The 67830-nt window shown below is 40.2% G+C and overlaps 2 protein-coding genes across 2 annotated transcripts; one reads left to right on the top strand and one right to left on the bottom strand.

Annotated features, from left to right (window-relative positions):
* The first annotated feature begins 31834 nt into the window (after window positions 1-31834).
* On the top strand, window positions 31835-34225 carry LOC124305592 (glucose dehydrogenase [FAD, quinone]-like). Its single transcript, XM_046765171.1, has 4 exons — window positions 31835-31868; window positions 32275-32775; window positions 33237-33607; window positions 34018-34225. Exons 1-4 carry the CDS (start codon window positions 31835-31837, stop codon window positions 34063-34065), a joined length of 954 nt encoding a protein of 317 aa, XP_046621127.1. The 3' UTR covers window positions 34066-34225.
* A 1686-nt stretch (window positions 34226-35911) lies between these two features.
* On the bottom strand, window positions 35912-67598 carry LOC124305167 (pair-rule protein odd-paired-like). The gene is made up of 3 exons (XM_046764271.1): window positions 65485-67598; window positions 39685-39854; window positions 35912-37276 (listed from the first exon to the last, which is right to left on the bottom strand). The coding sequence occupies exons 1-3, from the start codon at window positions 66365-66367 to the stop codon at window positions 36965-36967; spliced, it is 1365 nt and encodes a 454-aa protein (XP_046620227.1). The 5' UTR covers window positions 66368-67598; the 3' UTR covers window positions 35912-36964.
* Window positions 67599-67830: the final 232 nt, after the last annotated feature.

Below are 67830 nucleotides of genomic sequence, written 5' to 3'. Positions count from 1 at the left end.
TTAGGAACCTATAAACCTTGCGGGATATTTATACTGTAATGTTCAGTAACAATTGCTGCCTTTATTCCTGTGACAAATTGCGATTATCTCAATGTTCGACTTACTGGGTATTGAATGATGACACCAAAAAATGGTTGGGGATTGGAACACCGATGATCCGGCATTGATTAAAAACTGTCAAAGTAGTGACTTGGTGCTTTTTTTTTTAGTGTGGCAAAGGCCAAAGCAAGTTTGTCGAGAAAGGTGTTTATCATATCTGTACGTGTCACGATTTGGAGGTGGAGGGTGAAAAGGGTGACATGACGGATGGGCACATCGCATTTCGTGGCTCTATATTTCGCCAATTTCTCGGACGTAATTCCCGTAAAGTCGTTTCGGTGGTTGGGCTCGCCCAGTTTGCCCGGTTCGACTCGACTCAGCTCGGGAGGCTTAGATAGACCATTTTTTAATTTCTCTCTGTCAGCTCTGGCTTTATTACCATGCGCATGCATACCATTAGCTGCGATCCCTTCGAGAGTTCGAACCTTAACAGCCCCGTGGTGACCTCGCTGGTGACCCTGTCCTCCAACAGACTCGGACGTCTGCTCCGAACCCTCGGATATCAAATTTCGACCCTCGAATATGAAATTAGTTTGCCAAAAATTGTCATTATAAATCGATTTTCGCATAAATTTTCATGCTGGATTTACCGATTTCTCGTCAAGTTTTTTCGATTTTAAGAATACACGTTCAAAGATTCGTTAACAGATCGTTTGCACTACGATTTTTTATTTATGACGATATTAGCTGTGCAAATCTTCTTTAGACTCTTGACGTCGATTTGGTAAAAATGTCATATAGGATATTTATCAAAATCTCCGCAACGATTTGTCTGGAATTCAGGAGGAATGATTACATTACGTGTCCGATTATATTTTGTTACTTACTCGAGTCAATTTGTCTACCGAACGCAGTCCTAGAGCAACCGATTTTCAAAAAATCCTATCGAAATAAATACCGATTTTCCACGATGTTCGATCTGTAATATTTCAGTCATGTTTGAAATCGAGATGACGATTATTCTGAAATACAATAAATCTGATTTACTTTATTCAGTATCAGTTAAAATATGGCGGACATAGCCTTTCGATTTCGTACTCGATATACAAACGATCGATCGGTAAATTCACGCAGGTACATGCACAGGATCATGCAATTACTTATAAATTTGCTTCATTAATTTAAACCGTAGACTACAAACATTTGAAGATTGACTAAAATACACAAAAATCCAAACGATATGATAATACTTTTAAACAGTTTTTCATAATTCTCCATCAACCGGCTGATTTAAAATCATCTCGAAGTAGATTAATCATATTGGAAACACAAAAAACCTAGCATACAATACAGACTGCAGGACAGTTCTATGGTATTTGAGGTTATGGGTTAGAATGTATAGGTTAGGTGTACGCGTAAACGATATCGATACGCGCCATTTCCGTTTGAATAATGGAACATTATCACGGTCACAGTTTGTCCTTCGCTACTCCCTTTACCTTCGCGTATAATGCCTAATGCAGTCCTGTAAGGGTCGAAGAGGCGGACGAGGTTGAGCGGGGGCGGCGGTAGTCTGTTCTCTCGGGCTCGCGCGCAACAAAAAGTGATTAATTACAGTACGCCTGGGAGGTTCGTTGTTTCCCGGGCGGTGAACGCGAGGAGGGCAAGCAATTCGACAACGATGTGCCATCTCTCTCTCTCTCCTCTCTCTCTCTCTCTCTCTCTGTCTCTCTATCTCTCTCTACCTCTATCTTCTCACCTCTTTGCTCGCACAGTTCACGCTCTCCACCATTAATTGTTGTTTGTCATTTCATTTCGTTGCCTTGCATTTCATATTTTATTTACACCTTATATTTTATTTGAGCTTTTCTACTTTTATCTACACATTTTATTTCATTTTATTTCATTTGACCATCTACTTTTATCTATCTCTATCTTTAATTTTACCTCTACTTTCTATTTATTTATATTTCTTATCGCTCCCTCTTCTCACCTCTCTGCTCGCTATGCTCACGTTTTCTTTCATTAATTAGTTGTTTAAGACACCAATGTTTCTACACGCTTACTTTCTTCCTTGTTAAGTCTTTTCGGTTTATTGTCCGTACCTGCTCTCTTTATACTTGCGGGTCCCAACCCTAGTATAATAATAAACGGTCTATTCTTTTCTATTCTCTCTCTCTCTATCTCCCTTCCCCCGCCAATAGTGAGGCTCGGACCATTGCGCCCTTTAAGAGATCTCTTTTCGACCACATTCTTCGGGCTCAGTAGCACATAATAGCAGTCATGTCGGTATTAGTCCTATCCTAGTTTAAACTTGGAGCTGTGTTCCTTTACCACTTACTGGTGTAACTATTTTATTGTTTTCTTCTTACAAGCCTGTCTTTTTATTGCTTTACGATCCTGCACCTGCTATCATAATATAGTTATCTCGCTGTTACTTACTTGGCTTGTAACGTAGATTTAAGTTGATATTGAGATATTGTGCCTCCTCTGTTCTTGGCTTAATTGCTTTATACTTCTAGGTGCACTGCCCTGGTATAACAAAAATTGTTCTAAATTCTACTCTATTCTATTTTCTTTTTCTCTCACCCTCTCTCTCTTCTTCCTCGTCCACCTTTGTCCCGTTTTCGGACCGACTGTGAGGTCGTCTCTCTCTCTCTCTCTCTCTCTTCTCTTCACCGAGGAGAATCGATCCTCCCTGTACACAACAGCATTGTCTCCGTTCCTCTCCACCGTTCTCCGTCTGTCCTTTGGTATACAGATACTTTCTGTCCCTTCTGCGACACGTATCTTGTTTCATACACTCGTGTCTTTAACTCACTTAAGTCACAACGTTTCAAAGTTTCCGTTCACGGAAAATTAACAAACGGTATTGATCAATATTACTTTTTCGCTTACAGCGGATTTTCCGTATCTTCTTGCTAATCAATTTCTCCTTTCGTTACCTCGTTGCATTTCCTTTGTTGACTTTCCCTGTCCTTTTCTCGATCGTTTACTCTTCTTCTTTTTCCAACTTTTTTCCCCCCATCTTCCCGGTGTTGGAACCTCGAAGACAGTCACGCGACGGTTTATAGACTGTAGTTTATTATTTTCCGTACCGTCATGCACTGCGCGATGAACCAGCGAGTGCGTCACCGCCGTCTTCGCCGAGCCCGCGGAAGCACACAGAAGCTAGCTTCGCGGTTATATATATGTATGTATGGTGTATATATATAGTGGGTATAAACTACGCCCAAGTGCTGCTGGTGACAAGTCATTTCGAACCCCGTACTCCCTGCATCAACATACGCGCATACGTATAATGTACGTTTGTGCGTATGCGGGGATGTGCGTATGTTGTACGCACAATGTATACAATGTTATACGACGAAACGCACGCACCACGCATTCATGTATTCACGCGTTGTCGCGTGTCATTTTGAATCAGCGTCTACCTATGCCCAAAACTCATGGTATTCTTTATAGCTACTAAAAGTTTTTTGATTTTTCAACAACCACTTTGTTCAAAATCGTCTAGGTAGGTAAGTGAAAAACGTGAAAAGAGAAGCAAAGAAAAAAAAAAAAAAAAACAGAACGAATGATTCAAGTCAAAGTATCGTCTCGCAATCGTTACCTTCTCATTTCACTCACTACTTGGAAACAGATCAGCTGTATATTTCCGTGCATGTCGTCTATGTATTATCTCGATTGTGTCAAACCTATCAGTTGTCGCGTTCTGTTCTCTCGCGATACAATTCGTATATCTTTCCGAAATAAAGCATCTATTATTGTTAATTAATTATGAATTTTACAACTCATCGTCCTGCTTCATTCGCTCCTGTTTGTTAGCACTGATTCGCAGATCCTACGTCGATGATCCATTCAAAATCTATCCCTCCAAATAATTGGTAGGCTGACCGGCAAGAAAAAAGTGAGAAATGGTTGAAAAAGAGATGCAAGACAAATACATATCGTATAGTGACATTGGGAATATATTGTACAAAGACGTCACGATAAGATAATCGAATCCGAAATGCTATCAATCTCAGTTCAGATCCCCAAAATTCTTCAACGTGCATGGTTTTTGAAATTGCAAAATCAGAACTTTGTTCCAAGTGTTTTACATTCATAAAAGTCGAAAATTGCAGAGCAACGATTTGCTGAATGATAAGTAATGAGGTTTTACAGTTTGCTACTTAGTCTTCGCGGTTTTTTTACTGGAAAATTTGCTGTCATGCAATTTCAAATATCCAACAAAAGAATAAAACGCATCCTGAGGAAGAACTGGGAATTTCAAATTAATCGAAACATTTGTTCGATAAATAAAATTGAGGTGGCAAATTAATTTTTTTTGTGCTTAGGGCGCGTCTCGCGGGTTCGCTGGTTGAATAAAATCGCAACTATCTCTGTATAGGCGTAATCATAAATAACCCAAACAATCACAGCTGTAATCCCGCTTTCCGCCCTCTCGCCCCTTCGCCCCATGCCCTATAGGAGAGAAGTAACGCGCTCAATTCACACCAAGTACAAAGAGGAGAGCGCCCCTCGCGCTGAAGGGGTCCCATTGTAAATCATTGCCCCGTAGCCGCGGAAACGGTGAGGAGAAGGATGAGGAGGAGGAGGAGGAGCGGGACGGGAAGGAGAAATAGAGAGAAGCTTCTCCGGGATTTCCGCGACTCTCCTCCGCCTCTCGTATCTCTCACCTATCTCGTACGTAAGTATCAGAAGCCGGATGTCCGCATGACGCCGAATCGCAGGGAGCGAGTGCGGTGTTTTATGATTATGCAACCCGGAAATATGCCTTATTGACGGTGCCATTGATGGTGATCGGGAATATTCATGGGGCGCGTGCCTCGGATTCTGAGCTTTTGTGGGAAAAGCTAAATCGTACACTGAGAAAAATGAAATTTGTTACAGTAACTAGAAAAATTCGGTAAAACCGGTATCGTTTGAAGAATTGTTTGAATATCGTTGGAATTACGAAAAACGAGGTAGGCCAAAACATTTTGCGCTATTGCCGATCCTTTTTTGTTAATTGCAACGCAAAATTGGTTTGTTCGATTTACTCTACTTTTTTAGTTAGATAAGGCCTTAACATCAATTTATTGTTTCACGAGCATTAAATTTTCGCAACGGTTACAAGAAAGTATAGTAACAGTGATCGTAATGCGAAAGAATAGTAACGGATACTGGACTTTATGGTAACGGCTACAAAACTAGTTACCATTTTCTACCTAGAACTATATTTTTTGATCGTGGTAAAAAATGAAAATAGCGGGATTATTGGATGGGGGCTGACAAGTAGAACGGTCGCACAATTGTTGGGTGACGATACCGGATCTGAAAAAAACCGCGGAAACTTGGGCATCGTATGATTCTCGAACGTGGAAATTCAGAAGGTAAAGAGGTGTAGAAGATCAATATGTAGAATCTTCAGAAAAAATGTAGAATTTTCGAAGAACGAAGAGAGTCAACAAAAAATTAAATACACAAATAAAGCAGAAGAATCGAAATGTAGAATCGTCAGAATAAATGTAGAATTATGGAATGATGCTGAATTTGTAGTTGAAATATGGCGGGACGAGATACAGAATCTTTGGAAGAGATGTGAAAATATCGAAGAATAAAAACTGCGGGTGAAAAAATAGAAGAGCCAGACGTAGAGTTGTCGGAGTAAATATAGAAATATTAATGAATTCTAGGTGAAAAATGTAGAATCGACAGTCTAAAGGTAGAAAGATAGCTAAATTCAGAAATTTACATGATTCTATTTTCTGGTTTCCGACACTTTCGCCCTTCTGCGTTATAAAATTCTCTCAGCAAGACTTTAGCATCTTAGAACACCCGACACTGCAATCCTTAATTAATTCTATCGCGTGGAGATCCGACTTTCGATCCCGATCCATAATTTTCGTAGTTTCCATGTATGAAATTATTTTTTTCCATCAACGCAAAATATTTCCGAGAGTAGTCGTTCCGTAATGTTTCGTAAAGTTGTCCAATCAGTGCGAATTTCTGTGTAATTATAGAATTCTCACGATACAGGGAGCAGAGTGTTTATTTTTCTTTTATTCCATTTTATTCTAGCCACTCTGATTCACCAAACCCACAGTGCGCATCTCGGAATATCTCCAGAGACTGTTTATTTTCCCAACAAGTGAGGGTCGATTTGATGATGTGGTCCGCATCGGTGGGAATAAAATCAAGTGCCGTTTCTGGTCTCTGTCTTGCGTCACTGGCATAGCAGTTGAGTTTTTAAAGCAAATTGTAAGCAAGACCAAATACACGCGAAGGAAACAACTCGCCTCCATATTCTCTAGTCGAATCGTAAAAACTCCGAGTTTATATCACGCGGATTAAAACAGATCCAGAATATCTTCCGTGATCGCAGGGATCAAAGAAAACCAAACAAAGTGAAGTGAGGAAAAGGGAAATTGTACCGCGGGGAGTGAAAAAATTTCCAGGAACGAAAACATCGACGTTTATTAGCGTTGTTGTTCAATTTTCCAAAGTGTAACAAAACTGTAAGAAATGTTTCAATTGCGAGTAATTACAAAGGTTCAAAAATTGTGGAAATGAGAAATTTGAGTGAAAAATCCTTTAAATAATTTTTACACAGCAAACACTTGTCGAGAATCCTAGCATTGTTAAAATTTTTTAAAAGCACATTCATTTCTCATTTGACAACTGAAAGTCCCGCATGATCGACAATGCCGGTGGTACATCTTTACCAAACATTTGACCTTTCGCTAAAATTTCGTTCAAATCGATCAACTTGTTTGACCGGAATTAAGCGCACAAGTATAAACATCATTTGAAAGTATACGTAATGAGTAACCGGAAGTGTTATACAGAGTGAAGTTTGTTTCTAAACACCTGCATCGATCATTTGATTTTTAACACAAATTTTATTGGAATCTATGAACCGGTTAATCCAAAATTAGGCATAATAAAGAAATAAAAAAATTTACGAAACGAATGAAATCGAGTAAAATTCTTTTGCGCCGAAACATTCTTGGCAACGTGATAAATTTATAAGGCAGTACGTATGCGTAAAAAAGGAAAAGGAATAGAAAATCCAAGCGTGTCTTTCGGTCGATGATATATTCGAAAACGGTCGGTGTTTTTTTTTTTTTTTTTATTTTTTTTTTCAACTTCTTCTTCGTTCAATTAAGGTAAATTATGGATCCAACAATCCAACAAATTGGTAATTTTCTTGCAGCTCGAGTTCGCCCGAAGGCGGTATCTCAGTCTCGTCGTCAACCGCATCCTTATGTGTCCTCGTATTCGCGGCTCCCCGGACGCGATTCCGCGGTCTTTGTGCTTTATTGATGGGATCGTTAATACGTTATACCGATCAATGTTTTGCTTCGGTGTCGGGCCGACTATCCGTCGCGATCGGCGACCACCCCGCAGCGCGTCCAACCAAAGCGCGATTCTCAACTCGCGAATATTCTCTCCGATGCTGTCTATATTTATAGTTCGGAGGCATGCGATATTTCCACCTTTCCCTCGGACGTTGGGTCAAATAGCCGTTGCCTCGGCTTCGTCGTTCAAATATCTCGACCTCGAAATTTTGAACTGGGAAAAATTCAGCAGTCGCAAAGTGTTCACCGATTGTCACTTCTGCTTCGTTTACAAAAGAAACAGAAAACTTCCAAGATTGTGAGTCGTCGAGGTAATCGTATACGTGCAATCGATTGCGTTGTTGTTAAAAAATCGTTGTGAAGATTAATCCTAGATCACATTGTGCAATGAAATTGACCCGTTGATACCAGTTTTTTGGATCAAGAAGTGGCGACCGTCGCCACCAGAGTCAAAAACCAATGGAACGAAAACTTATTGGCGAGGCAAAATTTGGCGAAACTTTTGTTGTGAATTATATTGTGCGCGTCGCACAAGATTTTTCGCTCTGGCGCAAGTTTTTCAATCCATAATTCACATGTCCTGGATGAAATTTCAGGACACGTAATTATCATTTGGAAGGATATCTTACATGTACTAAATATTTTCATATCAAAAAAAATTAATTTTCAGGAAAATATTCACATCGCACAAGATTTGATTTTACTGCTAAATTTCGGTTTTTGTCTGTTGTTTAACATAAGATTGACGCTAATTACTTTGGCTTACAAACCACATAACTTGATATTTTCATCCGTTCATTTTACGATATACCGCGCAACACAATTTTAATTGCAAAATATCGATCAATCACATGGTAATTTCTGCATCGCACAAAATTCAGGAAAGGTTAAACGTCGTTTGATTCGCTTCTTTGCCTAATCACTGATACTTGTGATCGATAATGGGTCTTCGGAAAAGTGCTTCCAGGTTCTGGAGTACAAAAACTCTGCTCAATTTGCACAAGAATTTTTTCAATACCAAAACGTTACGCTTCAACGTATAACTTTTTTTCCAAAATTCACATTCTTTCATTGGCAATTTGTAGAAACGAGTTTTGGTATTTGGCTTTCGGTAAATACGTTCGTCGGACTGTTTTTCCGTCACCTCGAACTTCCGAGGGCAGATTTTATCCCCGATCGACTCGCGTTGATCCAGAGTATCCGCGGATTGGCAGACGCTGTTATACATATTGCATGGCGGCCGGGACATATTTATTGGCATCTCTATACACCGGAGCTAAAACATGATTCCCTCTTCCTCGCATGTATTAAGTATTTTGCCGTTTTTGCGCCATCTGCCAAGGATCGCTGCGTACGTACGCGGATCCGGGACCGTCAAATCCGCGAGTGACTATATAATGCGGCCTCTCCCGTCTCTCCGTCTTCTTCTTTATAGTTTTCGAATGACTAACGGCAGAATTATGACGGAGTTTGCCCTCGCGGTTTATTATACTTTTACCAAAGTGTAACTTTTTCCATTCCCCTCCTACTCGTTCGCCTTCCTTCGTCCTCTTTCACTCTCTCTACCGGCCAAGAACGGCGGTCCGGATCCTCGCGGATATTATTATGTGCCAAAGTTATGTGCCCTTCGCTCGGACCTAGGGATCATTAATTTATCTACTAGTCCGTTATACGGCCCCCCCCCCCCCCCCCCCATCTCTGTATAAGCTCGAAACCGGGGTGAAAGAAAAGTTGGGCACTTCTTTTCCCCATCCTCAAAGGCTAAACTGCTTCCTGAAAAAATATGATACAGAAAAAGTGTGCAACAAGAAGAAGCCGGAGGAAGAAACTCGCAAAATTTGACCCTATACCGCATCCGGAAAACTTTTCCCTTTCCGCGTTCATAAATTAATATATTATACACGTTATTCTACCTCGGGATAATATTTTTTTTTTTTTTTTTTTTATCCTCACGATCTCTCACAATTATTTTTCAGCATAATCCGTCGAGCTTTAACAAAAGGAGATCCTCGATATAAACTGATCAAAAATCTTGTCACAATTTTTGAAATCTTGGAAAATCACGTGAATTTTCATCGATATTTTCGTATAAATTATTTGGCAATATCGAGGGAAATGTGTTTCGTTATGCGTGACATAATTCACGAGCCTTTGCAATCGAGGGAAAAAATTGTACAAATTTTTACAAATCAACGTGACAGTTTTTCCATATTTTTTTTGAAAACTTTGACATGCGAGAGAACCATAGGAACGAAGAGTAAAATCATGCCACAATTTGCACATTTCGGTGATAATGATTTCAAAAATTTTCAAATTTTCAATTACTTGAAATTCAAAAAAATCTATTCATTATATTTATGAGCACTTTGAAACCCACGGAAATGTGTAATTAAAATCAAGTGCAATTTGCTGAAAATCTTGGCAAATTTAGTTGAAGTTCTGATAAACTTATCAAGTTCTACTCGAGTTGTAGAAAAATTTTCTACATTGTGAGGTTTGCTGGCCGTATATATTTCAGTTACAGCCGAGTACCGAAGTTTACGAACCGTATACGAGGTTAATCAAGTAGCCCCTCTTCGTAGCGAGCAGGCACAAGCCCAGACATAATTTGAAGCCCTCCTCTCAGGGATTCCCCGATCGTTTAGCCGCCATTACGGTGTCATATTCCGAAAAAATAAGTGATAAGGAAGTAAAGATGTCCATTTATCAGTTTTGGTTGTACGAAGTTTTGCCAAAATTTTATAAATCTTAGGTTCATCAATGGCGAGTGAACCGAACTCGGAAACCGGTGTGAAATATCCGAATAAAGTTTTTCCGTGTCGTACGAATATAGAATTCAAATTATTGTATATTTAAAAAAGTAACAAAGTACTTCTTTGATTTTACGAAATTCTTATGATCAATTTTGACACCAACTGCGCTTCACGTAAGTTTTTGGCTAATTTTACAACAATCGTATGAGAATTGCGCGTAACTTTAAAGGAAGTTTGCAAATAATGACAAATTTTTGTATCACCCAAGATAATCTCAAAATATTTCAAATCAACTGAGATGAATAAAAATTTCTTGCTGTGAAAAAATCAACAGCAAGCAATATGGAAAAATTGAGCGAATGCACTGAGAAAAATTTCATTTGTTATAGTAACTAGAAAAATTCAGTAAAACAGGTTTGAATATTGTTGGGATTACGAAAAACGAGGTACATGCAGCCATTTTGGGTTGTTGTCAATTCTTTTTTGGTAATTGCAACGCAAAATCAGTTTTTTCGGTTCACTCGACTTTTTTTTAGTTAAATTAAGCTTTAACATCAATTTATTGTTGCACAAGCATTAAATTCTCGCAACGGGTTACAAGAAAATATAGTGACAGTGATCGTAACGAGAAAGAATAGTAACGGATACTAGACTTTCCGGTAACAGCTAGAAAACTAATTTTCATTTCGTACCTGGAACTAATTTTTAGATTGCGGTAAAAAATGAAAATAGTTAAGGACTGAGCGGTAACCGGAACTAAAAATTCTCTCACCGTGTGATGAATTTTTTCGTCACAATATTGCAAGCGTTTTTGAAAAAGATATTGTTTATATATTTTCAAACGACTCTGTTCAGTGTTTTTTCTTCTGTTTCAGAAACAGTTCAAAACGAAATTCGTTTTCTATTTCATTTATCGTTTTCTATTTCTATTATAACCGTTTGAGCCGAGATGAAATAAGTATATATCAATAATAAATCGAGCTTGTATTTAAAAAAATCGACTTACCGGAAATTCGGGACCTGGATGAAGGCTTCCATACTATTAATATTCCGGGACCGGCAGGATCGGGCGTTTTGGGCGATGAAAGGTGCGCATGCCTGGAGGAGCTGGATGGGGGCGACGTTACATCCTGGAGGATAATTAATTTGGTCCTCCGACCAAGTTGGCTTGCTGCGGTTGAGCTGGGTGGATTTTCCTCGTCCAGTCCGCGTCTTCCAAACAGCTCGCGTCGTAGACATGGGAACATTCTTCGCATACCAGAATCAACGGCACCCGCTCCATTGTCTTCCGAATCTTTATAACGCCCAGCTCAGGCTGCATCTCCGTTATTATTTCACCCACGATTCGCCTCGGAACAACCGAGAAATATCGGATGGTACAGAGAAGGAGGAAAAATTTTTCAAAACAGAAAAATCGTAACCAACGTCGATGCAAATAAAACATAAATAAATGCTGTGAATTATGAATCACACGATTAGTTACTTATGAAAATTACTAGATTCCTTCCAGAACTCGTCAAACAGGAATTTTTTGTTTTTTTTTGTCACAAATCAAACGTTATTCGTACGTTGAAAAATATGAATATATGCAGTAACGATTTTGAGATCGAATTTCATAATGACGATAATTGTGGTCAGAAAAAAGGAAAGCGTACGTCGACTTTAATTTGCAAATTATAGCTAAAATTTTTAGATACTAGGCATTTTTTCCGGATAATATTAGTAGCAAAAGAAAACCTTTGAAATTTTTTCTACTGAAAGAAACTGATGAAATTTGTAACCAACTTCAGGAGAAACCAAATTTTTCATTTTGATAGATTAAATTCGATCAAATGACTTTAGAAATTTTTACAAAACGTCACAACTTAAAGTTCTTCACTGATTTTGACTGAGATTTAAGTAATTTGTTTATATCACAGTGTACACTCCAGAGACGAGAAAGAATTACACAAACGTTGCAATTTACCAGTGCAAAACGAACACTTTCACAATACTTCAAAAACGTTTTTTCTTATTTAAACGCTTCGGCACGTATTTACTGTTCGGTTAAATTGTCACCGAATCGTCACTCCGAATAAATTGTCGGCTGATTGCACGAATCCAAAATCGTAAACACTGTACAAGTAAGAAGCTCGTAGATTTACAGCATGCACTGCGCTGTTTGTCAACACCACAAAATTGAAATTCGTACCTGAGCAGTTACTTTCACCACCTTGGTCTGATAAACACTGAACAATCCTCGTGACTTTCGATGTTGTCACGTGGTCGGAATTTCCGCGTGCGTTAAAAAAAAAAAAATGGTCGCGAATATCATCGAAATACAAAATTTCTTTCATTAACAATCAATTTCTGTTTACTATGAGCAAAAAAATTATGTTCCAAGTGTATAAAATTCTGCGCATTTCGAATAGTTTTTTTTTTTTCTTCTTTCTTAATGACAACAAATAATATATCAATTTGTTTAAACAGACTGCAGAAGGTTTGGTTTAAATAAACTTTACTTGAATTTGGAAAATGTCTTCGCACAGCAATGAATCTGTAAACATTGACGGGATAAAATAAGTCGTTTCAACATTGACGGCGTAAGTCATAAAAAAAAAAAAACAACGTAAATCGGGGTGCACGTTTTATACAACCGTATAATGTACGTATGTAGTAAATAATCACCAAATACATTCATATACCACAAAGAAAACGTACGAAGAAGAAGCTATAATGAATAGTGTTCATTTTTGTAAAATACAAAATGTTTAAATAAGTTGGAGTATTAGCCAAATGTTTACTAATTAATTAGTTGAATGATTTTTCTCCGATACGTAACGCGAATATTTTTTCAATTCATAAAATATTTACATAATTATATTGTCTGTTAAATTGCTTGAGTAAGATTATTAATTCGTCAAGTGATCTGCTGAAGAAAAGTCATCCGAAAACTTGTTCACAAATGTGCATTGCAAATTAACGAGTCTTGAACGCAGAATATTGTCTGAATTCTTTCTTTACAGTTTCGATATTTTGTAGAAAATTCATGTGTAATCTTCGGTGTAAGACTCGGATTTGACTTTGAATAATTTTTTTTTTTTTTTTTTTGTACAATCTTACAAGAGATAGAATTTTCTAAAAAAGCTTTCAGGCCTTTATAGCATTTTTCGCATCAGGGTCGAACAGAAAATATTTCAATGATCTTTGGTAAATTTTTTTAGTTTATGGAGTACGATATTCGATCAAATCAGATCACAGAGGCGTCGATTAAAATAAATTTAGCGGATTAAAGTCAACTTGACTTTGAAAAAAAAAAAAAAATAAATAAAAAATGAGACAAAAACTTGCGTTTCACAATTTCCCAAATGTTTATCGCTATCGACCCTTGGCGTTAAGGGGCCTTCCGATAAATCGCACAATTTAAAGGTGCCAAAATAGAAACATCGAAAAAAATATCGAAAATTTCATCCAACGGTTTGCTTCAATTCACGTTGCTGCGTTTTTCTTATCGGGATACAGTTTCAGCCTGTTACCGGGATCCTCAAGGGCGAGTATAAATTCTGATGTCGCCATTATCGTTCTGCTTGGACCGAAAGGGGCCGCCGACGGGGATTGGGGATGGATACAGTGGATGTTCACGGAGGTCGACCGTGACGCGATTCTGTCGAGGACAGCGCGGTGCCGCCCTCACGATTACAGGGTAGCGGATGGGGCCGAGGACATCCGACCGTCTCTGCATCTGACAGGACCTCACCTTACTTATATGTGTATCCTGCCCCGAGCATCACTGCAGTCGTTTTCGTTTCGAGGGTGCAGAGGCTTCTCGATGTGTCTGAAAATGGAAGAAAGTCGGCATTTGGCGTTCGCTTCTTCCTTTCTCTTCGTTTCATAGAGGCAAATTTTACTACATGGCCGCGATACGTTCTGTTTTTTTTTTTTTTTTATTTTTCGTCTTCGATCTTGGACCCTTGAATTTTCAGATGGAGAAAATTCTCTCGTATTTTTTTTTTTTTTTGTCTTGAGAAATGCAAGCTTCTCGCGAGGTTTCGTCGTCAGCTAACAATAAGCATGTCAAATCTCAATTCTTTCGCTCTCACCGAGATTTGAAAAAAAATTATGGAAACAGTGGACCTAATCTTATTTTATTTAATTTATAGTCAGTTAAAAACAGGTTTTTTCCAATTTTTATCATATTTTTTATTATTATCTGTACGTCCAGGATTTTCAGTTCGGATTAAACATTTCAAAAGGGTTGGCTTTCATCGTACGCACACTGTTTACGTAAACTACTATCGATTATTTTTACGCAGCGTGGAGATGATTTTTTTTACAATTTTTCTGATAGTATACTGTTCTGTATCGTACGAATTACAATTTATAAAATAAGACCACTGAGTTCTGCGTAAGAACTCGAAATACTTTGAGTCTCTAACTTGCTCAAGTTGATCTTATTTCATTGCTTAGTTCTTTTTCTGGAACATCAGGATAGTATAAAACTTTGCTTAGTTTGAATTTAAATCATCGGCACCCTCAAAATCAGAACTAATACCTGCAAAGGGCTGTAATTTAGTTGATAATGTTTCGTACATTTCTCAACGAAATTCAAAGTACAGGTGCATCGAAGTCGGTATGAGCTTTTTCAAAAACTTCGGAATTGCGCGTGTAAAGTTTGTAAAGTGTGTAAAGATTGAGAGCTAGCTGAAAATCGGTGATAATTTTTTCTCGAAAGCTGTTACAGGAGGAAAGAAGTCGAGGGTGATTTCGTCTAAACTTGTAGACGCTTTTTTTGTCGTATAATGGTAAGCGTAAAGAAAAATACTCGTAGAATTTGGATACGGAGCAGTGTTTGAGAATAATATACCGACTATATCGGGGATCAGGAAATTAAGATGACAATTATTATTCGGACCTGATGAATATATTTCTCAAGACGGGGGCGCCGCGCGGGGAACCGGCGGGCAGTATTTCAGCCGGCGTGTATACACGCGCGTGTATCTCGTGGCAGGCGTGTGTTGGTGGGTAAAGGTTGGCGGGGGGTCCAAGCCGAACATTTGTTCGCTGGTGAACCGGGGCTGCAGGGAGGACCACATTAACATTCCACCACCGAGAAAATTATTTATCGCTTCATTCGAGATCTTGAAATGTAAATCAGACATTCCTCTAATTTGGTATCGCGGCCTAGTAGGTACCCACCAATGCGCTGTAACTTTGGCCCACGCAGTCGAATTCCCACTCCCACCTTACTTTTCATCCTCGTGACAACGGTAAAGTATCTGATAGACGTCCGGTAAATAGGGGGGGATGAGGGGATGAAGTGGAAATGGAAAATAATGGATCGGAAGATTTTTGTGGTATTTGAGACGAAGGTGAATTTATGAACCAGAAGAAGAATCGACGTTCAATCAGTTTGTGAAGAACTTGAAGAACAAAAATAAGAATCGAAGTTGATGGAGTTTCAACAGAACTTGAAGATGAAGAAGACTTCAAGTTTTACCAATTTGCAGGGAATTTGGTGAAGACGGATTGTGAATGAATAATTTTTCAAAATATGAAGAAGAAGAAGAATTAAAGCTGACGCGTGTGAGAAGACCTCAAGAAAAAGATGAATTAAAGATTAATCAGTTTGTGAAGGACTTGAATATGAAGAAGATTTGAAGTTGAACCAGTTTGTAGGAGGGATCCTGACGAAGACAGATTAAGAAAGAACAAATTTTCATAACATGAAGAAGACGAGAATTTTAGCCGATGTAGCTGAGCAGACCTTGAAGAAAAAGAAGAATTAAAATTTAATTAAATTGGAAAGAACTTGGAGAAGAAGAATTCAGTTTAATTCAGTTTTTGAAGAACACGACAAAGAAGAAGAATAAAAAGAAAAAGACGCTAGTTTTAACCAGTACGAGAAGAACTTGTAAAGAAACAGGAAATACGGAGAATGTTGGAGTTCTAGAAAAACCTAAAAAAAGAGAAAAGGAAGATCCAAATTGCAGAATTTGACCAAACATTACGATACTAAGAAAGTCAGTAGTCAAGGAAATTGGAGAAAAGCTAACAATGAGAGTACAGAGGTTCGAAAAGAACCTGAAAAAGAATTAGAGTCGATGTCGAAGAAGTCTAAAAAGGACTTGAAGAACCTAACCAAACGTAACTCACTTTGAAGTAACTTAAACTAACAATTTCACTCGAACCAAAAGCTTCTTGACCAGAGAGTTAGAAACAAAAGTGACTATTTGAAGTCAACGATATATTAAAGAACGCCACGGGAGCGATAACTTTTTGTGTAAGCGAGAAAGAAGAATCCCGCATAATCTTAAATCCTTTGGCGTACACTAGCCTTTGCGAAGGACTCGCGAGCTTGTATACCGCGTGAAAAACAAGAGAATTTTTTTCGCCCCTTCGGAGAGTGGCGTGCACGGTGGTGTAATTGGGGACCAAGATGGATGGGTACGGTATTTGCGGCTGGACGAAGGAATTAACAATCCTGGGACACGGTGCCAGCGACTCCTCGTTAATCTTTTCGGAACGGTGGAAGCCTCGCTGGTCCAAGGCTACCGTTGAACGCGCTCACTGCAGGACGTAATCGCCGGACAAACTGAGAGTACTCGAGACAATATTTCCTGACGATGAGAGCGAAGAGATTTACGCACCGCGGACGCAATCAGAACAGCAACCCTATCCTGTTCCTCTTCTTCTTCTCCTTCTTCTTCTTCTTCTTCATCGTCGGGCTCCTCGTTCTGTCATTTCTGCCCCTCGCTTTCCGCTCCTTCCTCTTCATCTTCTCCGGACTCAACAGCGCTACCATTTCTCGGTCGGTGATTGGCTCTGCGGGGGGCAACGCGCATGTGCAGAGCCTACACTGGGCACATAACATTCCCAACCCTACAACGCGTTTCTGATGGACTTTGTACATTTTCGGTGACAGACCGCACGGTCTTGGTCTCATTTACAGCAGAACCAGTTATCAAGTCCGAAGACATCGGCGCATTGACAGTCGGTTAGTTCGTCTCTGGTTCACCTTTGCCATTGGAAGGTGGGGACTATGATTTCGACCTTTGCGTAGAATACATTGTCTTCGACTGTCATCAGTTATTTTACTGGTCTCCGACTACGGCGTTTCTGTTCACAAGTGTTCCATGCAATTCCAAATCTTTTGACCTTTTCACTACAGAAACATAGGGATGATATCGATGTTTTCATCAAGTCGATCGTCTTCGACTGTCATGAGCGATGTTGTGGATTTCAAACCATGGTGTTCTTGTTTCCGAATCTTCATGCGATTCCAAATCCCTTGATCCTCAGACTAGAGGATCATAGGAATGACCTCGATTCTCTTCAATGCGTGATGAGCAATCGCGTGAAGATTACGGTACTGTGCCATTGCAATCTCCTAGTCTCCGGACCGTTTCGCGCAGACTGATGATAATCATGCCTTGAAGCTTCATGTAAATTGGGGAATTGACAATGATGATGGAGACACCGACGGATCGACAGTCGGTTATTCCTCCTCAGGTCCTTCGTCAGCATCACTCCTTTCCAGTATATCCTTTATTCCCCGCAACGCTGCGGACGGGACATGATGCATAATCGGCCGACTGACTACTCAAGAAGGAAGGTGCGCTGATGCGTCGGCATATTGGCTCCGCGGGATACTCTGCCCGGTGCCCCTAATTCTGCCTTCACTGAGTCTCGGGCTCTCCGTCTCTCTCGGCTGGACCCCCTTTTCTTATTCACTCTCATGAGCAGTCAGTGCAGACTGGGACCCTTGGCACAGCACCTCATGGCTCTCCTCCTCCTCCTCCTCCTCTTCCTACTCTCCTTCTACTTCTTCTTCTTCTTATTCTTCTTCTCTTGAACTGCAGCACGCGATCCTCCAGCAGCCCAGCGTGATTTAATACCCGCTGAACTACGCTTCTTATTTATGCTCACTCAGAAATAACTCCGTACCTTTACCTATACCTGCGCGGCACTGCAGTTCGTTCGTTCGACTCCGTTGGTTGGCGGGTACGTGTTTAGCTGTTAGCCGTACACAGCCACCTTCTCACCGTCTCCGGCTTAACCGAGTCTGCGCAGTCTGTTCTCCTCTCTGCAAACTAAGACAGCCTCGAACGAGCTTCTACTCATAATTGCGAATCAGATTTTTCCTCAATCCGAGGACAGGACAACCGGGGTTATGCTCCCCGAAATTCGACATCTTCTACGACTAGAACCTCCAAAATACGATTAAAAAATACCATCGTAGAGGTTGTGATTTGTTGGAGGGTGGCTTCGCGAGACGCGCAATTTGTCGTCTGCTCGCCTGGGCTCATCTGTCTCTTCGTGCCACGACTTGGGGGAATCCCGATGCTGTTGCTGACCGGTCACCTATCCTCATCTGGTCACGATTCCAGCGGACTGCTAACAATGCGATTGGAATGCCTGTCTGCCGGATTCCTTTTAACATAAGTTGGGGCCATCCGGTCACGTCTATTAGCCGATCGCACAAATATCTCATCATTGTCAATTCCCATCTATTCAACCGTAAACAAATCACCGAACAATGATCGTGATCGGAACACTTTTGTCAAATGTTGCCTCTTCCAGTCGTTCAGAAATCACCTTGTTCGTCCACTGTTCTGTGTAACAATGCACTCGCTGGGAGTTGAACCTTCATTGATTCACCAATGTTTCATTGAATGACCACTCAGTGAAGAGTTTACAATCGATTTTATCGCTAAGCGAATAGCCGCAGGGAATGACGTCAATGTTTTCATAGAACAGATTGTCTTCAACTTTCACGAGTGATTTTGTTGGTTTGAAATGACAGTATTCTTGTTTCCGAACGTTCACGCAATTCCAAATACCTTGACCTTTTGACTAGAAGATCATGAGAATGACTTCGATGATTTCATTGTTTGTGAGCCGATTACCTGCGGCTGTAATATCGTTGGTTTCACACTACGGCACCCTTCTTTCGACTAGACGAACATGGACATGACCTCGATGATTTCATTCTGCCGGTACTCTTGGACAGCGATGATTAATGCGGTTGGTTCACGCCATTCAACGAAAACTCTCATACGATTTCGAATCCGTTGACCGTTTTGCGCAGACGCGATGAAGCCTGCAAGTCCCGCGTGACTTAGGGGAATTGATAATGATGATGATGATTACTTCCCATACGGGACCGTATGGCCTAGCATAACCCGAGCGTAACCTCGTGGAAGAAATGAAGAAGCTCGGAACGGAGTGCAGCGATAATACCGGACTGAAGGAATTTTAATTGCCCTTGCCTTTCTCGTGGATGGGCTGTGCAGGAGCAACACGAAGAGCTGCTGGCTGGCCTCTCCTGAGAAAGGTCTGGTAGCCAATGGGATCATATATCAACTACTGCTCCGGTAGGCAGAAACAAAATGGCGCCACTCGCGCGATTAGACATCCTCCTGCAGCCTTCAACGCCGCCACCGATTCGTGATACTACCGCGTACTCTCCTGTCTCTGTATCGTCGGCTTCTCGGCTCCGAATCGAACCACTCACCAACACCGCTCCGTTTTCATCCCGTCCCGCTTCGTTCCCTGGATTAATCGCTCCCTACTCAGAGAATTAACTCCGTTGGTGAACTAATTGCACCTTCGACGAGAAAAGAGATACGAAAGGGATTTTAAGGGCTGCTTCTTGGTGCTTTTTTAATTGCTTATCGGGATCGTGTCTCTGTAAATCAAATTGTAGTTTTATGGTTTATCGAAAGTTTTTAAATTCACTTCGGTTAAGTTTGGGACTTGTTTATTTTACGTCAATTGTATTGTACGCTACTTTTCTTTAATTCGTCCCGACTGTCGTTTTAACCACATAAATTTTAAGATAATGAATTCTTCAGTTACAGATTTTATCAATGATGGAAGTTGGAAAAATTCGAAACCCATGATTGGCCTAAAAATATTTACATAACAGGTTCGAGATCTTGAGGAATAAACTACATCGTTTCTTCCCGAAGTCTAGACTGTTCTCCCATAATAAATAGTGATTCCTTTTTTGAATTCCTTCATCAGCTTCACATTCGATGGTTGTGGTAGACACCAACCGCTGAGATCGAAAATTCCCTGGAAAGTTTTGAAATGCTCATAAAGCTGTTAAATAAAATAACGTTTAATAATTAGACACAAGTTGGGGTTTGGTCTCAAGATCTCTCGAAATTGAATTGTAAGTTTCTTTTTACGTTTTCTTGAAAATCAGTACTTTCAATCCGCTGTTGAAATCTAAATTTTCGCAGCTCAAAAAAACCCCAAGCATTCCAAACTTGTCTGCAAAGTAAAAATGTATCTTTGAGAAGCTTTTTTCTTAGTAGAACGCAATGCAATTCAAACTAAACACATTTCACATATCGTACTTGCCGCTTTGACTATTCTCAAAAATTGTTTACAACCATGTACTCGGAGTAAATTTGAATTTCTGTCAAGTTGTATGAAAAGTTTGAGTCATTTCGCTAGTTTGTATCAATACATTGGATGCAGAAGACTGTGCAAAATCGATTTTCTGACTGTATCAGCTACGTATTTTATTGTTGGATAAATAAATATTTAAATATTCTGGAAAAGTTATCTGGCTATAAAAAATTTCTACTCCCGACGAAAATTATTATCAGGTACAAATTTCTTATGCTGCAACTAAACTTCTCTTTCTCTCTGAGAAAAGAAAAAAAAAAAACAGAATAAATCGCTGACGAGGGTGTAATGCCTTCGGGTTCAATTAACCGGCCTGCGATAGTTTGTTCCAGGTGCGAATGCAGTTACATCCGTATTCTCAGGTTTTATTACGTCGTTGCGAACACGTCGAGGTAGGTGCAAGTGAGTTGGCCGTCCCGGGCGAGGAATAATGGCAATTAGCGATGTACGCGATGCAAATTTCGACCCGTATAGTCTGTAAAAATGTCAGATAAACATGTGCCCCGGAGAATCGTTCGGTACCGAGTTAACCGGCAGGTGAAAGACGCCACCTTCAACCGCCTCAATTTCGTACGCACAAAACGCGCGCGGAAATGGCGATAAGCCGATTCCTCGTGTAGCTATACTCGCTGTTTCCGCAACGTGTACGCGTCTTTTTTTTTCTACTATTTCACAAGATAAAAGAAACAGGAAATATTATCTGTAGAAACGTGTACGGAAATCGTACCTGAAACTTGCATTCGTTGATGGAAAGTTTACGATTTTGGGGGGAATATTTTATACAATGAGTATAAGATTGGCAAGTAAGACAAAAATTGATCAAACACCGATTTATTTCGCTGGCAACGAAAGGCGAGAAAGAAAATCGGTGATCGGTGTAAACACGTTTTTTTGAAACGTCGCACGATTAGAATTCTTTTTTTTTTTATGCTTTTTACATTCAATTTTTTTATCTCTGAAACTATTTCTTACGAGAAAAAACGTTTCTTATCGACGACTATGAATATTTTCAATATCTATGCGAGAGTTTCATTTTAATCACACTTGCGTCAAGAATCATCGCGGAAGAAGAATAGGAAAAAGAAGTAGATAAAAAAGGAATCGATTCATAAATTTAAATATCTATTTGAAGAAAAAGAAACAACAAAAAACGTAACTAATGTACACACATAAGATTCAAATTACAACAGCGAAACTGTAGTTAAAAAAGTTTTTATTGAAAATTCGGAAATTTGGAAGATTGCAATCGAAGCGAATGACTAGAAATTTGTTTTCTTATTCAACACCGTTATCCAAACGAGTTGTTTAAAAAAATTAAACTAAGCATCACGATCATAAAATCTAAATTGACGGTAATTCGATTTCATCTGAAATGATTGTAAGTCAAATAATTCTCAGCCAATGAATTTTTGATTCACCAGGTTATTTAAATATATATATATTATATGTATATATTGATCCGACTTGTAAGAATCATCTTGAAGTAATCTGAAAAAATTGGCAATCGCCTTTGAGTCGAGGAGCAAGAAAAATAGCGTACGATTTTTGGAAAAAAAAATTAAATACAATTTCTTCAAGACCATCGAACGCAAGTGTGATAATTGTATCAGACAATGATTATTTTCAAGGGATAATAATCAGTGACGAAAGAATCCTATGCGAATAAAAATTGTAAGTAATTACTCGTCGAGGAAAAAATTCATATCGTGAGAATCACGTCTGATCGTGAGACGCTTTTACTCGGTATCTTTTCGACGTTCCAATTGCAGCGTCTTCTACCTTGGCGTAGTCCATAACACCGTACCTGGCATACGCACCTTGCGTTGATACTGCAGGAGCTCGGTTTGTATATAACGTCAAGTTCAGTCTCTGCCCAAGTTTCCAGCCAGGCAGGCTTAGTCAGTTACTCCCGTGTGGGTGGCTCAGCTGTTCGTACACCTGCTCACCAACACTTAAACTTCCTCCTCAGGCGAGGCACGAAGTCCTTATGTTCAGCCTGCACTTTGCATACGAGCTTCTAAGCTCGTTGCGCGAAGTTGCAGGACTTTTTTCGTCGAGCGGGACAAATTGACCACAGTTTTGAGATTCGAGTTTCTCTGTTGTAGAGAAAAAAGGAAGTTATTGCAATCACTTCGAAAGTGAAAAGTTGAGTTTTCACTGTATCTCGATGTTCTCAAGTTTGCAGAATCGCCTCCAATCATTTTTAGATGAACGTATGTCTGTGTATGTATGGTTTGATTTTTGTCCGACGATGTCTCGAGAACGAGTGAACGGATTTCAATGATTTTGGTCTCGATCGATGCGGCTTTTCCAAACTTGGAACTAATTCGATTTTAGATTTGATCGGTTCAGTTCTCTTTCAATTATTTGAATAAAAAAATTCCAAAAAATCAAACGAAAATGACGATATCTCCAGAATGGATGAATGGATTTGAGTGACAATTTGTACCATGAGGTTTTTTGGGGCGGTAATCACGAATCTGAAGTCACATTGTGAAATACAAGATGGCGATTCAACACGTTGGAAAAAAATCGTCATATTTTCATTCAGTATGGTATCCAAGAGCTTTAAAAGCCTCAATTACAGATCCGAATTTGTAGTTCGAAATTTTTTCTCTATGAACTTGGAACATGCAGTTGAGAAGGGCTGAATCATGTCCAGTCTAAAGCCGATTGTTTTTACTGAAAATTACTTAAATTTTTTCCCCATATGAAGAAATTCCTCGTGAAATTTCATCCACTTGTCAAATTCTGGTTGAAAATTGTGTTGTGAGAGAATTTTCGAATTTTAAAAAATGGAAAGGTTAAATTTTTCACATTCAAATTTGTAATAACTTATCCTTTCCTTTTTCGTCTCTTCCTCCTTGAAGGCGCAGAAGAAAAGAGAAAAGAGATCTGACGCATCCGCCCTTTTACTTTTCGCTTTGATCCAACAGCTGACCCTTTTTATCTCTGGCTGCAGGTCTCTTCTTGATATCCTACTCGGTTATTGTAACGCACTTGTTTCCCAATGTTCTATCAAAGATACGCGCTTATCGTAATTCTGAACCATTTTTAAGGCCCAAAAATTTTCTGTCCAAATATCGGTTTCGGGGAGTCTTTTTTGACTAATTGAGACCCAAGAAAATCAAAAAATATAATCAGATAATCGTCGGATCAACTGTTGAGAACATGTAACACAATTTTGTCGCTTTTCTGCCATTGTCGATTTTAAAGTAAAATCTATCGCAATAACTTAAAAGACCGCTAAGACTCGTACTTTCGTGAAAATCGTTTTCACTCACAAAATTCCGCCGATATACTGAAAATAAATCGATCGATTTTAGCATTTTTAAAAATGGCTTGAAATTTTTGCAAGAATCAAAGTAGCTGGCTACAGTCGGATTGCGGACATTGGTTTTTTGCTGAAATTTTACTCAAGTTTCGTAATTTCGATACTAGCGTGTCGCAATGATTGTTGATAATATTAATGCTAAATAATATACGCAAATATCGATCATTTCATTAAAGATGAGAAAATGTTATATGCGCCGTAGATTTCATACAGTTGAAAAGTGTCAATAAATTAACAACGATTATTTCTCCAAAATTTGAAACAATCATAAACCTTGTTCTCTTTAATTCGCAGTAATATACAGCCTATTAAGTAATTGTTGTGAAAAGAAGAAGCAGCTGTTGCTGACCAGAAGAAGTTTTGCTGACGGATAAAAATAATCGAGAAAAACCTAAGAAAATTTCAGAAGCTCGTTGGTGTTTTCTGATGCCAAGTTTCCTAGCTTGGATAATGACGTCTATCGTACCGGTTAATTGCTTGATTGATTTCTTGATTGGCGTGGAGAGGAATTGGGAAGGAAATATTCCCCGATGCTTCGGATGGGTTCGGTGATTCGTCGAGGGTCAGAGGTCGGCTGGTACGGCGGGGCAGAGTAAACGGCATAAACATAATTAGTTCTCGAAGGTATCATTATATGGTAGCCATGCCCCTCCCACGTCAAATTATATGTTTATAAATCAGTTCGAAAAGGCGGCTAGCCAAGCCCTAGGCGGAGTGATAATAAAACAGGAGAAAACGAAACGAAGAGGAAAAAGGAAAAGGGAAAAGGAAAAGGAGGAGGGGCGGGAACCCCAGGTAGAGGAATTCTTATGCTAATGATTTTATGACCAGGGAAATGAATGCTTGTCATATTTTTAATCGGGTGTCCGACTCGAGTCCAAGCTCCAAACCGGCGAGCTCCAGTCCATGCATCAGCCGGGGTCCCGAGGGACTGACCGTGGATAATTAAATGCCCGTGATCATAATCTCTGTCTTTTCTTAATCGTTAATAAATAGCGGGTATATGTATATATACACGAATATCACCACGAATGCTGAACAAACACGAGGTGAGTATTAATTATTTTTTTCTTTCATTCATACTTATCTCCTTATTTCTTTCTTTTTTCCACGATACATTTTCACATTTTACGTGATAGCTTACGGGTTTCGTTTGCTTTGGCTTCACACACTCCCGGAACAATTCGTCTGTAATCTGGATTTACGCTTGAGCCCGTGCCGTTTTTTGGCAATCGTGTATGGACGAAATTCTTGAAATCATGAGAAAGTTGCCGACATGTTCAAAAACGGTCTTTCTTTTTTTTAAACCAAGTCCCGGATTTTGGTAAACCGATAAATCGAGTGCAAATTCAACTTCGTCAATATTTTCGTGTCTTTGTATTCATATTCAGTAATTTCCAAGATACTATCATTTTATATATTCTTTGATCAGAGTGGCGACAATTTTGCTTAAATAAAATTTCCCTAACTTTTCCCCGCAAAATTTAGGTACGTTGAACAGGTTTTATGACCAAAAACTACAGAAGTTGTGCACCTTGGATGTATAAATTTGAATCCAAAGAACACGTAGTGTTACTTCGTTTCACACAAATAATTAAAAATTAAACAACATCATTTCCGAAAGTTTACTGAATTGAATTTACGAAACATAGCTTGACTTTAAAAACAATTTATAAAAAAAGTTTTTTGCTGCTTTAAAAAAATCACAAAATGCCATTGAGATAATTGACTGCAGGTTTTAGCAGCTAAAAACTTGATATTACGATATTTTTACAACAGAAAGCACTGGCACAAGAAAACGTTAACCTTCGGGCATATTTTTTCTTATACCTGTGTTTCAGATCTGTCTTATTGTTAGATTTGTCTTCTTGAAATTGCGATGATATTCAGACAAGTTTTCAGTGAATTGCATATAGCATTTCTTTTCCTAATTCAGAGAAAACACTGTTCATCATTGCCATTATGCTTTTCGAAATTTTAATAGCAAATTCACTGTCATTATTGCGCATTCGTATTGTAGACTAGTTTCAAAATGATAAGCTATCGATGTGATTGCATAATGCGATTGGAATCCTGTTGTAAAACTTTGCGGTACGATTCGAAAAATCTAAAATTCGTCATTTCAACGTTGCGATAATCAAAAATTATCTAAACTGATCGGCAGAAAAATAACCATAACTTCTTCCTCGAAAACAATTTTTCGAATTTTCGTAATAGTAAAGTCGAATCTTCTGCTTTTATACAACTTTCAGTTTAAACAGTCCTCATTTTACGGCTTCCAGGATTTCACACATCATCCAAACTATCCGAATTTTGAATTTCTCAAACTTACTTCAGTTACGAAGCTTATGTTTCTCAAATAAAAAAAAAAAAAAAAGCAATTCAGCTCTTAATTCCGCAGATTTTGGAAACGATTATTCCTCAATATGTAATGACATGATATCAAAAACTGAACCCATACATTCTTTTACCGATTTGATCGAGGCTGAGGAGTCCACTTTCAGGATCCAAAACTCCCAGCCCATTTGCTGTAGGACTCACAAGCGAGCTGGAGAGTAAGCTGCAGGCCAGCTATAAGCGAGCAAGCTTCAACGGTATAAGCAAGGTGAAATATTATGGCAGGGTCTCTCTATGTTAATCATTGGATTAGCATAATACCGGGTGATTTTTCAAGGATCATTTAGAAATGCAAATAAATAATTTATAATAATATTATAAGAGCCACATAGTGCTAGAGAGCGTTCACTCTCCATACATGTATCCATAACCGCGGGATTTGAATATTAGTTTTAAGACGTTAATTCTTTCCTTTTTTCCTTTTAACACATCAATTATCCAACTCTAGAGCTTATATTTGCGTTTTCAATTTTTGGGATTCTATCATATACAGATCACAAGATTTCACTCTGAAATCGTGTAACCGAATACGATATGCACGTATCTTGACATGCGCGTTCTCGTTTCCCGAGTATATTTTACTCACGATAAAATATCTTCAATATTCACATAAAAAGTTACAATTATTAATGTACCTAAGTGAGGAACAAGCAAAGTGTCAAATAAAACCATACTCATTTTTCTTTTTTTTTTCTCGCTCGTGAAAAGTGGAGATGATAGTCGATTACTCGTCGGTTTTGGGACCCAACAGCTTTAATGCCTGACTTTATGAATTTCACGTTTCCCAAGACGGGGTAATCGTCCTGCGCGCGAGCTCTACAGGTCTCTCTATGATTTTATGCCCCCTTAACTAGCTCGGAATTTACACAGACGTTTATTACGGTACGCGGGTATGGGTAATCGGACGTTTCCCTGCGTGCTCCACCTTGTACAACATATACGTAATACACACGCACGAACGTGGTTTGTCTGGAATTTTCGGCTTGTCGAAAGAAGATAGACGGAAATCCAGTGCACAAGATGTTAAGGTGCCGCTGAACTGGCTTGTCATATATATATATTTCGTGACGTCATAAGCACTACAGCGCTTCTGAGCGTTCAACGTTCAACTAAATGACAGACAAGCCAGTTCAGCGGCGCCTTAAACTTTGCACAAGCCAGGCGCGTATCACGAGAGCTGACCGCGTTTTTTTCACAATACACATACCTTCAGAGATTTTTTTTTTTTTGCGGTTGTTGAGCTCTTCACTTGCAGCGGATATTGAGACGAATCCAACGAGCCCAAGATCGCTAAAATCGGATGAACCGTCCGTGAGATATCGCGCTTAGAGATTTTGGATCGGTAACTGCAACGAGATATTGTGCAGCGTGAGGAACACAAGTCTGGCTATTCGCGCGCGATTAGCTTCAATCAAACTGCGATATCTCCGGAACGGTTCGTCCGATTTTAGCGAGCTTGGGCTCGTTGGATTCGTTTTGGTGAATTCTGTGTGCTGAAAAATACATTGCTACAGTTGGTAGCTATTCCGAAACAGCTCGCAGCTGTTGAAAACGTTTTCCACTTTGGCTGGATCAGTGTCTAATTTTTCTTAATGATTATAAGTTGCGTGTACTTGTTCATTTAACGGTACGTGAACTTTGATAGCAAAAGATGGTAAATTATTTTTATTTTCTATATTTGTCCATGTTTGGAAGCACTGATTTCATCCGGATTGATTTGACTATTTTTGGTCAGTAATAATCGGCCCGATATGAATAGTTCTTCTCAAAAAAATATTACGGTAACTTCCGATTTTTATTCAGTAGGTTAAATTTTTTGAAGCAGATTGCACGTTTGCATAATTATTCAATGCAGATATACAATCGAAGTGGACGTTATTGCGATTTCGCTAATCGAGTGCGTGCATGCATTCATTATGCGTGCGTGCGTGAGGAAACAAATTATTCGAGTTATCGCGTTCACCTTTAGAATCGTGACATGGCGTTATCAATAACTCTTATCCTCCATCTGAATAATAACGAGAAAAATAAAAAAATAAATAAATGAATACACAACGCGAAAAAAGAGAGAAAGAAACGTCGCAGTTGCGCGATGAACGGTGTTTAAATTGATCACATGTGCTTGTAATAACTAATATGTACTACATAGTCTGCCTAAAAAAAAAACTTTACTTTTCGTTTCGATCTCCCACTTCATGAAATCATAATTTTTGACGTAATATTGAACCTCGCGAAAGAAAACCGCGGTGCAATTTTTTTAACCGTTGCCGCATCGAGATTTTCTATTCGCTATTATATTATCTCACAAGCTATGATTTCCCGAAGTGAAAAAGAAATACAGTTTTGTTTAGGCAGTCTAATGTACGTATATTCAACGAACGTTTTATCGCACGTTGTGTAATACGGACCTGAAATATGAACTCTCCAAAAGTTTGTACAGTAAACAGTAACACCTGCGTTCTCTGTTTGCATTGGATATTCCGGTGTTTCATTCTTATTATTAAGTGGAAGGTTAATAAATGGATTATGAAACAGAGGCCATGAAGTTTTTCTTCCAACTAATTGCTGATATAATAACCAGTTGAGATAATTCCAAAACAGGAAGGGGTTAAATTGGAGCAGGTGAAAAAAATACTTGATTATATTTTATTCAAATTTTAAACAATTAAATGGATGTTGACTATTACGATTTTTACTCATACACAGACATCTGATTATGTGCATTTGCATGTTTGCATGTGCAAAATATGCCTATGACGGGATATTTGTAACGTTGTTGCATAATTTAGTACTTACTTGCCGATCGTTCTTATTTCGGTAGTGAGGCATGCAGGCGTGTTGGGTCTTGAAGGAATTAAGAATGTTAATTCATATACCAACGCACAGTTCAAACCCTACCTCAAGAGATATCTCCAGAAATGGTGCCAAATTTCAAGTACTGTCGGATAACGTCAACTAACGTAGAGAGGTCGTTTTAGGTTCAGAAATTAATATCAAGTGACAAACGTCCCAAGTTAATGCTCTGTACGGAAAATCTAGAAAAATACGTGATTGTGTATTGTCACAAAAATTATAATTGACTGATCATTATGATTAGTAAAAATAAACGAATATCCAGATAAAAATTAGCATTTTCATAGTACATACCTTGTGCATATTTGACCCTGGTTTAGTTTTACCATTTCCGGTATTGTTTTAACTCTTGCGTTCAATAAAGTTACGAAACGAAAGAAAGGTGACGCACCGAATCGATCGGTAAAATAGGACCTAAAATAGATTCGAAAAGGAAAAACGCAGGTGAATCGCGTGAAAAAGGGTTGAGCATGGTTTGATTCAGTGAAAATAAACGAAAACGAAATGAAATAAAGTACGGTCAGTAATAGAAAATGTCATCAATCACGTAATCAAGGAATCTAGGACACCTCGAGGTCGGTATCTGAAAGGATCTCGTAACTATTTCAAGCCCGACGGTAACTGTCGGTCGGTCTTTTTCTAGAAATCAATATTTGTATTATTAGATTTTGAAACGTTTAATGCGGGATTGCTTTTACGTTGATACATATATTGAATTAAAAGAAAGAAAAATTTCTCCAAGTGTAACATGCAATGCATGTACATATTTATAAATCGTGCCATATCGTCATGGGACTTTAGTATGTGACTATAATTATGTTTTACACGAAAAAATTGTTCACGCGACTCTGTTGGTTAGTACATACGTATTATGCGGTAATGTATGCAACATTGGTCATTGCTCTCAGTCATTCGAAGTCGTGTTGATAGTTGCGGTATCTCGACTCAAAATCGGTTCAAAGTCAAGAACAAGGTCTAGTAATTAAGTCTTGTGGTAACTTGCCAGTTGCAATCGCTTAATGCAGTCACGACCTCAATCACTCGCAATTCTTTAGACCACTATACGAGTGAGTGACCGTTAAAGCATCCTCAAAGGCCAGTTCTTGGTCTCGTCTCAATTCAACCCCTCCCAAAATTCCTGAGTACCCGGCCGCGTCCTCCAGCTAATCAAATCGTCCGCAGGGTTAAGCGTTTTATAGCTAGTCTAGGATCCGGATCGATTATCTCACGAGTCCATCTGCACTCGGATATCAGGATAGCAATAAAATACTCCCAGCTGATCCAGATCTTATCTCAGCTATGCTCAACGGCTTTGGGATGATTGAACTGCAGGGTTAGGCTCACAGCCATTCATCCCTCGATTTGACTGTCCCGAAAATTGAGTCATTGTGTAGCTCGAAACGTAGATAATGATTTTGGAACGTGTTCAGAGTGTAGTTCCTGCCGACTTCGGTCCTGGGAAGAGAAAACATTTGAATTTTGATAAATCTTTCTCTGGTAATACAGGAAATATCCAAATCAGATAAGAATAAGGAGAGCGGTTAGCCAAAAAGGCAATACAATTTGTAACAGCTGTTAAACTACGAAAGTTCAACGAAGACCGAGTGTTTTTTCCATCTATTATTAATCACGCATTACGTCATCCGACGATGGAAACTATTGACTTACGTGTGTAAGTCAAGCTGTGTGTACACAGCTATTCAATTACTACATCATAATTGAGCAAATAAATTGTGCCAGGAGGGGTGGAGATTTACCTGTCAGCTTTGCTTTAAAAGCTCAGCAAAAATCCTCCACTTCCACTCTGCATCGAGTCACAGACTTACATTAGTGGCATCAAATGCTAAGTGTATGTATAGCCGAAGATAAACTGAATTAATTTATTGCAATACCTATATCCGTAAGTGTTATATTTGACGAGTCATTTATCACCATATTGAATATTTGCATATAAAAATGCGTAATTTTAAAACCGAAATAGTACTTCTGTGGTACAGAATTTTTCGCCTTCGTATTTGTAACACGTCGTAGTTTAACGAGCCATGCCGACGACGAAGTTCACAAAACTTACCAAAATCATTTCACGCAGGTGAAATCGAATATGGATACGAAACAATTACCGAGGAGAGTGCCTGCCTCTCGACAGACGGCATCTGCACTGTTCTTGGTGCGAAAGTTCTCTACTCGGTGGAAACACGGTCCAAAACGGAATGATATATCTGCGAGGAAACCCGACCGACTAAAAGAAGTGGGTTGAGCTTGGTGCCGAAGGCTGAAGCTACGACGAGGTACTGCCGTATTTCCTCAAGGGAGAAGATAACGGGGAAATCGATGATGTTGGCACTGCGTATCACGCAACCGGTGGACCAATGTCTGTTGAACGATTCCCGTACCAACCTCCATTTGCGGCTGCGATACTTAATGCTTCTGTAGAGGCGGGTTTCGGCGTCAGCGAGGACCTCAACGGGGCCCACTTCACTGGTTTCACTATCGGTCAAGCCTCCAACAAGAAAGGCGTGAGACGCAGCAATGCTGCCGCGTATCTGCGACCCATTAGACACAGATCGAATCTTCATATTTCACTGAACACCACCGTCACCAGGGTGTTGATCGAAAATAACGCAACGTACGGAGTCGAATACTACAAGGTAATGCTGACCTGACCCCGAATTCTAGAACCAAGATATCCGTGGCACTGGTGACGCATTCAACGAATGACAAGAGAAGGATGTCATAAATTGGTCGTCCGTATGTACGAATGGAATTCATTCCGTTTTGTGTAGTCATCAGTGGCTTCTAATATGATGCATATATCAGCCAAGGATTCCGTAGATATTTTTTATCATGTAGAGTTTTGCTTTTGCTGAAACACGAGCTGAGAGTTGTAACGTGAGCACAGTATCTAACTGTTCTTCAGACATTCGTACATTGAATGTAGTACCCAATACTCGGCTATACCATCAATATTCGATAGACCGTAAGAAAAATGCTTTATACTATTCGGAGATAGATATCTCGAAACAGCGACTTCCAATACAATTTGATGTAGTTGAAAATATCAATCAACGTCACTAAAAGCATCACCCGGTAGAATCTTATTAGTATACACCAATGGCCTAGCGGACTATTTATTTTCTGCTATATTTCTTTCGAGCGTCGACCGGCAAATTACTAGTTGAATATCCTCCGCAAGACGGCGAGGTGAGTACTGTCAATGTATCAAGGGAGGTAGTTCTCTCCGTAGGCGCCCTCAAGACTCCCTTCATCCTTAAGCACTCCGGAATCGGACCCAAGAAGGAGCTGGAGAACTTCGACATCACGGTTGTTAAGGACTCGCCTGGTGTTGGCGAAAACTTCCATGACCATCCGAACTTTCCTGTAAGCTTCACCTTGAACGACCTCGACGAATACGACGACAGCTGGGCTGTTGCTGCTGAGTACCTCACGTTCCGAACCGGGCGTTTGTCATCCACTGGACTGACTCAGGTTGTAGGCGTCTTGCCGAACAACGATACCACTGATGAATGGCCCAACGTACAGCTCAATCCTGCTGGTTACCAGTCAGGTTGCGCTCCTGGTGAAATCGACGCCCTTAAAAGCTCAGGAAAACGTAACGTGAGCATATCCGTTGGATGGCAGCACCCCGTCAGCAGAGGTTCGTTCATTGTTAAAATCACTTTACCGATTCTTCAGAAGTTTCTCTTTCAAATTCCATCGAGATACGGCAAAATTAGGAATGGACGACTCAATCTGCTGGTTAGAGTTTAGACTGATGTCCGAAGGACAGAATGTCTTGCCCTTTCCAAAATACCAAGTGTTACATGGACTTCTATCGATCACTGATTCAAGTTTTGGGCTGTTTCGATGCTCCACTACAAAATTCGAATGCAATCTAACTCTCCATAACTTTTTGCACTCCAACTTCACGTTTGGACGAATTCTTATCGGCACAAAGAAGCTCTATTACTTCGTTACGCTTGAGCAAAATCCATCCTCAGCACCCGAGTGCAGAAAGTTATGGAAAGTCTAGTGAGATGTGAAATCGTTCAGGAATTGTTCAAGCTATACAGGGACTCAAGGGAACGAAGTTACCTATCATAAATTACCATTATGCAGGAAACATCACCCTGCGTTCGAGCAACGTCACTGACAAGCCCGTCTTCTGGGGAAATTTCCTGGGTGAGCAGAAAGATGTTGATGGTTTGGTCAGCGGTGTCAACTTGGCTTTGAAATTGGCTGAAACTGACGCCTTGAAGGCCTGGAATCTAACTTTGTCCACCACGACACTTTCCGAATGCGCAGACTACGATTACCCTAGTGACGAGTATTGGGCTTGCGCTGTCAAGTACGACACTGCTTTTGGACATCATTACTGTGGTGCCGCCAAGATGGGCAATTCCTCCGATTCCATGGCAGTCGTCGATCCTCAGCTACGCGTTTCTGGAATCAGCGGACTTCGTGTTGCCGACGCATCTGTCATGCCACAAGTGAGTTTAGCGTCGGAGCTTTTCAAGCTTTCATGTTTTCTAGGGAAAAATTGTTTATCCGGTTCTTAAAACCTGTCATTTCGAATTTGTGTCCAAAATTTTCGAGTCTTAAATTGCAGTTTCGGTACATCGATGTTGCGTGGGATTCCATTTTGGATTTCAAATTTGGAGTTCAAATACTGTTGAATTCATAATGGCGGTATCAGTGTTCTAACATAATTAACAAATACTGATTTCGATGAAAACAAACTGGTATATTTTTATCATAGTTGATTCCAAATCCTTAATCGTTAATTATTGATCTACATTAGTTTGCCTGCTTTCTGTACACCCCAGAACATTTTTGATATCAACATCTAAAAATTAGATCTTAAACTGTGACCGCCTCTTACCTTCCTTCATCTCTCTAGGTCACATCAAACAACATTGCGGCACCCGTAATGATGATTGAAGAGTGAGCTGTCGACTTTATTAAGAAAACCTGGGCCTAGTAATTTTGGCCGTGGCATAGAGACTCTTGTGAATATTGATTATCTGTAATGAAACCATGTAAAAAAAAGTAAAATTTTAAATAAAGGCTTGTGTTCGTTACGGATCTGCGAAGTTTGCCGTTATTTTTTGATTTGAATTCCTTGAGAGAGCGTAATTGTCATAATGAGAAATATTCACTTTATTTCAAATACCCTTAAAAGAGAATGAAATATATTCTTTGTGCCCGGTAAAAATTTTTCAAAGAAGAGAAATCGAAATCATCGTAGGTCAAACATCAACTAATAACCAGCTCCTTACCAATGAAAGAAAACGTTTTCTAATTCTGCCGACTTTGATACAGCCAAATTTTTGGAATATACCTTGAAATAAAGTAATTTTAAGTTTGCAAGCTTTTCAGAAGATCCTGACGAAAGTATTGCGAAAAACTTGATTCATTTCTTTTTCGTTTTCTCAATAAATAGATGATGATTCTGGTTCTACATAGAGCTTATTCAATGACGCATAATAACTATGTTCATAAATGTACAATATATATACTTCGAATCGTCAATATATTTGTAAGATCTTCAAAAAAAAAAAAACATATTTTGTTTTGCCCTAATCATTATAATAATATTAATAACGTATGGTACAATTTCGCTGGCTTCAAATTTCACTTTCTTAACATATAATATTATGCACAACAGAAAATAAGGGTAATAGTAATAATTATGATGATTCGTAATAATAATAATGATGATAATAATAGTATCAATAATTATAATAATACCTAAAATATAATATTACTTCAATCGTAAATGATAGGGCTCCTATTTACAAGATATCACACATACAGCAGTCGTACAATAATATTTTACATTGAACACTTAGCTGATCAAACTTATTTAGGTATCTGCATAATATAATTTACACACACACACACACACACATATATATATACATATATATACATATGCATGTATGTATAACATATTTAATGGTATTTACATTGTTAGATAGTTAACTCCATTACGCGCACGTGATTAGAAAATATTTTCTCTCTGAATTTTGTTATAATTTTGTTGCTATTATCATTTGTAATTTACTAATAATATTATTTATTTTGTTAATTTTTCAGTATTATATTCTGGTAATCGCGTCGGGAATCATATTGTGTATTTTTTGTAACGTAATAGCGTGTGCGTGTATTTTTATACATGGATAAATATGTACATAATTTATATAATCATTATTTACAATTTTTAGTTTGTGAATTTGCTGTTTTTTTTTTCGATTCGTGCAAGCAGCGTCCAACATATTATAACGATGTGTATACTTATATATATATATATATATATGTATGTATATAATATATATATTTGTGTATAATTTTTGTAATATTTATTTATTCGTTTGCGTGTATATATATAGTAGATCCTCGCTTATCCGACCTTCGATTAACTAAGGTACCGCATTATCCATCTCATTCGAGCACTTCACATTAACTGAGGTGTACGATCGGATAATATAGAGAACCTCGGATAAAACGGTATAATCGGCTATGCTTGTGTAGCAAATAGTCTTGTATCGCTACTTTGTTTGAATTGCGAGCTGGAAACGCGACAGTTCTGTTTCTGGAATCAACGAGAGAATATCGCGATGGCTTGAGTTATCTACGTTTTCCGTATTATCCGAGAATTCACTTATACGAGGTACGCTTTTTCCATATTACCTCGGATAAACGAGGTTCTACTGGATGTGTATATATACTATATATTTTATACGGAAAATTGCAGCTAGATATTTTTATTGTTATATCGATTCGTTTACGAGTTAATTCTGTTTTTCTTTTTGTTTTTTGTTTCTTTTCGTCTTTTTTTTTGTTCTTGTTTTTGATTAGCAAATTGAGGCACAAACATGGCTGAAATTGTACATCCGTTACAGGTATAGACGGGGATTAATAGCGTATTACATTTGAGTTAAAAAGAGCGAGAACATTATAAGACGGGTAGAGAATAAAAAGCGGGGGATTTATGAATTTTATTTTTCGCTTGAACTTCAGCGGGTTTTTATTAATTATGTAATCTTACAATCCCCTTCTCTTTAAAATCCTTCCATTTCCATACAATTGAGTAAGATTTAACATTCAGTTCGGACAGACGCCTTGTTCTTCCACGGTTGTTTAAAATGAGGGTAAAACCACAAATAGCATCATATCACATTATCTGCGCACGAACATCGTCAAAGCTAGGGCCCAAAAAGACTAGAGACAGAAGACCGAACTCGATGCCGATGACTGAAGCTCTGGAACTTTCAGTCAATTTTTAAAACCAATCTGGACGTCAGAATCTTTTATAATACAGAAATCTATCTGTAAGATTATTGGTGGAGGAACGGTGCACAATAAATTTTCAAACGCGTTGTGAGAGGTTATAACATCTAAAAACTCGAAACAGATAGTATATTGAAAAGTTAACTGGGCCAATTTTGGGCGCCTCAAAAATGTTAATGGAAACCGTCGAGATTCGATCTTGGCCAAGCTCGGTCTCCCGTGCATCGTTCGAAGTTTATTTTTGGTCTGCATCACGCTTCTCTGTCCACGCAGAGATCGCCTTCGATTATCTCGCAGCGCCGAAGGTGCTTTCGATTCGAAAACAGTTGTTATACAGAGTGAGAGTTTGTTTCCGAAGATTGAAAGCCGCCCCTCACACGATCTGCGCTCGATTCCTCTCTCCCGCATCAATTCTTCCCGGGGCCGAAATCCGCTCGGCTGCAGGACTCTGCGTCCATCTTTGGCTACTGGTCATCCACTTCGACTGGGATGAAGCGTTTTCTGAGTTTTAGCGTCGTCGCTTTAACTCCTTGCGGCTATCAGCCAGGCCGCGGTTAATACGCAGTCGTCTGGTGGTGCATCAGCGGGTTGAAGTGATGGCTAAGATGGTGAGGCGGCGGTGGTCCCGGCAACGGGCTGTGCTGTGGCGCCACCGGCGGCTGACACACGTACCACTCCGTCAATTCCGGCCCTCTGGAGGCTGCGTGAGGCGCCGCGTTGCTCGGCGCCGTTGGAACCGCCGCCGGAGGCTGCGGTGACTCCGTGTGACCCGTCACCGAGAGGCTGCCGCCGCTGCTGCTGCTCTCTTCACCCTCGCTCTCGTAACCGCCTCCGATCTTTCCCTCTCCAAGCGTCATGCCGTGCACCTGTTGAACCAGAAACGTTTGAGGGATGAGAAGATGGATGACAATGGATGACGATTACATGGTGAGTCAACCCAATCAACTTTTGGCGGATTTCAAATCTCCGAAAACACATGATACGTAACGACTGTCGGACCGTACAGGATGTTTTCTGTGAAACTTGTCACTCAACGCCAGCGGAAAGGCAACCGAAGCTACACTTTCGGTGCGTTCCGAATCTAGTTGGTAACGCTTAAAAACTCTCTAGGACAGAACTCTCTAGTGACGAACTCGGCAGTAAAAGAGAGATAAAAAATTGATAGCATTCAGAGGTAATTATAGCGAACGCACCCTTTATATTGATACGTATTCAAAGTGCGGCTCGCGTGTCTATATATTTGATAGTGTTGATCGGCTGGTTTCACAGAAGGCTTCCGTTGTATTCATACGGAAAGAAATCCCTCAACTTTTTTTTATGGGAATTTAATATTGTTTATGAGTTAGGGTACGCATTCACCACCAAGTCGAAGGTTTTTTTTTTTATAAGGGTAAATAGAATACACCGAAACTTGAAAAAATATCGGGTTGAAGTTAGATTGATGTAACGATGCATGCAAAAAAAAAAGAAAAAAGAAACGCAATTTTTTTAACTTCAAGACGATTTTAAAGGAGTTGAAGTTGCAAAATATAATTTACATGCTTTGCTTTATAATGATTACATGACTTTTAGACAATTCTAAAATTGCAACGTAATGCTGTTTCATTGAAATGCAGAGGTTACATTAACGTTACACTTCCAGCAATATAGAAAAACATGATTTCGAATGATCGCAATCGTAATTTACCACTTGAGATTAAAAAAGCAATATGGCGCCCATAACTGCCATCAGCTGATGATTTTAGGTTACCTAAGCTAATATTGAGTCATTCCCAAAATCCGACAAACCTATCGATAGTTTATTTCGATAAATCAAATCCACGAAGGTTAAAAAATACAATAAGGAATCAGTTTTCTTTTTAGATACAACTGTCTAGGATTTTTTATATTATTGTTTAACTTTTGTATCATTTCGATACTACGATTATAGAAACCAAGATAGTAGTTTTATTATCCTGAGTGGACAGAGTTTTGCGCAAAAGTGTTTCGAGAGTGTTAAATTGATATTTGAATTCTGAAGATGATCGACAATTTACCGCCTTATGATAAATTTCAGACTCAGTTATATATTGAAACGAGTGTTTCAAATTAGAAACACATGGTAAATCTGAAATCTGTGTTCTTCATTGTTTTCATAACAGTTGAAAAATATGTGATGCAACAATTGCAAGTCGCGGATTTGAAAATGAACGATCGTCTTCGGAAGTAGCAGCAGAAATAAATTGCTAAGAAATGCGCAGGCTAACATCTGGACGCAGCAATTCTGAATAAACTAAGATTTCTTTACCGTTAAGTCAAATAAATGTTTCCAATCAAATAAACGTACTTCGTCCATGTCTTCTTATAGTTCAGCGAACAAAATATCCGTCGTAAGGCTAGACAAGATCTGAGCAGGAAGAAAAAAAAGGGTAAAAAAGAGAGAATCATAATATTTTCGACTTAGCCGGCGTTTAAATCACGCGACTCGAATTCATCATGAGCGTCACACTTGTCCCAGGATTTGTGACTCGTTGTACAGTCGTAGCTTGCGCATACACCTCTCTCTCTGTCTCTCTGTATTCTTCTCTTTTCCCGCGATCCCGATCTCCGGATCTCGGACCTCTGGAGATTCTTCGGATCGAGGATGAGAGGCGTTTTCGATGCTGTCTGTGGTTCACGCGCGAATGGCTACGGAATCTTAATAGGAAATTACCCCGGAGCGGTCGGCCAAAATCAAGGTGTTCCACCGTCGTTCGTCTCCTTCTCAACGGTGGATTGACGCGCTCGTATCAAGAGAAAACGGTGAAACTTAGCAGATTAAATGTCTGACTGCGCATGCGCAGCTTTGCCGTCTTTTTATGCAGGCTGGCCACCTCAAGCTTCATCTATCAGACTCGGTTTATTATGGTTATGGAGATGATGGGAATTTTTAATTTTTTTCGTCGCGTACCGATCTTAAATAGTTGATGTCGTGATTTATGGAGGCTATAAAAACTTATTTTCAAAAAAAAGATGGCTGATGACTGCGACAATTCATCGTAAAAACGTAATATCAATTCGCCACTTGATACGGGAGAATTTGAAATCTCTTTCTCCACGTCGAGTAAGTTGGCCCCCCTGCCTTGCAAACAGAAATATGGGACCGACCAATAGGATTTACTTATTTTGCGCATGCGCAGCCAGTAACTCAGTCTGCTAAGTTTCCCCGTTTTCTCTCGGTATAAATCTCGCAGTGAAGATTTTGCTCCCAATTTTTATTCTCACAGGTTTAGCAGCGATTGTTTCTTGCACGTACCTTCATGTGTTTGCGCAGAGAGCTTGGATGGGTGTATGACTTGTCGCATCCAGAAACCCGGCAGTTGTACGGCTTGTCCGAGGTGTGAACATGGCTATGTTTTTTCCGGTCACTGCTGTTCGCGAATCTCCTCTCGCACCCGGTATATTCACACTTGAATGGTTTCTCTCCTGGAAATAAACAAGAGAGTGGAAAATTTTAATTAATTATCGAAGCCGTTGCCTTTTTCAAACAAGATATTACTCGGACGTCTGACAGCTGGATCAGAATTCTCCGCAGAGTGTATTTCGAGTTTCTACAATAACCCGAAGGAAAAAAATCCTTGGCAAGGATTTATAACTGCACGCCTACTCCTAAGCTTGGAATCATAAATATTACTCCCGGGGATTCCTCCACGACACTGTGAGTATGGACTGAATTTTCCCCCGAGGAAAGGGCGGGAAATATAAAACGGCCCGAAGGATATAAGAGTAAAAGTGAGAAAAGGAAGGAAGTTGAAAAAAGAAAACTGCGGGGTAAAAAATATCGAGATTGAAGAGGCAAGTGGAAGAAGCTCGGAGAGGGTCAGAGCCACGGGTAGAGCGGGACTTTATTTATTTTCACCGGAAGTTGAGTGGAAAATATATTTCACTTGGTACAACCGCGCAAGCTTCGCGAATTTATTTTTTTTCCTTTCTCTTTAGATTTTTTTTTCTTCTTCCTTTATACAGCGAAAAATATGCATACCTAAATATGTTTCACGCGTTTCATTCACCCCGGCAAATGGTCCGTCAAGTTTTCTTCTGCAATAATTTTTTCGGTTCTGTTTCTACATGCTAATTTCTCGGATTTAGACTAAAAGATAGTCAGAACTGAACAGCGACGTTTCTATCGTTAGATTTTTTTTACTAGTATTCACCTCGCGTTTATTTAGTCGGCTATTGTCCGAGTTGCTATCAACTATCCGCTGTTTGTGTTCCCCAAGAGATACATTTGATATTTCGTGCATTTAAATGAGCTCTACAAAGTTTCAGGAATTTACTAACCCATTCCGCATTTAGAATCTATTTTCATAATTCATGAATGCAAAAATGCTTGCATGTAGGATGTAGCAACCAAAAGAAACAATGGAATTATTGAGCAGGGTTATTATAAGTGTTTCAGTCAATAGGGCCTTCAATTACAAAAGTTTTATATACCCAAAAAATAGAGAAACAATAAAGTAATCAAGTAATTCTTTTTTCCGTCTTTCAATCAAACGCAAATTGAAGCCACTGGAGAAGATCATTAGAAAATCAGCGAAATTGAATTGCGTGTTAACACCCGGAATGAATTTTTTTTCTTTTATAGAAAAAGAAATACCGCGTGATAATTTTCTGTTTTGTCTCGCACAAGTATAAAAATTGGATTCTCTTTTCGCCCAAAGAGCCAGTCGTAAATGTTTCGATATTACGATCATTCAGCAAGAGATTGGAATTGAGTTGAGGGTTGACTCGGAGTTGTAATCCGATGAGCGATCGAGAAAATATTCATATATCCACGAGTACACAATACGGTATACATATGCATGGGTACACATAACAGTATATACCATATATACGCGTGTGTATACAGTTGGACAAAGGGTGTCACCGATTTAACGAGACAATTAATAACTTTTCTCAAATCTGTCCGGGGCAGAGAATAATCGGCTATATAGGGTGTATGGAGAGAGGGATCCCCCTCTCTCTCTCTCAATCTCTCTCTGCTCGAGGAAGCGGCGATGCGTCTGCGTGCATGTGTAAAATATATTTACACACACACGCACACTGTTTGGCAAATAAATATAGTACGTAAATAAAAGTGTGACTATCCTTAGCTGCTTTGCTTCTATTCTCTGTCGGCCGAGGATGGCACTGCACTGTTTAGGGGTGGGGAGGGAGGGAGGGTCGGGTAGGCAGGGTCGATTGTGTGTGCAGATGGCAACAATATGCCGTGAAATATTGCAGCCGACGGCAACGACCACCGAAAGACCTGGCGTCGCGTTCTACGACGACCGCCTGCAACCCGCGCCTCTGCTGCCCCCTCAAGTTTTCTACCTGAACTACTCAAATCCACTTATGGGCCCTGATCGCCTGTCTTGTCAGAGAGATCGCGCTGGAATCAAAAAAACAATTTTGATAGCTGGATGTGGCCGGTTCTCGACCGGTGCCAAACATCGTAGAATAATTCTACACGAAAATAATATTCTACACGATTGTTTGTAATCACTAGACCGAATGATTGATTTTAATCAATTGTTTCTCAAGCGGAAAGTTAGTCCAAACGTCAATTAGTGCCATTATTCATTCGTTAATGAGTATGCCGAATGAAAATTATTCCGGTAATTATTGTTCTCTACAAAATGTCAGTATAAAGATAATGCAAAGTACGATTTTCTGCAGAACATCGTAGTGTGGAATACGATGGATGCGCTGAATAGAATTCATGTAACATACATGTAAATTTAAAAGGCGGGGAGTAATGTTTCGTACGAAAGAACAGAGGTGCGTATAGAATAATAAGTACGATTAAGAGAATAATTATTTTGCCCTACATTTACCGTGAGTTTTATTCGCAGAACAATTACAACGGATAACTTCGCGCAAGTAAATTCTAATCGAGAATGAAGAAAAATCCCTTGATTTACAATATAATTGTAATAACCTATGTAGAATAACAATCTTTCTTTAACGCAGGAAAATTTTCGGTGTATGTAATCAACGATTCCTTCTAGAATAATACAGTGTCGGTATAAATTTTTTACAAACAGGCAATCGAATCTGGGAAGATAACGAAAGGAACAGTTTTCGTGTAGAATTATTGCGACATTTTGAGAAGTGACTTGAATGCCAGAGTATGACGCACAAATATTAAAACTGTTTACAGTGTTCGGATTCAGCGCAATGTTGTATTTCTTGCACGCTGTAAACCGAATTCGAAACTTGTCAAATTCGGATTCCAGCACACCGGGTGTGCAACCCATAAGTTTACCCGAAGTCTCGGGGCCCGCGTGCCCGGAGCAATGCGCCGCAGTGTTATGACTCTCAGAATGGGGAACACAATGGCCCAGATCAGCGCGGGATAAAATAGTTATTATAATCGTTTTAGCCCCGGCCCGGCGTGCCGTTCCTCGCAGCGAAGCGCGCAGCCCGCCGTCGGATTGGACGGTATGAATCAGAGGTTCCCGGGCTGAATATGGGGACCAAGACGCGTGTATGGGTGCCTATATACCGGGGCACAAATGACTGGATTAGAAAAATGTAGATCACTATCTCGTTTGGCAGACAGAATAAGAAAAGGTCGCTCAGTTTGTTCCGTTTGCTCGTTCCTGATCCGTCCGATGGCCGGCTTAATGGGCCCGATTCTTTTATGACTCGTGTTGTTCCGTAATGACCGCATGTATACACCGCGAATTTTGTTAATGAGTGATCGAATAACGCCTTGTTGTTTTCGAAATTGCTTTCGGAGCGTATCGATGATTATCGCGCGACTCTTTCTTGCTTCGAGTATTGTTTTTTAATTTTTTTTCTTTCTTTATGCGTATCTTTCAAAAAGGGTGCTTTCAAAACCTGTCATTTGAGACATTCATATATTTGGAACACTTATTGAAAAACCAAAATCCTGGCCCGTTACAAGATGGCGTGATCTTCAGCAACGGGATAACTCGAGATTATTAATGATTCTAGTGATTGATACTCTTCTGTTTCCTTGCAGACAGTAGGAAGAGAGGATTTCTCGGTACATCAACAAATTTTTTTTTTTTTTTTTGTTTTTGCTGTGAGACTCGAAATCAGGCGTTCACAAGCTCACGACCTCAAAAATATAATATGGTTGTAAAGTTCGGTAAAGCACGAGTGAATTCGCAATTTTTATGTGATGGCAGTAAATTATATTGTTAGTCGGAAAGTTTTAGAAGTATGTAATTTGAACAGAGCTGCAATTGACGGAAATGGTCTGTGGAATTGAAGAAAGTCATTAAAATTTACCTAAATCTTGTCATTGGTTGTGTTTGAAATTACGCAAATTCGTAGCTTGTAGTAATGGTGCAATCCAAATTAACCGACATCATAGTTTATCATCAACGGTAAGCTGACGATGAGTTGTTACGACTCGAGTGTGTAATTCAATTTGAATGAAAAAAGAATACCGCCTTTTGAATATCCGTAGGTACTTACCAGGAACTTGATTTGATTTGAATAAAGGTACCGTACGAGTCGACGGTGTAATAAAAACCGAGCGAAGTCACGGTTTGGGTTTAAAATCGAGCAAAGTGGTATTTGATTCCGTATCTTGACCTGGCTCAACTCTGGATTCATAGGTTGACGGTGTGGTTCAACCGAAGTCGTGTTTGCATTTTTTGCCGGATAGATTCGAAGGTCCGACTTCGAGACGAACTGGTTCCGAGTACCTAATTGTAATAGTGCCCGTACCGTCTGACTCCGTGTAGTTTTTGCGAAGAGAATGCAGGGACGGTAATTCTCAGGCAGGGTTTTCTCTTTTTCCGAGAAATCTTAAGAAGAGAAGAAACGGATAGTCGGGCTGCAGCTAGAGGGAAAATAGAGAAGGCCGAGACGCCGCGCGCCGCTGCCAATGTGCCGAGGGTATTTTCATGCCAGTGAGAAGGCGAGTGGCTCTCTCGGCTCGTTGAAGAAGAGGATTTTTGGAAACCCGCGCCGAATGATATATGGGCGTTGGGCATTGTCCGGCGGGCTGCAGCGTACCGAACCGGCATAATGGATGATTTTCGCAACTATTGTGCACCGAGGACACTGCAGGGCCACGGAAACATTGTTGCCAACCTTGCAGCCACGCTAGTCCGACCCCCTCCCCCATTGACAGAGGTTCTCGAGTGGATAATCTTCCCGTTATTCGTTCGGCATTAGCTATCCCAGATCCTCATCGCGTATCTCGAGCCGTCTGAGATAAAATTGTAAACACAGACACAGGGCTAATTCCTACAGGACCCCTAATCCCGGCTGACTGACTACTTGCGCCAGTTCCGACACCTCCAGTGACGCGAGGATCGAGTTTAGATCGGTTTTAGATAACCCAGAAGTTCGAGATCCTTGACGATATCCGTCGGCACAGTCCACGAATTTTTACCCACCAGAGATATTGGGTCAAGATAAATTGACTATTTGTAAATTGTCCAGATATTGACTCCAGATTACAAACCGAGATACTGAGAATGCCACTTTTTTCATCTCTCAGAACCACCGGCGCATCTGGCTCACAATCAGTACAGTTTCTCTCAGAGGCCAGAAGTTCCTGTCACAAAACTCCACGCTTGTGAGAGGTTTGGAACGATGCACAGAAAAGAAGATTCACACCTTTGGGTGAAACTTTGACTAATTCGTTCCGAATCTAATTGAATAACATTTCAACGGTATCGATATTGATGATAATAAAGTGTCCTAAATCGACAAGATCAAAGCTTAAAACAACCGAAAATAAGCAGTTGATCACTTGATCACTTTTTCCGGTCCAGACATTAACCGGTAGGACGAGGAAACCTTTTTACCTCACTTGGACTCTCTCTCCGTCTCTTTCTTTCCCTGATATTCCCTGGATGCGCACCGAAGAAGCTTACACGCATGTGTTGATACGGATCGAATGTGTATGTTTGTATACACGCAGGTATGCACCTTGAATAGCTCCGAAAGAGCGAGAGGGCGAGAAGAGGGGCGGCGAGTTCATCGCATTGGAAGGAACAGACAAACACTCGAATTACCACACCAGAAACCATCTGCCGATCGCGCACTCCCATTCATAGCCAACATGGCGGAATGATCGGGGCACGAAGAGCGACGGTAGTCCACAAAACACGCACACTACACCTAGTTGCATTGCGGTTCTTTTTCATCCCAGTTTTCTTCCTCCCTGTTGCCGTTTCTCCCTTTTTCTCACTTCCTCAAGCCGCAAACCGCGCGTGGTTTGGTGAAAATCAAGTATACCCGGCTTTTCAACAACCTCAAAAAGCACTAACCCCGATCATGCCTGATGACATCATTCTCTTATCATCAGAGTTTGGATCCTTCGAACAAATTATACCTCAAACGAAGGTCACCGGTTGTTTGCTTCGCGACCCCCCGCGCAGCGGCGAGCAATTGAATTCAATAAAAGTACCCCGGGTGGTTTTGTAATCCGTTGCGATTACCGCGGACTCTCTCTTCGTCTCTCCGACGGGGCGCACTTACGAGTATCCTTTTCAACCACGCGGCTCCGCCTCATACTCGTCCTTCTCAATCCTCTCCTACTACAATCTCAGTCCTGACCTTACATCGACCATCCAAAGCTCAAGGTCAATCTTGATTCACAATCGATTAAACTCCGTCGCTTGTAACTCAAAGTGGCGTTAAGACGCACGGCAACAATTTGAGGAGTACAAAAATGTCTCGGAAATTCGTTAAGGATGTTCAATTGTGTTTTCTTCATCTGGCAATCCGTGTTTAATCAAATATGATCAACAATGTCGACTTGGAAGGAATACCGTTTCAGTGACCAGTTTCACTTTGGTTCAGGACATTCGCATTAAGATTACGAAGATTACTAATATTTGTAAAAATTCCCAAAAAGAGTTCCAGCAAATTTGCACCGATATTCAGTATTTTCTTGGTCCGGTGTTTCGAATTCGATGGACCGCGATTACAGTGCCAACTCGGAAAAACCGTTTCATTATAAACCGTGATTCCTGTTCAGAACTTCGAAGGTCTTTTATAACATCCCGCCTCTTGATGTTCTTTAAAAAGCGCAGCACTGAAACAGCGACTCAATCCAGTCCTTCTTGTTTGCCGAGACCCGATCCGAACCCCGGTTGCGACGATTCGTCCGAAATCGGGTTCCATCTCAATTCCGGAAAGCCGGTAGCACCGGGTCAACGCAGGATGAGTTTGGCCGTGAAACGAGTCCCGGCTACCGTAAAGCAGGCCTGACTATGAGGGGCACGCATGCATGTAAATGCTTGCACAGGGATCCACCGACAATCAGTCAGTTTTTCTCTTTCAGCGTTCGCGTGAGCTTTTGGTCTTCTGGATCCAGACCGAGTGCCACCGAGCCGAGATCAGAGTTTGAGATTTTTGAAACTACCTCCATAAAAGATGGGGGTGCCACCGGAACGGTATGCGGACCGCGTATCTCGAGTTACCAGGGCCGGGATCAGGGCCAGTTGGAAAAATTCTGGTAAAGCAGTGAGAGCGTCAAGAACGTGACCCACTGATGAAAACGGGCCCTTAAAGTCCGGATTCTTGGATGTCGATTTCCGGAAAATCTTGACCTCGGTGTAGTTGGTCTTCACGGGCCTCCTCCTCTATTCTCGCATTAAAAAAATTCTCGTAAATCTGCTCAACAGAGGCGACAAGCGGATCACCTTTTACGACTTAACAACGACGCCTCGTCTCGTCGTCTTGCCAACTTGCCCCTTAAAGCACATACCGCGCTGCTGCTGCACAACTGACACGCAAAACGGAGCTGGTGTAGCTATAAATTTAAACACGTATACGGTGTCAAGATTTCTTCCTCCCATCGCTACTTGTCCAAGTGTATATAGTTGTCACGGTGTCTCGCGTATCCGTCGGGGAATCAGAGATGATTGTATATCTCTTAAGCGGACGCGAATTTTCAGCCAGCTCTTCAAGCTTACATTATTTCGTCAGAAAATTCCTCACAGAGATTCCAAAGAACATAGATTCTCTAATTTTCAGCAAAAGTAATCACAAATTTCAGGTTAGATTAGGAGAAAGCACTTGTTTCAAGGCTAGCGGTTTTCAGAATATCATAGGCTAGGTTAGGAAAAAACTTCCGATTCAAGCTCACGAATCTTTTAACCATTACTTTAGGTTAGACTAAATTAGGAGAAAACGTACCTTCTTACGTCAAAATTTTTCAAACCCATTGAATCAAGCTCAACAACTTTTTAAACTTTGTTCTAGATTCAATTGTATTAGGAAGAAACCTGTTTTCTTAGGTTAAGAATTTTCACAGACTTCAAAATTAGGTTAGAATGGGGAAAAAACTTCTATTTTAACCTCAAGAATTTTCCAAACATCAGATTAGGTTAGGTTAGGATAGGTTGAAAAATTTAATAAACTATGAAGATCCTTAATAGATCGACATGGGGGGAAAAAAAAAGGATAAATTGTATACACCCCGAGCAAATCACTATGACGGATGTGATTTCAAAAGTCAAAATAATTGAGAGCGAGCAGTGTAATAATAAACGAAGCCCGGAAGCACCCTTGACGTAAGAAACGAGGCCAGAGCAGTAAGAGTTCGGGGCGAGGGTAAGTGTTTGCAAATAGTATTGAATGGGCTAATTTTCGGTAGGGTCCTTGGCGCATGCGGCGGTCCTCGACACAGAATGAGCTTCGGTGGCCGGGGTATAAAAGCTAATACCCGAAGTGCTTGAGAGATGCGGAGTTTGCACGGCGTTTCATGCGCTATACCTACAGCCCCTTGAAGGAGAGTCCGTAAGCTCGGGGTTTTCGCACACCCTGGATCATTGAAGAGAGTGTCTGTATCGCTGCCGCACAAAGTATTTTCCGAGCATTATAACCGCGTGCGGAGAGAAAAGAGTGTTTGCTTGCTACCCGATGCACGCACCTTCCCCTTTTCACCTCCTGCCAAACGTTAAGATGCCGACGAGGGAAAGGAGCTTCCTGCTTGTTAGCAAGCCATTGTCAAGCTCCGGGCTGGGCTAGGTATTTAGAAAAGATTTACTCTGTGTACCTTACAGTGCCGTCAGCTACAGTAGCCGGTCAGTATTTGGTCGAGTGATCATCCGAGATTAACCCACCCGGGGAAATGAATGTGTATACCTCGGACGAAAAATATACCTGACACTACCGAATATCACATGTTTTTCATACCGTGACGAGTTCTGGTAGCTCAGACAGAATTTTTTCTCACCAGAATGATAAATAAAACGATTATTTCTTATTTACATAACTCAGTCAAGGCCTTAACAGATCCCCGATAAATCCCGATCACTATTATCGACTAGAGTATCTTTCGTGCTTGTCTAATTGGAAATTTATTTACATACATACGTACGTACAGGGTTGTTTATTGCCTAGTGTTATTTTCCGTGCACTGGAGAATTAGCGTTGATATTTCTAGGAGGAATTGAATAAACCGAAAATCATGAAATAAGTGTGAAAATGCCGAGAACAGTTCGATCAATTTGGATTGCGATGTATCTGCACTTTTCGAAAAATCCAATTAATCAAGACATCAGATAAAGGAAAGTTGTAATCCATTATTGTAGTAGCCGTAATTATTTCCGATGAAAAGCTCGACATTTTACGAATATTCCCAAACTTTCGCTTGTCTCTGTATTCCGGTAACGTTAAAATAGAAAAAGAGTGAAAATGATTCGTCGGATAAAATTGTTTTCAGAGATAAATCGTAGTGAAATTTTTTTTTTTCACGGTGAATTTAACACATTTTACACACGGCGCGCGCTATCAAGACGGGGCTCAGTTGTCTTCGCGCGAGTCTGGGAAATAAATAAACGGTGTATACGAAATGGAGAAAAATAAAAAGGAGAAAACAAAAAAAAAAAAAAAAAAAGAAAGAAAAACAAAACGTAAGAGAAGAAAAGAAAGGAAAAGGAGAAAAACAAATGAGTAAAAACAAGAAATAATAAAAGACAAAAAAACAATATCGCAGCTAGCCACGGTGGATGATTTAGGGGGCGCAGGTCGGGGTCGCGGGTCGCGGGTCGGGCCCGTAGCAGGAATGCTGCAGGGCCCAAGAAGTCCCTTTCTCTCTCTCTCTCTCTCTCCCTCCTCCGCTGTCACGCTCTCTCCTCTCGTTCCCCGTATACCTCTTGTGGGAGTAGGATAAAATGATAAGAGAGAAGGACAAACGCATAGAACATTTACATAGGTCGTTAGTATGGCCCACTGCTTATGCAGTTCAGCCTGTACCAGGTCCGCTGCTTCAGTCTCCGAGAACCAGCACGAGGCGAACCGTACGTAGGTACCGCCGAATTCCCGTTTTCACAACCAGCCGTAAGGAGAAGAAGAAGAAGGGAAAAAGAGACTCGCGGAGAGAGAAGAAAGAAAGAAAAAGAGAGAGAGAGAGAGAAAGAAACATGGAAACAAAAATTTTATTCCCATACTCGGAAGGTCTGATCGAAATTGCATTTCCGAAAATGTATGACACTTTGAAAAGAAACTCGGTGTGGACTTCTATAAACTATATAGAATTTGGTATTAAATAACACTATCTGCAACTGATGTCGAATTTTGGAATTCACCAGACAAATTGTTTTAATATAGTCCACATCGGCTAATTTCGATCAATTTTTAACACCGTCATTTTTTACAGTCTACCGGTTATACGGTCACCTTAGTGCTATTAATCCAATTGTGGTCATATTCATTTGAGACGAGTAGTCAGAGGTCACGGCCAAAAAGTGGTACGGATTGGTGTTTTGACGTAGACGAAAAATAATTTTCGAACAATACAGTATACCTGGTTTATCAAAAGCTTCTGTCCGAAATTTGCTCAAAGTTGGATTTAAGTCACGAATTGAATATGTAGTTGAAGAGATTGGAGGTCGAGTCGATGAATGAAGAATATTACGAAGTTGATCACAAATGGTGGAAAAGTTTCTCAATCTTGGAAATATATTTCTTCCCGGAAAATAAGAACCTTTGCGGCAACTGTTGGTCCGGAAAACAAAAGAATAATTCCTGGGCCTTGGGTCAAGTGTCCCAAAACTGTGCGTGAAACTGGACAAAAGGTTGACTTGAGGGGTGCTGCAACGGTTGCGGCCTCCACCTTAACGATGAGAAAGTATGAAAATGAAAGAGAGGGAGAGAGAGAGAGAAGTGAAATGCACGAATCCCGGGGGACGCAGCACCGCGTCAAATTCATTGGATGCTTGGAGGTTTGACGCCGAGGGCACCAGGACTCGCATCGTAATTTAATTTCGTAACCTGATATCCAGCTTTTGTGCGTACCGTCGTGTGGTTATTAAGACCCGTAGGACGTTATAATTTTCTTACGGAATTCACGGCGCTAGGCTGGCTAATATATACGTATATAATACAGCGATCATCCTTGTCTCAGGAAAGAAATTCTTTCGCCTCATTCAGAAGCTCCAACGATTCTTTTGTCTCAAATTATCCAACGTCGGTATCTTGGGAAGTAAAATCGCGCTCATGCGCACCAAAATCATCTCGAGTTACAAAAAATTTCGTCCACGCGGTACAAATTGATTTCACAAATTTGGATTCCGGATGTTTTTGGATTTGGATTAGGATCCCAAAGTTTGCGAAGTTTGTTGAACGAACACGAATGCTGCTGTTTTTGTTGTTGTTTGACGTCATTGAGCGTTTGGAAACCATTCAAATTTTACCAGGTTGAAGTTAGTAGCGTTGACGTAACGAAACATTGCATGAAAAAATCACTATTTCGCAATTTTATAGTGACTTTAAAGTAGTCAAGTTCTCGAAGTGTGAGCTGTTTTGATTTTTTGCGGTTTACTGAATTTCAGACATTCCTAACATCACGAAATAACGATTTTTTTAAAACGTGATTCGTTACAATATAACGTTAACAGTTTCAGCCTCGTTCAATTTCACCACTATCGATGAAGCGAAACTTGCAATACCGGACCGCATAAAATCGTAGGTACGTGGATTATGAAAAACTGTTCAGCGGTTGAAGAAAAACAACTCCGGTAAATTACGATTTAGACAATCGAAAAGATTTCATTAAGAGAAAAAACGTCACGCGCGGATCACGAGTAAAAGGGTGAGAATACGAACAAGTGTGTAAGAATCCGTAGAGCAATTGAGCGTCGTGATCGAGGATAAAAAATCGTAGGCAGTTAGGTTCGGTCGGATGTGGCGGGGGGAAAAGGGATGAGGAGGAATAAGAAAAACGATAAAACGAACGAGCGGTCCGGAGGATTCGCTGTCCGCTATATTTATGAAGACTGTTTCTCTAATGGTTTCGATGCGCTCGCACGCTCGCACGCTCGATGGTACGAGAGAGGCTCGAGGATCGAGCTCTCGGAGGTTGGAGCTCGCGTGAATTATGCTTCATGCGAGATGTCAAATTGCTCGGTATATCGTAAAATATATAAAACTCCGCACGACCGCCTCTGTGGGAACCCTTATCCGAATGTACGTGCATGCGCCGACTTCTCTCTGCGTCATATCCACACTTCGAAAATACCCCCTTCGAGATCGTATTGTCGATTTGCCAAAGATTATAAACATGTCCCTCGCCACTCGGCCTGTAACCCACCATTTCATCCTTGGTGAAAAGAAAAAACCGAATCCAACCTATCCTCGTTCAATTTTTTTATCCAATAGGCCGAAAGAGTGATTTGGGAACATTTCGTTGACTGAGATGTTCGTTCCGGTGCAAGTTGTACGCCTTTTTATTCGTGTTTCATAAAACTGTCGGATCGATCGTGTTCGCAAATTGAAAACAATGACCGAGATCGTATTGTCTTACTTTTCTTCTTTTCTTTTTATGCCGCAGTGCTATCTTCTTTCGGGATAATTATGCAAAAATCGTACCGTCAATTTGCCAAAGATCAACATGTTATCTTTGTGCTTACCGAAAGAGAAGAAAGGAATAGAGGAAAACCCGAACGAATATTGGACAGACTTCAAGTCAGTCAGTCGAAAGTTACCCTTCAACGTTTGTCAATAAAAGCAGACTATTTGCAGTTTTCACAACGAATCGCGTTGATGGATTCCTATTTTGGAGTATGCGCTGAGAGAAATTTTTAATTCCGGTTACCGCTCAGTCCTTAATTATTTACATTTTTACCACAATCGAAAAATATAGTTCTAGGTACAAAATGAAAATTAGTTTTCTAGCTGTCACCGGAAAGTCTAGTATCCGTTACTATTCTTTCTCATTACCATCACTGTTACTATATTTTCTTGTATAACTGTTGCGAAAATTTACTGAATTTTTCTAGTCACTATAACGAATGAAATTTTTCTCAGTGTGGTTGAGGCGGGAGATTAAGATCAGGTTAGGTTAAGTTATGAAAATTATATGATACAGAAGTGAAAAATATCGAACTCTGCAGAGGCTAAGAACCCATCAAACAGATTGGAAAATCTGGGAATTCATTCAACGGAGGAGCTCGAAAAACGTAGTGTTCGGGGACTCGCATTTGTACGTGTAGATTGTGCATGTATAAACGCGCGTTTAAATAGCATAAAAGTATAATGTTTCAGGACACTTGATATTTTCTCAATGATCGTCATTGTGCGACGACTCCTGGCACAGGACGACAGCTACCGACAAGCTACCGTTCTCCGCAGGCTCCCAGCGAATTCCTCTACCCCTCTGCAACTTCAAGTGGGTATGATTTACCCCCGTCTAGATATATCAAGTTACCTCACCACCGCCACAGCCATTGTGCACCATGGAAAATGTTTATCCATGGTAATAAACGTGCGCTTAGGTGTTGGGTATACTATACATTCACGGTTTCAAGTTTTTCAATTCCCATTACTTCCGATTTTACCACGTCGAACTTACCTTCTCTGGATCCTTTTCTCTGTGGGTTTTTAAATTTTATCCCATTAAGTAGAATTTGTATAATTAATACCGATTCAACAGTAACCGATTTTTCCTACCGGATTCGACAGTTTTCAAACGATTTTCTTTTTTTTCACAACCAGGACACATACATTTCTGAGGAATTTTAATCAATACCGATTTAATCGTAACCGGTTCTCACCGATTTTGAGTCCCGCGATCGCATTTTTTTTTTTTTTATTTCAGCTATGGGACTAACGAAATTTTGCAGTGCTATCGAACATGCCGATTTACTGTCAACCGGTTCTACTCGATTTTTAATTTTTTCAATCGATCCTTTCTCTTCTATCGTTGTTAGCCAGTCTCGTAAAATTTTGCACAAAATTGAAATCAATGACCTAGCCACTTTAACATAATCGGTTTCAATCGATTTCTTTTTCGATTTTTCTTACGACTGCACAAACGGATTGAATCTTGATAAGATACCAATCGGTATCACTAATAGCTTGCTATATTTTCAATATTTTTTCGTCCGTGGCTCAGAGAACTTGTGAATAGAACTTCGGACATTTTTTTCCCAGCATTCGGAATCGCATGTAAAAAATTGAACTAAAAGATTTCCACATGCGGGAGAGAAATGTAGGCTCGAGGAATCATGTATACACACAAAAAGAGTCCAAACAATGATCGAAGCTTTAAACGCGTTTTAGTCACGGTTAATTTGGTTAGTCGACGTTTAGCCGTTAATAGTCTGGAGACGGGGTTCGAATCGATTGGTATTTATTGAGCCCGCGTGACTCGGCACCTTGGGTCGACCAAAAATTCCATCCCCCACCCAAAAGAGGACGAAAAATAGAGAAAAACAACCCGGTGTCTGCGGGACTCGGCGTCACTGTCTCCGCTCTGTTTTCCTCGTGCCTTTGACTCACACATAGACACACACGCACACGCATGCGCACAGAATATGTCCATGATAATTATTGTACCGTTTTCTCCTGTGTGGTCAGTTCCAGCTTATTAATCACTCCTCGCAACCTCCGATCATCTAATGATCTACCGGAGGCGTGGCTGTGAGATTGCTAAATTAGATACTCAGTCCACAAACAAGATGGATTCCTGCCCAAGACCAAGAACACGAGAAAAAATTCTATTCGAATTAGAACGGTTCCTTCGATGCCTTCGTCTTTATCAGTTACGCTTCTGTATCAAAAGAAAACTATATTTTTACTCTGAAAGTCAACGGAATTTGATCTCGGAATTTTTGACAAATTGAATGACTCGTGTGGAAGGCTTTCAGAAGTTAAAAACCGATTAAAAAAGTTCCGCATTGGAGGATAATCCCATCGGGCATTCTGAAATCTTTTCTTAAAAAGTAAAGAAACGATACATCAAAGGGCAAAAAAAATTTCGAGTCGATTGGTAAAAGTGTTTAAAAAAATGTTAAGCTTCGTCTCGCGCCGTGAGTTTATACTCGGAAAATTTCCTTAGGTACCTCAATTGCTGAAATAGTAAGCTGTAACGGAGATGCAAGATTTTTTTTCAACGAATCAGCGGTGACGCGGGTCTCGGTCCGCGTGTGTATAAATACCTACAGAGCTCTTAGCCAGTCGGGAAAAGCTCGGAAAAATACTGGCAACTAAAAAACCAAACATTTCTGGTTATTATCCGGTGAACGAGATCTCGCCGCGGTTGAAACCACGACCGCTTATAATATCTACGCTGGGTACAGCTCGTCACTTTCAAGTAAACTATCTCTCCTGTCAGTTTACGTCTCTACGTAGTTACCGCAAGTTACGCTTCAAGTACACATACAAACACCTATACCGAGATACTTCTAAGACCCTGAGTGCCGCACCTTAACACCGTTGAGATCCGAAAATTGCATGGAATTTTCAACACAGGTTTGAATTATTTTTTTCAAATATTCACCTGTTTACTACACCGGTCCGAGAAATTCTCTGCTAATCTTTCGGTGAATAATTTTATACAAAAATTTGTTAAGTGCGGTGTTAAAAACGGTTAACTAAATACAACGTCCCAGCAGGTCATCCACTTTATATTTGTGTTATTTGTTACATTTCTGTTAGTGAATATGACTCACATTTTTGTCATTTTAACACTTAAATTGCCGTATCAACGTTTAATTTGTAATTTCAACTTTTTCTCACCTAGCGATACATTGAAAAGTAATGAAATCAACCTATTTTTTTCAAAAACCTTGCGTCGCGCCACATTGAAAGAAAATTATTTTTCCCGACCCGACAAGTTTTTCTTGGATTCGTTTATCACCAAAAAAAAAAGAATAAAGAACATTTTCCAAACGGTTGTTCAACTAGTATCACAAATTGACAAATTTGTTAAAATTGAAAACAGCAAGTGAAAATCATCAGAATTGCCAGCGCTTATTTCGTTTAATTTTCAACCTTTCTTACACGCTTTATTTTCTCATTCTATTCTCCAGCGAAGCAGTTTGACTTTCGGCTGTTATCACAGTCTCACGTTTCAGCGTTAAGTCGGGGTTTCCAACCGATTTTATACCGCATCGACGGGTTGTTGCGTCAACGCGATTGTGCAGTCAGCCAACAACCCAGCTGTCACAGACTGTCAGTTCATTGACGGTAAACGTGACGCGCCATTAACTGTATCAACACCTCATTTCCGGAACCCTGTATGTATGCATACGCCGTGTATAAGTATGCGTGTGCAACGTACGCTCGTACGTGCGTGATAAAAAGCCGCGATGCAAGAACTTGGTCCTCCTTTTCTTTTCTTTTTTTTTTTCGCCTTCTATTCTAATTATCATTTAAAAATATTTGACTACTTGAATAAAACTATAATTACCATGTTTTTATTTTCTCGTATTTATTTTTGATCACGTTTTATTTATACACCTTCAGCTATTTCTCCCTCGTCTAGTTTGTTTATTTTTTTCGTCTTGTTCTTAGGTAAGTTTTTTCACTCACGTCTTCGAACTGACAGCGCATTTACGGCATAATTAGAGTACGAAACACGATAGCTTTGCTTTTACTACTTATTATGGTGAAGTATAAACTTGGAAAATTTTTTCAGGATCGAAGTATCACAGAGAGAGAATTGAAAGACTGATTGGAAACGCATAAACTTGTGATAATAAGTTCTTTAGGTGTAATATTTTGATAGAGAAAGATGTGAGCTCGGATTTAAAACTCTTTTAAATCAAATTTATTTTCACAATACTAATTTTTTTGAGCTTGGATACTAGAAAATACTTTAGTGATACTATATATTGAAGTAATTTAGCCGACCTGCTGAAAAACCTGAATGGTCAACTGATACTGAATTTTTTTTATACTTTGATACTAGAAAAAGTGAAAAATACTCGGGTTGATTTATTCAGATATACCAGATACTCGAATGCTTCGATGCTTGAAAACAACAGTGAATTTTTTGATTCCTGATTCTCAACGAAATTCATCGTAACGAAGGCCTGATAATCTATAAAATTATGAGAAAATCAATGTGTAGAAAAATTGAGAAGTACCGATATAATAATTAAGTATTTTCAACCAAAGCGGGTGAAAACAAAGCCACAGCAATTCATTATTCTCCCTTTACTCTACAGTCTAGTTCCCCCCCTCCCTCATTCTTTTTTCCTTATTACGTTTTCCTCTCCCGTCTTAAAGTCGAGAAATTAGTTGAAACCCTTCCGGGGTTTTTCTAGCTCAGGGAGCGAGCGAGTATCGTGATGTAATTAAATTGGACTTGGACTGCGGTCCTAATTGGGACTCGATGAAGATGTCGAAGCCCTACGGGGTCAGTGTAGCACGGTATCTCGGCTCGGAGTCTCTTTTAACCCGAATAGAAATGCTGCAACCTTGTATATCCAAGGGCCTCAAACATTCGGCTGGGGCTTCCCGTCCCACAACGAGTTTGCGTTAGTATTTCGCCTCGGGCACCATTTTAGTAGACAGCCTGACGCCTACCAGATATAAGCAGAGACGAATACATATGTAGATGTATGTACGCACATAACTCTGCAGCAAAGATTCTGTGATTCACCTATAAGAATATATAAATTTTACCCCTGTTCAAAGCATCTACGAAAGTTGAAAATACTCGACAGAATGTCAAACAGAAATATAAACAAGTTAGATTGAAATTACGCAGTCATTAACGGAGTCGGAATTTGATTTTTTCATTCTCGCTTCGATACATTATAACGGATGGTTGATTTTTTATTATCGTTACCGCAGCCGTAAGAATACGGATATGCTGGCAGCATTTGCGTAGGCGTTGGTTGTACGTGAAAAATAATTTACGACGGCGGTGCGGCGGTGATTTTTAATGCCTACTGGAAGTGCAACAGAGCGCGCAGTGGAGCAAAAATGCAGCGCGAAAACGATCTGGTAGCGTGGAGACGTTATAAACCTATAACGTGGTTATAAAAATGTATGCATCGATCGTACCTGTACCTACACGTATTTTATATATCCGCCTACCTTGAAATACCTCTTCGATACTCTGCGAATTAAGAGAATTTTAGCGTCTATTCCCATTCGACAGATTCCAAAATAAGAAACCTCGGCGATGCATGATCGGATGAAAATAATTGTTCCACGGTTTTGCGCTCCTTTATTGTTAAAAAAAAGAACAAATGGAATTTAGAATTCTACATCCACTCGTCGACTGGCTCGACACTGAAATATTTTTACGAATTTTCTAATAATCCGCGTAAAGTATACGATTAGCACTGTCGTTATTGTTATATTTTCCCTTTTCTCAACCCCCTGAAACTCGTCTTGAGAGTAAAAACCGCGCACTTGGCACCCCGTGGTGAACACAAGCCTCCACTCAGCCTCATGATATTGCGCGTTCAAATATCTTAGGTGCGTACTGTACACACACACACACACACGCGCATATAAATATATATATATATATATATACCGGTTACGACGTACGAGACGGTAATGGCACTTCGGCGAGGTTAAAGGTTATAGGTATTCGCTACGGGGAAAAAATGTAGCGGGAATCTCAAGCTAAATTTTCAGCTTTGTTTTGAGCGTCTAGCATACTCCGTTACCGAGTCGTCGTTCAATAAAAAATGCTCGATAATTGGAGCGAAAATTCATTGCCAGCATATTTTGATTGCAAGTAATTTCAGAATGGAATGAGCTATATAGAGACTTAAAACCATGCTCGGAACGAAGGATCCGATTTACGCAATATTTTAAATTTTTTTTCTAGACTCTAGCTCGCTTCATTCCGCAGTTACGAGCAATCAAGAGATGCTTGAAATATATTTCGGGTTCGGTTATCTAGCATTTTTTGATAAACCGTAACTCGGGAACGGATTGAGCTAGAGACTTTGAACAAAGCTTAAAATACAAGGTGCGATTCGTGCTCCATTCGAAGTCTCGCTTCGAGTGAAGAGGAAAAGTTACAAAGCCTCGGAGAGATTCATTCACGAAGAAAACCAGCGATGCTAGATATGTTTTACGGCGATATTCGAACTTTGCATTGAAAAATTATAAAAATATTCCTACACTCAATGTTTCGCAATTAGAAAGAAGCTTTTTTCCGTCAATTCGTGCAATCTGCTGATATTGCGAGAGAAAAAGGAAGACAAAAATAGACACATCAACAATGCTGTACAATCAATCGAAGCTCTCGCGCCATTTCGATGAAAACGGAACACTCTGTGCTCGACCGTAGAATGAAGCATAAAAATCGTCCCTCTCTCCGGCTCCCTCTTTAAGGATGATCCGGGATCGGCGTGCCCGTTGACGGGGCAAAACAGTATAGCCGAGCCTCCGGTTAACGCTCATTCTCACACCCCCGTGGCCGTCGGCCCGTCGTAAGGGTGGCCGGTCTAAGGGGCCGCTCATCCCCTATCAGGATCATCTCCAGCGCAGTATTCGCTCCGGCACCCCGAGCGGAGAATCCCTGGGACCAATGGGAGACACGCTGGGGTGAATCCCATTGTCAAATCGACCAATCCCACCCCTCGTTTCCCCCCTTCGTTCGGCATATGCAGCGGATGACGTGTTGCGGCGGCACTCGACCCCCGAAATGGGGCGAAGGAAACTTTGTCGTCGTCGTCGTCGTAGTTTTTTTTTTATTTTTTGCGCCTGTGTTTCTTTCGTATGCATGTGTGCGCGCGTGTGTGTGAGTTTATGAATTTATGCGCTCACATGTGTGAGAGCCCGAGTATCACTTTGCTTTAATGGGTTGCTAGTTCTCGCGCTTGCTCCATCTATGGGGATTAGATTCGTTTGGGGGCGCGTGCAGCTTCGCCAGCACTAGAATTCTGTGCCCCTCTAAACACCGAATGGAGAGAGAGAGAGAGAGAGAGAATTCATTTTGAATAGAAACGTGAGATAAAGAGATAGATTGCTTATTTTCTTGTTGTTATTTATGAAATTTTTGGCATGGTCGTAAACATTTTTATCAGAAAGAACAGTAAATGCGTATTTTGAATAGTTGCATGCGATAAGGAATAAACAAAAAAAAAAAGAATGAAACGAATATCAAAATATGAACTAAAAAAATTTATAATAATTGGATAATGAAATGAAATATAATCGAAGGTATTTTAATCTAAGAGTTGAAAGCGGCTAATTTTAATGACGGAATATATGGCTTGGATTAAAAATTGGATTGAGCGACATAGGAATAGGAAACGCGAAACAATGCACTTGAATTTGGCAATCTTGAAAGAATAGTCCAGGTGCAAAAAACTGGATATCTTGAATCAATTGCTCAAAGCAATGATGATACTGTTTGTATTTGACATCCAAGTGACATTTGGAGAGGACTAATTCCCTAATATATGTAGACGAAAACAGAGATTACAACGCGAGGTTTTCCGAAAAACATGCTCCACTGGCAATAAAAATCTACAAAATAACTTTGTCACTCATTTTAGTTGACGGTACGTTTCGGAACATTATAGACTGTCTTCACTTTGAATGAAAATAGATATTTCGATTTTTGTGACATTGCATGAGGTTTTGTATTGAAAATAAAAATTTCAAAATACCAGAGACGATGCAATATGAAGAAAAATGCAGAAGCTTGTTCGGGCTTTTTAAATACACTATTACGTTATTGAATCTTGAGCATTGCGATGATTGTAATCAGTATGGAATTTTTAATGATCAATTGAATAGAAGAGAATGACAAGAAGATGAGAAGGAAGAAAATGAGGAGATAAAAGAATAAACCCAATTTAACACATCCGCTTTTTTCTTCAACCTCAGCCGATCAAAAATGAGAACAAACAACTAAGAGAACTAAAAGAAAGAAAGCCTTGACAATATAACAATTAATCATATTTAATCACAACCGCGTCCGTCACAGAAAAATGAGAACCGGAAATAGGGATGTGCAAAAAGAAAAAGATAAATAATGCAATGCGTCCAACGGTACAGCAGTGTGTAATTAGGATAATGAAACATTAGGCATCACCCATACAGGTAGATTGTTTTCTAATTCCGTCAGCATATCACGGGTGATGAAGTTTTGTTTATATAACGCGACCATGTTTCACGCGTTTTTTCGTACACAAAGTATCCGTTTCTATGACGGTAGAGTCAGTCTGGGAATGCGCATGCGCCGAGTACAGAAAAGATCACTTTCAACTCCTAGGCTTGTTAAAACTAATCTTTTCTGTACTGTGCGCATGCGATGTTACAAGCAAAACTCACATTAGGCGACCCTAACCTCAATTTCGTGCTTCGTGAAAAGAAGCCTGACACACTCTTGTTATGCGAAAAATCGTCACCGAAGAGGCAATGGTGATTTAAAAAAGACCGAGATTGTCTCCTTGTACACTGAGAAAAATTTCATTTGTTATAGTAACTAGAAAAATTCAGTAAAACAGGTATCGTTAAAAAAAAAACTGTTTGAATATCGTTGGAATTACGAAAAACAAGGTACTCGTAACCATTTTGCGCTATTGTCGATCCTTTTTTGGTAATTGCGACGCAAAATCAGTTTTTTCGGTTTACTATACTTTTTTAGCTAAACAAGGCTTCAACATCAATTTGTTGTTGCACAAGCATTAAATTTTCGCAACAGTTACAAGAAAATATAGTAACAGTGATCGTAATGAGAAAGAATAGTAACGGATACTAGAGTTTCTTGTAACAGCTGGAAAACTGATTTTCATTTTGTACCTAGAACTATATTTTTCGATTGCGGTAAGAAATGAAAATATTAAGGACTGAACGGTAACCGGAACGAAAAATTTCTCTCAGCGTAAAAAATATACTATTTCTGATCCTGTGCACCTTCCATGTCTGGGTCACGCACAGTACCTTCGGTGGGTGTTTATAACCTCGCCCTGTTCGATGCCTCACGATCCAGAATTTAGGGGGTGGATTTATGCAGGGGGCGCAGTGATCGAGGGCTGCGCAACATCGTGCGACGGGGCGGTAAAAAAGGAGAGAAGAAAACGCAGGACAACGAACGAAATGAGTATGTGCATGTATATATGCTATACGTACACCCGAATTGAGATTCATAAACAACCCTCGATACTCACGAATCGATTCACCCCTTGTTCCATGCTGCAAGGCTCGATGCTCGGCGATTAGCCACTCCCCAAAAACCCGTTATTTGTGTGCGTGTGCTGTGCCTATTTTCTTGTTTATTTATTTTCCAGGTAAACAGCCGCTCACTCAAGCGACTTGAAATTGTACACAGACGATATGTAAATAATTCTTGTGTTTTCAAACAAATCATCGTATATTAAGGGCTCAAACGTCTCCATGGCTGCTTATTTCAAATCGTTTAGTACATGTAAACAAAAAATTGTTCAGAAATATTTCAAAGCATACAGACTCTTTTTCACAGTTTTTTACTCATTATCATATGCTGTATGCCGATGTGTTTTTTTTTTTTTTTTAATTCTATGACTTAAATAAACTGTCAAATTAAATAACGCAATAAAGAAATTCATCAACTAATTGACGAGAAGTAAAAGCTACACAATATCAGATAGCGCAATCTTTGGCGAGAAATTCGTCGATTTCCAGGCATGATTTATATCACAAAATAAATATAGCAGCGGCGGTATTGAAATTTCTGTAAAACATTCGGCTCGATATATATTATAATAGCTTTTAGAGAAAAACGATAACGAAAGCTGACACTATTATAAAAAAAAATGGTATTTGATTTTAGGTCACATGATTAATTGTACTTCGCTATCTGAATTCAAGAGCTATAATTATCCAGTTTTAATTATTTCCTCCGTCGAATTAACCGTTGAAAAGTATCTAATGTCAACACCTGAAAAGAGTTGTGCGTAATATATTTCTCACGGCGTTTACTCATCCATATAAATCCGGATCAGCATGACTGAAGTAGATTAATACAATCACACAAACGAATAATCGGTACCGATGTTTATTTTCATTTCAAACTGACTTTTGAATTATAATGCCACATCGACTGATGTATACAAGAGTCATGCTGGCAGTTTTCTTTTCAACAACAAGCCTGTTGAAGCGTTCAACCTTTCAGTTAACAGTTGATAAAGTAAGCAAATAGTGCCAAGAACATTCGGTCCAAATCGCAAGTCGATGAGAATGAAGATAAGAGAGTCAAGAAAACTGGCATTAATTTCCAAGAAATTTCATTCAAGCGAATCAGCATCGAAGTGGTAAAAAAAAGACCAGTTTGATTTGGCAAATGTAAAACGTGCACATTTTTTTACTGTGTGTTTGTATGTAATTACGAAATTTTTTGTACGACTTTTAAAAGATTCTTGTGACTCGATGGCTTTGCGAAAAATTCTAAAAGCGACAGGAAGAAAGATTTCAAAAAAACCTGCATCATTTTATTCTTACTTCACGAATGTTCAACTGCAACGAAGAGTAACTCAAACCTTGTGGAACTATCATCGCGAAGCAGATACCTGAACAACATCGCTAGTCACCCGACGGAACGGAGAAAAGGAGAGTCGAAATATCCACGCACGGCGATGTTAATTTTTCGGTTAGAAAAATAAATGAAGATCCCCGTAATTTTTGCTTCGGCATTAATTATCTTGAAATCGTGATTCACGTAGTTTGAAACCGGTGTTCAAATTTTTCGTGATTAAAACATTAACGTCCGTTTCAATCTGACGATGAAAGATAATGTTTTTCGGTTATAATACCAGGTGATATTTAGAATTCTTTGACTGTCGAGCGAATTATTATTATGATTATCACCTTTTCTTTTCATTTTTATTAGATATGTAATGCTTAAACATGAATATTAATTAATCAGAGATCAACGCGAAAAATTGTGTGAGCCTTTCGCAAGGTTAGGCACTTATTTCAAATATTAATTCCTCAGCCGTTTTTGTTTTAATCATTTTTGTTCCATAATATACCCTGGAAGTTTTAGACACGGGCTGCTGGAAGTGAGATGCTTCATCATTTATGCGTTTGATAATTATATTGCGCAACTCTTCAAAGTTTCGCTATCGATAAAAAACATTGTATCCGAATACGTACAATTGAAACAAAAAATCGGAGGACTATATGACCAAATTGTATCAAAGGATAGAAAGTTTTTCGATTTTTGATTTTTGAGAAAGGCCCTCGAAATAGCTCGCATAAGTTTTGTATCTTTGGCGTGGCTTAAATATGTAAATACAATGTCCCAAGGAAGATGCGACGTGCAGGTTTGTAGTAGTTCAGAGGACATAAAACTCGAGGATATACGGCCACGTAATTTCTTAATTGCCGACCAAAAGAGGCGAGGATCGTGACGAACGAAAAGCTGGCCGCGATCAAAAAACGTCTAAAAATTCTTGTCATCGTAAAGCGAATGGGCTGGACGGACCCGAAGGCGGCGGATCGTTTGAATTTCGAACTGAAGAAGGACAAAAACAACGATTTCAATCGTGCCAGTGTCAACATTGGCGAAGTTTCCGAAAGTTCAAAATTACCCCGAAGGCGTTTAAGGTGTGCAAAATTTTAATGTACCAATGGCTTGATTAAAAACTCAAATTTGCACTAACGCTGCATGAGTTGCGATGACAAAAAAAACGATTAGAGGTCAATGCAATGTTCTATAATATAGCCTCAGGCTAACTTATCGGTGAATTCAATTCATCCTTCTCAAGTAGGTACTTGTTATCAAGATTCCCAATTAGTTTTAAGCGGCTATTTCAAAGTTTCCGATCAAACTTGACGAATCAAAATTTTGACACAAGAATGTAGTACGTTAAACATTTATACTGAGATCGAAGTCGTGCAAGTAACGTTGAAATCACAAAATAGTGACACAGAAATCACTAGATATTATTATTTTAGAATAACTTGAACGGAACTGAGTTTTCTAAATATGTATTAGTAAGTTTTACTATCTTGCGAATTATTAAATTCCAGATAATCCCATGAAGTGCGAAATAACGGGTTTTCTTAGAAATGCATTCGATCGTTAAATCAAGGTAACGAATTCCGATCTCATAACGTCATTGTAACTATGTATCTTCTTAAAACTCGTCTCTTCGCGTTAGAGTTGCTTGAAATTCAGTAACCCACGTAACACAGCATGCGTATAGTATTCACATTTCGTAAACTCTGCCCTTTCAAAGTTATGATCAATGTTGAAAATAAATGATTTATTTTCTCAACTTACGTTTGCGGTTATGTAAATTTTGAACACTAGATTGAAGTTAATATAAACGTTAAGGTAACGAAACATCCCTGAAAACTTCTAATGACCGAAAGAGTTTCGATTTTGAAAAATACAAGTGAAACATTTACTCCACGACGATGTTACTGAATTTTGACAAGTAGTACGTCATGACGTCGACGCGTAAAAATTATCCCTGAAAACTGAACGTTGCGCGAACTTCGACCTGGCTAACTTTCAGACCAACATGTTACTCTACAAAAACCATAAAAAACTATAGTTTTATAGATTCGGAAATTTAGTTATAAGATACTGGTAGGTGCAATATAGGTAAGCGTTGAACAGACACGGTATTACGAAGAAGCTACGTGTAAGATCCATTGAAATAATACTGCCAGTGTTCATACGAAAAAAAACCTGCGCGCAGTTCACACGTGGTAGAAATGAAACCTTCGGTAACTAAACTGCGAGAAAATAAGGAGAACCCTTAGTGTCGGGAGTGGAATAATTATTCGTTTCATTTCGTTTCGTCGAGTTTCAAATCACTCCCGTGCTGAAGAAGTTTTCACTTGAAATAAAAAAAATAAATAAATAAAATGACCCTCGCGACGGAGCAGTTTCCTAAAAATGTAATCCGAAATAGCGTCGTCGCGAACTTACCGGTGTGCGTGCGTTTGTGTATCTTGAGATTCTCGGACCTCGCGAACACCTTGCCGCATCCAGGAAAGGGGCAAGAGAACGGTTTCTCACCGGTGTGAACCCTGATGTGGTTGACGAGCTTGTACTTGGCCTTGAAGGCCCTCCCGTTTCGAGAGCATCCCTGCCAGAAGCAGGCGTGGGTGGTGCACTCGGGTCCCCCGACGTGTTCGACGGTAAGGTGGGTGACGATGTCGTGTAGGGAGTTGAAGAGCTTGCCGCAGAGCTTTCGGGGCCCGGGTGCGTCCTGGTCCACCCACATGCACGACATCTCCTGCCGTTGGGTGGCGCCACCGCGCATATACCTCAGGAAGGCACCGTGGGGGTGTACGGTGTGCGCTACCGGATGTTGTTGGTGGTGGATAGCGGGTGGAAGGTGAGGCCCACCGAGATACTGGTGGTGCGGGGCCAGTCGCGAGTCCTGGGGGTAGTGCGAGGCGTAGTGCCCGCCGGCTAGGGGGTGCTGGGAGTGGGGGTGGGGGAACTGCTGCATCGCCGGGGCCCCGGCGTCGTGATGCAGCGGCGGAAAGAGGCCCAGACCCGCGCCTTCCGGCGTCGGCGGGTTCGTCGCACCGCCGAAGGCGTCGTGATCCCGCCGCAGGAGGAAATCCCGGGCCGCGTACCCCGCGTGACCCATGTGATGCCCCATGTGGGGGCCCATGTGACCAGGCCCCCCGTGACCGTGGTGACCGTAGCTCTGGGGGTGGAAGTGCTGTTGCTGCGGCGCCTCGCCCGCCGCCGGCTGAACCCCCGAACCGTCGGACGTTCCGCCCGGCGAAAGTTTTATGCCGAGATTCGCCAGGTGGTGAGGGTGCGACGGCACACCCTCGAGGAACGCGTTCATCATCTTCGCGATTTGTTTCTTCAGCCTCGCTGGGTCCTCGGCACTAAATTATCGAACTAATTGGCATTGTTGGCGAACGGGAATGTTCCTGTTGTTCGAAATGCGGGGTTTCACTTTTCGGCATCCGATCAGTTATTCGCGCATTGTTGATCGCGCACTTTGATACTGTCTCTTCACTTGTCTTTATACTCTTCACAGATTGTTCTTCCGGGGTCGACGTTTATCCAAAATTTTACTCGACACGGTGTTTATAACTCCAAAGAAATTACTCACAATCTTCTTCGGGGCGAGAATTTACTCAATATTTTTTAACACTTCTTCGATATTTGATCCGTTCACTTCTCTTCACTTCTCTCACAGCTTCCTCTTCAGGGTCCAAATCTGTCCAAAACTTATGCTCAGCACAGTGTTTGTAAATCTTCGGGTATTATACCGTCACTTTTCCTCGGAGTAAAAATTGATTCTGCACTCTATTAACATCTGGCATTGCAAACCGCGTGAATTGCCAAACACGATTGTTTATTCACAATGTCGCCCTGCGGAAGCTTCTTCGGCAATTATCAGTACCGGTCTTCGGGGTAAGAATCGACTCTAATTCAGCATTCGATCGTCAACCTGACGCTGAGAATTGTCTAAATTACCGAACACGATGTTTATTCACCAACTTGTAACGCTGTAAAAGCCTCTTGAGCAATTACCGTCACTGTTCTCCGAGATAAACTCATTAACTCGGCACTCAAAACCGTGCGCCAATTGCTGAAAGCGATATTAGTTTACTGTCGCTGAGCTTAAGGGTGAAAATTGACTCGTTGTCGGTAAGCCGACATTGAAACCGATTCACCGCGTTCCTCGAGATCGTCGATCGCAGTTCATCAAGATCGATTAATCACCGAAAATTTCTGAACCTGATAATCGTCGAATGATTCTTCGAATCACTCGAGTTATACGACGCATAAATTGAACTTATCCTAAAATTCAGTACGAACAGTGTTCTTCGGGGTCTAAAATCCAGGGAGATCTTCAAGAAGCGTTTGAGAAAATCTACGGAACCGAATCGAAAGAGCGACGCAACTCGTTACGCACAATCACAGAGGGGGCTTCGCGACACTGACGACAGGCACACGACTACTCGGATAAAAGAAACAAAAATAAACAACCGAACGGGGGTGGCAGGTCGTACTGAGGTCGAACGGGCCAAGCGAACGAGGAAGGCAGAAGGAGTCTGGTGTGTTCCTTGCTGCGTTCACAGCGGGACTGAGTCGCCGTTCCCGACGGGGCGACCGTTCAAATTCAGGCTTCCGTCCCTCGGGCGTTCGGAGACGCCCGTTTTTCCCCCGCCGCCTCGCCCCGCTGCGCGGAAGACGAAGAGTTCGAGCGGCGTGCCGGTTTCCCCGGATACCAGAGTCCCATTGGAGGCGAGAGACGCCTGGCCATTGGGGGCCGGGAGCCTTGGGACCGCCAATCCG

This window comes from Neodiprion virginianus, chromosome 5, assembly GCF_021901495.1.
Source record: "Neodiprion virginianus isolate iyNeoVirg1 chromosome 5, iyNeoVirg1.1, whole genome shotgun sequence".
Lineage (NCBI taxonomy): Eukaryota > Metazoa > Arthropoda > Insecta > Hymenoptera > Diprionidae > Neodiprion > Neodiprion virginianus.
The sequence above is the reverse complement of the archived record's forward strand: the minus strand, read 5'-3'. Positions and strand labels throughout refer to the sequence as shown.

What these genes read in the sequence shown, in the direction of transcription:
- LOC124305592 (XM_046765171.1), top strand. Translation starts at nt 31,835, where the DNA reads ATGACAAGAGAAGGATGTCATAAATTGGTCGTCC. An exon ending in ATGTCATAAATTGGTCGTCC is followed by an intron (nt 31,869 to 32,274) that starts GTATGTACGAAT and finishes ATTTCTTTCGAG; the next exon opens with CGTCGACCGGCAAATTACTA. An exon ending in ACGCATCTGTCATGCCACAA is followed by an intron (nt 33,608 to 34,017) that starts GTGAGTTTAGCG and finishes TCATCTCTCTAG; the next exon opens with GTCACATCAAACAACATTGC.
- LOC124305167 (XM_046764271.1), bottom strand. Translation starts at nt 66,367, where the DNA reads ATGATGAACGCGTTCCTCGAGGGTGTGCCGTCGCACCCTCACCACCTG. An exon ending in ACACAAACGCACGCACACCG is followed by an intron (nt 39,855 to 65,484) that starts GTAAGTTCGCGA and finishes GTTTATTTCCAG; the next exon opens with GAGAGAAACCATTCAAGTGT. An exon ending in CTCTGCGCAAACACATGAAG is followed by an intron (nt 37,277 to 39,684) that starts GTACGTGCAAGA and finishes CTGGTTCAACAG; the next exon opens with GTGCACGGCATGACGCTTGG.